The sequence below is a fragment of the Lampris incognitus genome, chromosome 10, assembly GCF_029633865.1.
Source record: "Lampris incognitus isolate fLamInc1 chromosome 10, fLamInc1.hap2, whole genome shotgun sequence".
NCBI lineage: Eukaryota > Metazoa > Chordata > Actinopteri > Lampriformes > Lampridae > Lampris > Lampris incognitus.
In genome coordinates this window covers 33,922,918-33,995,006 of record NC_079220.1, presented here as the reverse complement: position 1 = coordinate 33,995,006, position 72,089 = coordinate 33,922,918, and positions in this window count along the sequence as shown.

Here is a 72,089-nt window from a genome sequence, read left to right as displayed (position 1 = left end):
AAGAAAGCAACGGCAGCAGATAGCGTGCTGCAAGCTGTGTGTGAGAAACACAAGAAAGGCTGGCCCATGAAAAAAAAAAGTTTGGACAGAAAACTACACGCCTACCGGGCAATAAAGGACATTATAAGCATGGAAGATGACATTGTCTTGGTCGGAGTCAAAATCATCATACCCCAGAGCTTCAGGAGCACGATTTTGGAGAAGCTGCATCTTGCACACCAAGGAGTGCAGCGCACAAAAGCCAGAGCAAGAAAGTCTCTCTACTGGCCTGGCATGGCACGAGATATAGAGGCAATGGTGGAAAAGTGCGTGCAATGCCAGCAGCTACAGCCCAAACAGCCGGCTGAGCCACTTATGCCGCATCAGGTCCCAGGACTGCCATGGATGAAAGTCGGAGCTGACATCTTCGAGCTACACGGTCAGTCATACCTGTTGTTAGTTGATTACCTAACCAAATATCCTGAAGTGCTCAACATATCTGACAAAACAGCATACACAGTAATCCAGAAGTCTGTGTTTGCCAGACACGGGATTCCTAGGGAGATAGTGAGTGACCATGTCCCATTTGCCAGCTATGAGATGAAGTCATTTGCAGCTTCATGGGAGTTCAAGCTCACACACTCCAGCCCAGGTTTTCCCTCTTCAAATGGCATGGCTGAGAGAGCGATAAAGACAGTGAAACATGCGCTGAAGAAGGCAATGCAGACCGGCACTGACCCACATCTGGTGCTGCTGTCACTGAGGAACACACCGGTGACAGGACTGGACGTATCACCTGCACAAATGTTGATGGGGAGAGTTCTACGAAGCACACTTCCGTGCTCCAGTGCTGTGCTGACACAATCAGTCCCACAGCACATTCACAGCAAGATCCGGAACCTGCAGTTCCGCCAAAAACAACGTTACGACCAGTGTGCAAAGCCCCTGCCAGTGTTGACCCCAGTAGACACCGTACACATGCAAACACGGCGCGGCTGGGAGCCTGCCGTTGTCATCCGACAGCGAGATGAACCACGGTCCTACACTGTGCAGACACCGACTGAGAGGATGCAAAGAAGGAACAGGCGACATCTGAGGAAGATACATCCGAGCCTATTCAGAGACACGGACAGTGATGAACATTTTGACCCAGAGGTACAACCCTCACCCTCACAAGCGCCTGTGCCAGTCGACTCACCACCACATGACCAGCCACCACACGACCCTCCTCCGGTGACTACAGGCAGTACACCCACATGCTACACAAAGTGCGGCAGAGCAGTTAGGCGCCCTGCCAGATACAATGACTAACCTCAGGGTTCTTTTGTGTGATCATTCAAGTGTTTATTAAGAAAAAAAAGAGAAAAAAGAAGGTGAAAGAAAGAGTACAAGGTGTGTTTAACCTGAAATGTTGCAAGATTGCTGAATGTTCAAAATGTTTACATGCTAACCACCAGAATGTGAAAAGGAAATGGTTTATGTTGTTTAATGAGAGTCATCTGTCATTTAAAAAACATGCTTTATTAATCATTGAAGTATGCAAGTAGAAAAGACTTGTTCAGTGTTGCCATAGCGTTAATGGTTCAGTAAAGGGTCTAGTGTTGAAGTAACTGATGAGTAGGCCACATCTCAGTTGGAAAAGAGGGATGTGGTGTATTGGATCGAGCACTCAGTGCTCGATTGTGTTGGACTGTCACCACTACTGAGTTCTGTAATACACTGGTCTAGCCTGATCAGACTTGTGCCGCATCCTCGTCTCCGTGTACTTATATATAATAGTGATTAAGTTAGTAACCCACGAATAGTAACACTACAATAGTGTACATAAGAGAAGTCACAACACATAGCCTATGTGAATGACTGTGAGCAAGATTTTTTTTAAAATTATTATTATTACACAAGTGAATCAGCTAAAATTAAACCGTCCATATAAAAATCACCTCCAGAGGCAATGTCTCCGCGCATGGATAGCGGCGATTGCGAATGCTGCTTTGTGGTCCATGGTGGAACAGTGTTTGAAGCAAGATCATATTATAGGAAAATAAATTCCCTCCAATAAATATTTTTCAGAGGGAATGCACCTGATTTGTGGCTTCACGCATGTATTAGGTGATATCAGGAATCAGGAACACTTTATTTGAAATCTGAAACATCGTTTCCCCCAGACCACTGTAGTGCAACGCAAAGACAAAAACACATATCCAAAAAGTACAACAACTTCAAGAACACACATACTAACACATCTATCTAAACTAACACATATAGCCAAATTTAAAAAAAAACAAACAAAAAACAAACGTAACGTGCACGGATAAATACACTCGCAAGCCCTCGGCTAACGAGTTGAGCCTTTTAGGCGACTGGTTAACGTTGTCACCTGTGGTGCGGGAGATCCGGGTTCGCGTCCTGGCTGCGGTGGTTCCCGGGCTGCCCCCGAATATGCTACATTGGTGTCAGAAGCCGGATGGTGAGGCCATCGGAAGCGCGTAGGCCGAGAGGCGTGAAGGGAGCTGGTATCCCGAACGGATAAATAGACTCGCGTGCCCTTTGCTAACGGGTGGGACCTTTAGTCGACTGGTTAATGTACTCGCCCGCGGTACAAGAGACCCGGATTTGAGTCCCGGCTGTGGCGGTTCCCGGGCTGCCCCCTGAATTTGCTAAAATATTAATAGGCCTGCCTTTAACAAAATACTACCACCTAACGCGACGACGAATATAGCAGAAACGATGTAAATATAACGTAATATATTGTGGCGTACGTAGAAGCAACGACAAAGGTAACTTTGCAGCCCCTTTATTGAACTCACACAGAAACAAGAACTTACGGAAATGTGACACAATACATGGGGGTCATCTACTCGAACAACAAAGTTGTTCAGGGTTTCAGTTCCAAGGTTACACAACACAACAGAATGACAACTACAATTACACCACAACAAATAGTAATCACATAAACACATAAAACCACATAAAACATTTAATAACAACTGACAATCTGCACGCAGTGCCTGATGGGTAAAACAGGACAAATGGCACAATTCTGACGGGGTAGCAACTTCGCTACATTACCCCCTCCAGCGTGTCGCCTGTCCTCAGCCGACAACAAAGTCCCTATAGCGAAGGGGAAGCCGTCTCCGCCGCCGCGGGGGCACGGGTCCCTGTTCCCCACTGTCTGCCCGGTTGGTAGGGCCTGTGGGTGTAGGAGGGACCATCCCGGGTGGGCTAAACTGATCTACAGGTTCTTCAGCCAAGGGGCGGTAAGGTGTCAAACGGTCCCGGTGCATAACTACCACCCGCCCCCGGACACACAGTTTCACCCGGTACACAACATCCGAAAGCTGCTCCAACACCTCACAGGGCCCCACCCACTGGCTGGCGAGCTTGGGGGAGACTCCTCTCTTTTGGGTTGGGTTGAAGACCCACACCTTTGCTCCTGAGGTGAAGGAGCGGCCCTGACAACGAGTGTCATATGCCCGCTTTTGTTTTGCACCTGCCTGTTCCTGATGCTGCCGAGCAAACTCATGTGCCTCGGCCAGACGTTGTTGGGGGTCCCTCAGGTACTTGAAACAGGGTATCTTGGGAAGGTCAGTACCCGGGGGCGTGCCAAAGGCTAAGTCCACAGGGGTCCGCAGTTCTCTCCCGAACATGAGCGCGGCCGGTGTACACCCAGTACTTTCTTGTACTGCCGACCGGTACGCCCACAGGACCAGGGGTAGATGACAGTCCCAGTCTCGCTGGTGCCGTGAGGTGACAATAGCGAGTTGTGTTGTGAGCGTTCGATTGAACCTCTCCACCAGTCCGTCGCTCTGGGGGTGGAGGGGCGTTGTCCTGGTCTTCTTCACCCCCATGCGTTGACACACCTCAGCGAATACCTGTGCCTCGAAGTTCCGCCCCTGATCGCTGTGTATTTCTTCGGGCGCATCGAACCGACAGAACATCTCACACACCAGCTGCTCGGCTGTAGTGGCAGCGCTCTGGTCTGGGACCGCATACGCCTCAGGCCATTTGGTAAAGTAGTCCATGGCCACAAGGACGTACCGGTTTCCGTTGTCTGTGGTGGGAAATGGGCCAAGAAAGTCCACACCGACCCGTTCCATGGGGGCCCCCACCTGATATTGTTGTAGAGGGGCATGGGAGCGTCTGGTTGGTCCTTTCTTGGCAGTGCAGGCATCACAACAGTGCACAAAAAGTTCAGTGTCATGCCTGCATCCGGCCCAGTAGAACTGGTGGCGCAGTTTGTTCAGCGTCTTTGCCACCCCATAGTGACCTGCCCCCACCGAGCCGTGGGCTGCCCGTAGCACTCGTTGGCGCCAGTCCTTGGGCACCAGTAACTGCCACACACTTCTTCCCCGGCCCGGCGCTTGCCAGACCCGGTACAACAGTCCAACACGCCGGGCCAAGGTGGCCCACTGGGAAAAGTAGGCCTTGGTCCCCACCGACATGGCAGAGACAGCTTGCCAGTGGGGGCGTGCCTTGGCGTCGACCCACTGTCCCACCCTGGCCAGGGTGGGATCACTATCCTGCGCTGTTTGCCACTCCTGCTTGTCCATTGCCATCAGCCACGCCTCCTCTGGCTCAACCTGCCGCGTGGTGGACACTTGGAGGATTGCTCTGTCTCGCTCCTCTTGGCGCTCACAATGTCTACAATCTTTGCAGGGACGACGGGAGAGGATATCTGCATTGCTGTGCAGGCGCCCAGCTCGGTGCTGGGTCTCGAAGTCATAGCTCTGCAGCTCCTCAATCCACCTAGCCACCTGGCCTTCGGGCTCCTTAAAGCTGAGCAGCCAGATCAGGGCCGCATGATCCGTTCGCAGGAGAAAGGTCTGGCCATAGAGATAGGGGCGAAAATGATTGAACGCCGCGACCACCGCCAGGAGCTCGCGTCGTGTAACACAGTAATTGCGTTCAGGGCAGCTCAAGACACGACTGTAGTAAGCCACCACTCTCTCTCCCCCAGCAACTTCCTGAGACAGGACGGCCCCCAGCCCCACATTGCTGGCGTCTGTGTCCACGATGAAGCGGCACTTAGGATCAGGAAGGGCCAGGATGGGTGCAGTGATCAAGGCGGTGCGGAGCCGGGCAAAGGCGGCTGCACAGTTGTCGTCCCAGTGGAACTCCCGTCCCTTCTCGGTGAGACGGTGTAGGGGACTGGCAATGGAGGCAAAGTTGCGGACAAAACGTTGGTAGTAGGAGACGAGCCCCGTGAAGCTGCACACCTCGCTGACGTTTCGCGGAACTGGCCATTTCTCGACCGCCTCCACCTTAGTAGGATCAGGGGCCACGCCCTCTGCCCCCACCACATGGCCCCAAATCTTGGTCTCACGTCGAAGGAGGGTGCATTTCTCGGGGTGCAGGCGCAGGCCCGCCCCCCGAATGGCTTGGAAGACCTGACGGAGGTTCTCTAGGGCCAGCTCGAAGTCAGCAGCATGAACCAGAAGGTCATCAAGGTAAACCACGCACCGGTTGCGGGGAATGTGAGCCAGCACCCTCTCCATTAGTCTCTCGAACGTGGCGGGGGCATTGCAGAGACCAAAGGGCATCACACGAAACTGCCAGAGTCCCTGACCGATGGTGAAGGTCGTCTTGGGTCTGGCTTCTGGTGCCAGCTCCACCTGCCAGTAACCGCTCCGTAGGTCAAGTGAGCTGAACCACTGTGACCCTGCGATGTGGTCCAGAGCGTCGTCAATGCGGGGCAAGGGGTAGGAGTCCTTGCGAGTTGCATAGTTCAGCCGACGAAAGTCCACACAGAACCTCCAGGTGTCATCTTTCTTTTTGACCAGGATGGCAGGGGCGGCCCAAGGGCTATTGGATGGCTCTATCACCCCAGCCGCAGCCATCTCTAGAATCATCCGCTCTGCAGCTTCACGCTTGGCAAGTGCTAACCGGTAGGGTCGCAGTCTTGTTGGTGGGCTGGGCAGTGTCGTCATCCCCTCGGTTGGCAGTGGAGGTGGGGGCGGCGGCGGCGGCATGGTGACAGGTGGAGTTGGCTGGATGTGGATACGTCCCACCTTCCTCTCTGGACGGCGCCGGAGGGCCAGGGTCTCTGTGCCAAGGTGAATGGCATTACTCGACACATCGACCAGAGCCCCCCAGCGAGTCAGCAAATCCAGCCCGATGATGCAAGGGTCTTGTATTTCAGCCAACCAAAACTCGTGGGTGGCTGCAACTTTCCCTGCCCGCACCTGCAGTGCTCTCTTCCCCAGCATGCTGGTAAGTTCCCCAGCCACAGTTCTGATTTTACAGGTGGTGGGCCTCCACTCTGTCTCTGGCAGCACCCCTGGATGCACAATGGAGATGGTGGACCCTGTGTCCACAAGGGCCCAGCAGCGGTGTCCACCAATGGAGCAACAAAGATAGAGACCGTGTGCGTGGCCCACTCTGCCGATCTGGGAAGAGTTCTTAATGGGGGATATAGTCTGTTAGCTGGGTAGCAGTCTCCCCGCGGTGCCACCCCATTCTAGTTTTCCGACTGGGGAGTGCTACGGCGTCGCGGTGCAGGGGCAGGGCAGTCACGGGCCTTGTGCCCCGCTTCTCCACCGCGGTAGCATGGATCACGAGGCGACCAACGTCTGAAGGGTGGTTGGCGTCGGCCTAGTTGCTTTCGGCGTGGTGACGGACAAGCCTGGCAGACGACCCCTCTTTCGACGTCTCCTTCATCTGCGTGGACCTCAGCCTGACGCACTCGGGGTCTTGGTTGGTTGTGTGGGGCCATCACAGCCTCCACCCTCTCTGCCTCTTCCAATGCAGTCTTGAAGGCTGTAGGTGCCGTGATGCGGAGGTGCTCCTTCAACCTCTCTGGGGTGAGCCCCTGGATGAAGGCACTCAGGGCTAACTCGTCACGAGCTGCTGGATCAAAGGTGGGGTAGCCACGATGTGCAAAGAAGTGCACGTCTGCTGCATAGGTTCCCAGGGTCTCGCCCTCTTGGCGGCGCCGGCGGGCCAGTCGGTCTCGCATGCTGTCAGTAGAGACCCGTTGACCAAAGCGTCGGTCTAAAGCAGCGGCCAGTGTCTCGTAATCCTGCTGTTCTGACGGCATAAGGTCTAGCAATACCTGCAGCGCATTCCCTTCGAGCGCCAGGGCAACATGAGCAGCAGTGTCTTGGGTGCTCCACTGGTTGTGACTTGCTACCAGTTTCACTTGAGCTAGGTATGGCTCCAGGGCTGTGATGTCCGCATACCGTGGGAGCTTGAAGATGCTTGGGGATGGCAGCATCACATTAGCAGGGGGTGCTGGGGTTGTAGTGACGTTGGTCAGCGAAGTGTTGACGGTGACCGGTGACGTAATGGCGGCGGCCGGCGGCGACATGGCGGCTGTTGATAGTGGATGGGCGGCGGCCGGCACCGGCGATGAGACGGCGGTGGAGACGGCGGTGGCTGGCGATGACATGGTGGCGGCTGGCGGCGACATGGCGGGTATTGATAGTGGATGGGTGGCGGCCGGCGCCGGCAATGAGACGGCGGTGGAGACAGCGGCGGCCGTCGCTGGCGGCGGAAAGACGGCCGTTGGTAGGGGGTGGGTGGTGGCCGGCGGTGACGTGATCGGTGTTGAAGTCAGAGTAGGCCGCGACTTCTCGGCGGCAGTTGCCGCCTTCGAATTGCTTAACCGGCCGGTCGTGTCGGGTCCTGAAGGACGGGGGGCGCTGGCTCCGTCGGCCCTTCCTCCGCGGGGCAACTTCTTCCGAGCGGCGATGCTCTGTCCCCGGGAAAGCTCTTTTTCCAGACACTCGATGAAGTCTTCAATTTGCCGGAGCTTAAAATCGAAGCTTCTTCTTGATGACAACGGTAACTTTGCAGCCCCTTTATTGAACTCACACAGAAACAAGAACTTACGAAAATGTGACACAATACACGGGGGTCATCTACTCGAACAACAAAGTTGTTCAGGGTTTCAGTTCCAAGGTTACACAACACAACACAACAGAATGACAACTACAATTACACCACAACAAATAGTAATCACATAAACACATAAAACCACATAAAACACTTACAAAACATTTAATAACAACTGACAATCTGCACGCAGTGTCTGATGGGTAAAACAGGACAATTGGCACAATTCTGACGGGGTAGCAACTTCGCTACAATATATTTATGTAGAGCAGTGTTTCTCAACCGGGGGTCCGCGGACCCCTAGTGGTCCGTGGTGTAATTGCAAGGGGTCCGTGAAAATAAAATATCTTTAAAAAAAAGATCCTATGACATTTATATAAATAGGATTATTTTACTCAAATGTGACTGAGACCTTTATCTACCTAAACTATAAAGGGTAACAGGACTTTTTTCTCTAATTACATCTGTTTCACAAGTGTAATTTATTGTATTTTAATAAGAGATCTCGCTCCCGTTTGCATTGTTAAAATTACTGCATAAAAATTCTGTTGTTACATATATCTGAAAGTTACCGAATACATATTCTGTTTTGTTACATATATCTGAAAGTTACTGCATAAGAATTCTGTTTTGTTAACTATATCTAAGTTACAACTGAAAGCTCTTATTTTTGCCCCAAAGAGTGAATAAATGCTATAATGCAATTTAAAATGCAGTTTCTACTGTTTCTATCAAATTGCAACCCCCCTCCCCCAAGATCAGGTGGAGGGGTCCTCAGGGTAGATCAAAAATACGCAGGGGGTCCAGGACCCCAAAAAGGTTGAGAACCACTGATGTAGAGTATGCAACTAGTCTGAGTATAGTCGTATATGATAAGGTTAGTATCAGGCAAGCCCCCTCCATTGTAGCCAATCAGAGTGAGGCTCTCTAACACACCAGGGTAGGGAAGAAAAGGAAAAAGAACAAATAGGCGGTGTGCGAGAGCTTTGCGGCTGTGTGTGGGTCGCTGAACAAATAGAAAAAAAAAGAATACGAAATCTAGAGAGAGAGAGAGAGACGTACTGTACGTGGAGTGAATGTGTCACCGTCTGCAAGAATCCTTTGGTGCGTCACAGAAGGTATCCTGGTGGAGGCGGCGAGTGACCACCAGCTAGCATGAATTCCCCCGACTAGCAGTGGAGTGTTTGAAATGGGCATGGACTGAGGACGTGGAAGTCAGTGCTTCGTCCGTGCCGTGAGTTTCAGAGGAACATTTGCCATTGTGGTAGTGTGCATGAGGCACGAAGAGGATTCTAGACGGACGTTAGTAGACATTAGTGTTTAGTGAAGCACTAGCTTAGTACCGCACTGGATTAGCCTATAGTGCTAACGTTAGTGTATTTGTCAGTGAAGCTAGCTACTGGTTTTCGTGGCTCGTTCTGGGACTGCGCGCGTTCGGATGAACTGTTGGATGCTGAGAAGAGGACTCGGAGGACAGTCGTGTTTTTTTTATTTTGTGACGGAAGATTGCTTGCCTGAGTGAAAGCTATTTCAAGAGTAGTGTTGAACATTGAACGCATTGCATTGCTGTTGGCGCCATTTAACTTCTACAGTGAGTCACGTAGACTACACGCACGTCACGTGGTTTGTCCTGCCATACAGTCGTCTCCAACGGCTCAACTCTTGTGTCCAGGATCCATCAGACTGGTATTTGTGACACTTTCGTTAATACTCATTACTAGACTGTGTTAAAAAACGAACTGAACTTTTTATGTTTGAACATCATTGGTTTTGATACTCAACATTTAGAGTGAGTTTCTCATTTGAGGTTGTGTTGATATTGTGTATACCAAGAGATACTGTGTATACAAAGAAAGTCAAACTGTTTTTTTGCTTCTTTTTGTTTGCTATTGTCATCCTATAGTATTACATTCAATCAATACTAAACTGTTGTTGCCTATTGATTCATCTTTACTGTGTTTGGAGTTGAGGGCTCATTACAATACTTACCTGAGGGTTTAAGTATTTTGGATTTGTGTACTTACCTTGGAGCAGGGGCGTCTCAACTGTCCTGCTGGTTCTGGGGAGGGAGGGTTATGCTGAGTTGGACCCATAGCACAGCATACACTCTATACGTCAGGAGCCGCCGTGTCAAATACCTTAGCGTGACGCCCACCTCATGATATCTCATAGGGTGTAACGTACTAACCACTCTGTTCAGCAGGATAGGCATCCACATACTTACCCACGTGGGTACTGAGACTAATTGCATTGGGAATGGGGACCCAGATCCCTTCATTACCCTAATCTTTCAAGGTAAATAAGTACCATTACTACCCATACAAGGCGTGGCTTATTATACGCGCTACATTTATAATATTTATTAGTATATAAATGTTTTTAGAAAATTGTTGCATCTCATATCAATAATTTGTAGCCCACTTCCTCAAAACTTCGCTAGCAATGCCCACAAGCTGGCTGCAGCCAGCGACAGTGGCTTGGCGACATCCATCCATCCATTATTTTGACCGCTTAACCTGCTCTCAGGGTCGCGGGGATGCTGGAGCCTATTCCAGCAGTCATTGGGCAGCAGGGGACATACAGTGATAAAATCGCTGCCGGTGTGAGCGCAGGGTAACGGGAACCTTCATAGAAATGTAGTGAAGTCAAAAGTACAATAAATACGACTTCATTTAGCAGTATTTAGCAATATTTGTCTTTCAAATGTAGTGGAGTAAAAGTCATAAGTTTCCAAAAAAAAAATACTCAACTAAAGTACAGATACTTGAAAAATGTACTTTCGTACAGTACTCAAGTAAATGTACTTTGTTATTGTCCAGCCCTGTTCAAAACAGATAATTGAGCCTGAATTGATTTCTTTATTATTTGAGTTTCAGGCCTACATAACATGCAATTTTGTTTTTGTTTTTTTCATTTGAACGGCTAAGAACTTCATCTTAGTTTTCAATAAATGAAGCTCGCAGAGCTAGTGGTTCAAGGAGTCGTCATGTAAACCTCCATTATCTCCCAGTAGTGACCGTTGGTGATTGCAGATAAGAGCTCTCCAGCTTGAGCGGTCGAAACCGTTTGTCTCTCTGCTTAGCAGGAACTACACAGCTCGTGCCTTACTGAGAATCTGTTCAGCGAGTCGCTCCAGTCAGAGCCTCTCGTGTTCAGCCTCGACTTACTCACATTCATCAGTGTCGAGCAGGCAGACTGACTGAAAACCTCAGAGAGTAACATTAACACCCCCCCCCCACACACCATCATCAGCTGGGCTTCATCCCTTTACTCCTCAGAAACAGGACATTTTAGGGAGCGAGTCTGCTACAAAGCACAGACAAGAAAGGTTTGGTTTTTTTTTTAGATCAAGCTGTCTGATCAACGGAGATTGTCAGAATCATTTCTTTGTTTTCTTTTTTCTTTTTCTTTTCTTTTTTTTGCATGTGTGACAAATCTGTTGACAAAACTATTGCGGCAGTGAAGCCTTTTGGAACTCCACACCTAAGACAGAGTGCAACAAGAGGGGCACAAAGTTGGCAGGTTTATTACAGGAAATGCAGATATCATATTTACACAGAAATGTCCAGCTTACATCCAGGACGGATATGTTTTATTGAAAGAAGCCATGTATTTCAGTTCTTGACACAAAACGTATTTAAGTACAAAGTAAGAGCCTTTTTTTTAATTTTTTTATTTTTCACATCAGTATACGTATATTACAAAATGAATATCAAAACAACAACAGTTTCAATTTCGTCTGCCGTTCAGGGTCTTTTTTTGTTCGTTTTTTTTTAAACCTACAAGAGAAAGTAAAAAAATTTTATAAAAAAGCAAACTTTAAGAACTTTATACAATTTGGGAGAGGTAACGTGTGTACATAAGACTCTATACGGGAGAGAGGTGACATTATGATTCCCAGTTTGTGGTAGAGAGAGTGTGAAGGTTCCCAATGCGTGGTAGGGAAAAGGAGTGTGAGCGTAGCGAGAGAGGGTGTATTAAAATGTAATTAATTCAATAACTCCACAAAATCTGCCCTTAAGGGTCTTACATATTTGACCCACTTGGTCCAGAATTTAACAAACTTATTTTTCTGAAGATGGAGGGGAAAAGTAACCTTTTCCATAACATGAATGCCATTTCCTATATCTCTCCACTCCTGTATTGTGGGGTTCAGGAAGTAACCAACGCCTTGTTAGTGCTTTTTACCAGCAGATGTCAAAATACCAAATAAATATTCATTCGGCCATCCTGCCTGAAAATCAGCATTTCTTAAGAATATTATGGAAAATTGCAAGGGCAGATCATTGTTAAGTATGCTTTTCAATGCTTTGTGAAGCTCTGCCCAGAAAGGTCTTATCACTGGGCACTCCCAGAATATGTGCCAGTGGTTGGCTTCCTGAGGTCCACACTGTCTCCAATATTTAGCCCCCCGTCAATATGTGCTTTCTGTTTTGGTGTAATAAAAAAATAAAATAAAACACTTCCACCCGAACTCCTGCCGTATGTGGGAGTTGGCGCATTTCCACTGGAATGTATATACATCAAGCCAATCCTCATTTGATGTTGTAACGTTACCTTGTTTTTCCCATTTTTCTTTCTGTAGGGTAGGATTTTTTTTTGTGTGGCAGGGTTGGGGTCAATGCCTGTCGTGTTCAGCCTTGACTTACTCACATTTTTCAGAGTGTCGAGCAGGCAGTCTGACTGAAAACAATTGTTTTCCCTTGAAATGTTGACTCCTTAGAGAGTAACATTACACCCCCCCCCCCAGTATCAGCTGGGCTTCATCCCTGTGCTGCTCAGAAATGGGACATTTTAGCGAGCGAGTCTGTGCTACAAAGCAGAACCAAGGGAGGGTTTTTTTGGTTGAGATCAAGCTGTCTGATTAATGAGGATTGTCAGAATCTTTTTTTTCTTTCTTTTTGCATGTATGACAAATCTGTTGACAAAAGTGTTGCGACAGTTGAGCATTTTGGAACCTAAGACAGAGTACAACAAGAGAGGCACAAAGTTGGCAGGTTTATTACAGGAAACGCAGATATCATGTTTGCACAGAAATGTGGAGCTTACATCCAGGACGGATGCATTTCCTTGAAAGAAGCCATGTATTTCAGTTCTCGACATAAAAATTTATTTAAGTACAAAGTAAGATGCATGATGAAGTAATGGGTTTGTGCACAGTTCCTCATCACCCATAAATCAATCCAAATATAGCAATACATTTTTTGGAATAAACAAATAATTACCCACATATGCTATATTAAGTATATGTGCGCATACACTGAGTTTAAATCATAGATTGGAAAAATACGTATTTAACCATTTTAATGAGAGCAGCAATTTCAGTTTTTATCTGTCATGTGGCACTCACTAAAGTGGACTCTCCAAAGTAAAATATCTGTCTTTGCAATGTCCTTTGTGACAAATCACACAGGACACCGAAGCAAGCTTAAACAAGCCATATTCCTGTGCACCATCACAGTTAGTTTCTAGGCTTGTGTCCAGGGGTGGAACTAATGTGAATCAAGTGGCATAACAAGAATTAGACAGGGTTATACCAGACAGTCCCTGAATTTGAATTCCTTTATTCATAACCGAATCTCAACCGGCTTAATTATTCAGTCATTTTCTCGCCAGTGAGGTTTAAGCATCTTCAGTTATTTTCAGAGCTGAGTTTACTCATCTCAAGGTAGGACCCCATCCTGCAATGCAGCATCCCTTGTGCTGGCCCCCTCTCATTCTTTATTCTGCATATTCCCCAACAAGCCACAACTCAGCAGCCTCGTCCTGCACTGTGGACGCGCAGGCAAAACGCAGATCACTATTTGGCAGGATAATAAGGTAGCTTGAAGATTGACTGGACCATGCTGTTTGATAGCAGACTCAATATCTTGCAAGTTCCTCTTAAACATTTTCAATAACAGTATTTTGCTGTGCCATATGCACTAAAACCTGCCAATGTCAATATTAAAGTAAATATTGAATAACCGATTAGACAGTCATCAGCTCATCAGAAACAGCATCGCTTAACCTCAAGGGCCAAGTCTGAGCCATAATTAGCAAGACTGCCCAGCTAACATTAAATGGCCAGTGGTTAATAGTAAGCTTTTCATAAGGGCTTTTCACATTGACTCAAATCCAAAATTCAAAGGTGCACACAACTGGAACAAATGCCAAACACAAACGTGACAAGCATGGTCTGCGTTGGTTTCTCATGCGCCAAACTTACCTTAATTTAGTGGTAGGATCCAAGGACTTTGATAGACTGTTTTTTGGTTTGTTTTTGTTTTGTTTTTTTGGGGGGGGCTTTTTTCCCCCTCTTTTTCTCCCCAGTTGTATCCATCCACTGTTCCGAGTCGTCCCTATCGCTGCTCCACCCCCTCTGCCGATCCGGGGAGGGCTGCAGACTACCACATGCCTCCTCCGATACATGTGGAGTCACCAGCCGCTTCTTTTCACCTGACAGTGAGGAGTTTCACCAGGGGGATGTAGTGTGTGGAAGGATCACGCTATTCCCCCCAGTTCCCCCTCCCCCCTGAACAGGCGCCCCGACCGACCAGAGGAGGCGCTAGTGCAGCGACTAGTACACATACCCACATCTGGCTTCCCACCCGCAGACAGCCAATTGTGTCGGTAGGGACGCCCGACCAAGCCGGAGGTCACACGGGGATTCGAAACAGCGAGCCCCGTGTTGGTAAACTTTGACAGGCTGTCACAACATCCGGGTTACCGCGATGACGAAAGGAGACACGCCCAATGAAAACACTGCCATGATGAGATGTTTGGTTGGGATCGTTGCGTCCAAACCAGCTCATGTTACCTAAACAATTAGTCTGCTGATTTGAGGCAAATCCCCGTTTCTTGTCTTAAACGAGCTCAGGATGATTTCAATCTTGTTGTTGATATCAGCTGTGATTTTGATATTGATGTTGGTTTATCACACTGGCCTGCTTGCTTGACAGGGTGGCCAGTGCTTTTCCTAGCATTATGGTAGCTATCCATCTACGATATCTTGGTAGTCTCATGATGTTTTGAGAATATTGAAACGTGGTGATTAATTTCTCTTTTGAAGTTGAAGTCATGTTCATCCAACTTCAAAACAAGCTCCTGGAATACCCTGTGCGTTTACTGTGATGTTCTCCCAGCGAGTCATCTGAAGAGATATTAACTTCAAGACAAAATGAATTAGCATTAAGAAAGGGAAAGGGGAGCTGGCAAATGAAAAAAGAAAACGTTATGTTGTTATGACAACTGGATTGTTTTCTCTTGAGGACGCACAGCACAGCGGGTACTATATTTCATACAGGTGGAGCTTGCTTGGTTTTTGTTTTGTTTTTGTGAGGCAGCCCATGTTTCCACAGTGTTATGAAAATAATTGTGCTGGTAATGATAACTATGTTGATATAGGAGGTACTGATGTGAATCCAAACATTTTCTGCTTCTTTCACCTTAATGTGCATCCCCCCATGATGCACACAATGTTTTTTTGTTTTTGTTTTTGCAGCCTCTGGACTGTTTTAGTAAATGAAATTGTGTTTCTGTATTACAATCACCGCATACTCCGCAGGTCTGGCACCGTGTTCAGCGGTGGCTGAGATCTGGAGTTTAATGCAATTATAGATAAATAAGCATGTGGTTGGGAAGAAGACAGGCCCCTTTGGGAACAAGCTGAGAAAAAAAGCAGTAAGTTTAATTAAAGCTGCCGTCCCACACACGGAGACACACTGTAATATAACCACAACATTAAATATTGTGTGTGTGTGTGTGTGTGTGTGTGTGTGTGTGTGTGTGTGTGTGTGTGTGTGTGTGTGTGTGTGTGTGTTGATAGCTTTTCAAATAATATGTGTTCCTTTATATAATATTCTTCATATATCATCATCACAAAATTTGAACAGCGTTTTTCGCTACCTGGCAGTACGACTGAATGCAATGGGAGTGTTCTGTCCCCCGGAAGAACTCCACCACTAACCTCACCCTCACGCGCTAAATACTCTATCTAATGAGTTCACAAAGAATGGACTGCGGCCGCTGGTAGTACCGAGAACTGCATCACTTGCAATCACTAACTGGCCCGTATCAAGGTCCGATAACAAAAGATATCAGCTAATGACATTACAGCACAAACACGCCCATAAAGTGTTGCAGCCGAGTGCAGTTTTCCCTTGTTTTGCGTCTGATTGCAGTTATCCATGTAGCAAAGTATAAATGGTGGCTTCGCCCTGAGAACACAGCAGGCAGGTCCAATGTCATCCTTGACATCATCAAGTAAGAATTGTTTGACCTGGCAACCTTCGCCTTGGTGGTAAGCGATGCCTTCGCCTGGCTACAATCACTGCTGCCATGATCACCCGGAAGTCTGGGCATCACTTACCACCAACTCTCTGGAGGCGCTAATGATGTTCACTCTAACTGCGCGTGGCTATTAGGGCTGGTGTTTGTGAATTGGACTGTTTTTCTTTCTTTTTTTCTTTCTTTTTTTTTTGCGATGCGGCTCATTTGCATGAAAAGAGGCCAATTTTGCATCAAATGTATGCATATTACCTCATTTAGATAAGTGCAAATAGCACCGGAGCACCGAGACGCGATCTGCTTGGCAGCGCAGTTAGGGGTGCGTATCACCCTTTGTGGGTGCTTTGTGAATTACACGGTTTCTTTTTGTCTTATTTATGCGGGTTTAGCGACCACAAAAAGCTGCGCAGTCTTTTTGTGAATTCACTAGTGAGTGCTGTACACATTGGTTACCCTCACAGGTTATAAGCATGTTGCTTTGTTTTTGCAAGTTTTATTTTTGTTGTTTTTTTTTTAATGACTGAACTGCCAGTCTCCCTGTAGGCAAATGCACTACCAGTAAAAAGGCTGATCAGGGAGTATTGAATTTGCACTTCAATTAGAGTGCTTATTAAGTGTGGATTACACTCGGGCCTCCGGGGCCCAAACTCTCACTCAATTACCACAGAGCTCCACGGGAGGAGGGAGAGCAGGGATGATGGCCGGACAGACAGTATGATGGAGAAAAATAAATGTATATTGGACATGAATAGAGGGTAAAAATTAGGCAGATATACACTACCGTTCAAAAGTTTGGGATCACCCAAACAATTTTGTGTTTTCCATGAAAAGTCACATTTATTCACCACCATATGTTGTGAAATGAATAGAAAATAGAGTCAAGACATTGACAAGGTTAGAAATAATGATTTGTATTTGAAATAAGATTTTTTTTACATCAAACTTTGCTTTCGTCAAAGAATCCTCCATTTGCAGCAATTACAGCATTGCAGACCTTTGGCATTCTAGCTGTTAATTTGTTGAGGCAATCTGGAGAAATTGCACCCCACGCTTCCAGAAGCAGCTCCCACAAGTTGGATTGGTTGGATGGGCACTTCTTTGAGCAGATTGAGTTTCTGGAGCATCACATTTGTGGGGTCAATTAAACGCTCAAAATGGCCAGAAAAAGAGAACTTTCATCTGAAACTCGACAGTCTATTCTTGTTCTTAGAAATGAAGGCTATTCCATGCGAGAAATTGCTAAGAAATTGAAGATTTCCTACACAGGTGTGTACTACTCCCTTCAGAGGACAGCACAAACAGGCTCTAACCAGAGTAGAAAAAGAAGTGGGAGGCCGCGTTGCACAACTGAGCAAGAAGATAAGTACATTAGAGTCTCTAGTTTGAGAAACAGACGCCTCACAGGTCCCCAACTGGCATCTTCATTAAATAGTACCTGTTAGAGCCTGTTTGTGCTGTCCTCTGAAGGGAGTAGTACACACCGGTGTAGGAAATCTTCAATTTCTTAGCAATTTCTCGCATGGAATAGCCTTCATTTCTAAGAACAAGAATAGACTGTCGAGTTTCAGATGAAAGTTCTCTTTTTCTGGCCATTTTGAGCGTTTAATTGACCCCACAAATGTGATGCTCCAGAAACTCAATCTGCTCAAAGAAGTGCCCATCCAACCAATCCAACTTGTGGGAGCTGCTTCTGGAAGCGTGGGGTGCAATTTCTCCAGATTACCTCAACAAATTAACAGCTAGAATGCCAAAGGTCTGCAATGCTGTAATTGCTGCAAATGGAGGATTCTTTGACGAAAGCAAAGTTTGATGTAAAAAAAATCTTATTTCAAATACAAATCATTATTTCTAACCTTGTCAATGTCTTGACTCTATTTTCTATTCATTTCACAACATATGGTGGTGAATAAGTGTGACTTTTCATGGAAAACACGAAATTGTTTGGGTGATCCCAAACTTTTGAACGGTAGTGTAAATATTAATAGGGTATGTGCTATACTGTGATATTGCAGTTTCCTAAGAACTAGTGAAGGCCTTATCTGGCTCTTCAGTCAGAAAAGGTCTATGCAGGAGTGTACTGGGAAAGAAATTCGAAATTGACCCCTGGACTTATCTGCTGGGACCGACCCGGGAAGGGGGGGGGTTTACATATGTACAGTATATACAACAGTCAGGTACAGTTGGGGTTGGGGGTTAAATACAGGGCATCGCCCACTAGATTTAACAGCCTAGTCCTTAATGGTAATGATATAGTCTGTTATTGTTGACAGGTGATACTGAACGTATTCAAAGGCCCTTGCAATAAAAGTAGCACATGCTGCGGCGTCAGCGTAGAGTGGCGGTCTCGTTGTTCTTATCTAGTGTAAAGCTTCCTTGGGTTCCTTGAAAGGCGCTAGCATAGCAGTCTATTCCGTTGCCTACCAACACGGGAATCCCGGTCTGAATTCCCGTGTTACCTCCGGCTTGGTCGGATGTCCTTACAGACATTGGCCATGTCTGCGGGTGAGAAGCTGGTGGGTATGTGTCCTGGTCGTTGCACTAGCGCCACCTCTGGTCGGTCGGGGCGCCTGTTGGGGGGTGGGCTAGAGGGAACTGGGGGGGGGGGGGATAGTGTGATCCTCCCACGTGCTACGTCCCCCTGGCGAAACTCCTCACTGTCAGGTGAAAAGAAGCAGCTGGTGACTCCACATGTATCGGAGGAGGCATGTGGTAGTCTGCAACCCTTCCCGGATCGACAGAGGGGGTGAGGCAACGGCTCAGAAGAGTGTGGTAATTAGCCAGATACAATTGGGGAGAAAATAAAAAAAATAAAAATAAAAACGAGAAAGTAACATATGTCTATTCCAGGATATATTTCAATAGGCACAGAGTTATATTGTAACACGCCATCAGCGTGGTTTCAATAGTAACCAGTAGCCTATCATTGGGGTCATTTTGTAGCTACAAATTACAACAGTTTTAACTGAACATGTAGCCCAACCTATCATTTAAATCTATTTTACCGCTTCAGTCTGCTGCTCTTCAGATGTGTCGCTGCCCACTTGAGGATGCTGATGTCCAAACTGTATGTCGACTTTTTTTTCCCCCACAGCATCTGCACAACTGGGCTGTGCGTCACAAAGACCTGAGAGGGACGTTTAGTTGGGACTCGCTCGCAACTGATGTATGGACACACGGAGGACAACAAATAACGTTACAGAGGTGACGACATGCCATAGCTACCTAGCTATATACTTAGCCTAGTTTTACTCATGACGCTTTTCGGATGTGACTAATCCCTGGAATATAATCACTATTTACTGGTCCCCGGCCTTTCTCATTGAACACTGCCTTGCTCCACACGCGCAGCACAGTTGTGCCATGGGTCTGGACGGTTTGGTGCTTGTTTACATTTGGAAGCCTGTGCCTCTAATGCCTGCTTCTTTTTTCTCAAAACTTTTTGGCCCCTCCTCTACTTATTGACATTTTCTTGTCCATGGCTTTCTTTGGCCATCTCACTGGTGTGCGCTACTTTTTCTCTAGTCTAGAATGTTAACACGCATTAACTAGCCTAGTCCCAGAACCTGCGCGTAGTACGCTCTTATGCCCACCCCGAATGACAGGCACACAGGGCCTGTGTGGATTTTTTGGCGGCCCACCGGGATTTGTCCCTGTATGCCCGATGGCCAGTACACCACTGGGTCTATGCAAGGGCAGGGATATGCTTCTTTGTACAATTAGGACAAGACTTCACTGAGGAGCAACACGACACAGCCTGTTGCCTCATCTATGTGTGCTCTCTCAAATTTGAAGTCTTAAACTTGGAAAGGAAACGTCAACACAGGGAAAAGTGTTGTCGCCCAAGTCTGTCACCCAACTGCCGAGAGCCTCTCATAGCCCATCAATGTTCCACTTAAAGCATTTGTATGTATATGTACTCATCTCCATTTTTTGTGTCGATTCTATAAGTCTCCTTCATACTGAAGAGGGTATACACAGAGGAACTGGATGAAAATAAGAACCGCCAGAAGAAACAATGTCTTGAGTCCCTGAGCCAATGAGTGGAAATCACCGGCCATTTAGAGTGGATTTGTCTGTGAGGCAGCGATAAACGACCGCTTGCCTTTCTACGGCTTAGCTCCTCGATTCTGAAAAGGAGATGCTTGAAGGACATGCTTTTCAAATAAACAGGGCAATGACTACAAAGCAAAGGAAAATAATTCGACTGCTTGGCTATACTTAAAAGGACAATGCGAGATAATGTGAGTATGAATAATTAATTGTTGCAGGTCCTTCAGATAACTGCTCGGTGCTTAATTACTGATTGTGATGTTTGCACAAGGCACACTGAGATTAAAAGATTTCAAAGGGAAAATGCGGTGAGTTGAAAAAATGTGGGAAAGATGTGAAAGTTTCATTATCTTTAGTTAAACTTTCATGACACAGTGCTATAGGATTTGAATGGAGGTTATGTAAATATAGTGTGACGACATAAGATACACCTAGAAGTTGCATCAATGCAAATCTCATGTTAATTGGATATGCTGATGAGCAAATAAAAGAAGACCTAATGGCCGACTGGAAATTAGATTATTTACATATACATTTAATCTTTCAGGTTCTACCAATTTCTCTGTGAAGATCATCTCTATCCATTTACCTCTTCTCCCCCCTTTTCTCTTCATCTTTGCTCCTCTGTCACCCTTTCTTTATTTTCCATATTGCCTCATCTCTCGCTCGCTCTCTTTCTCTCTCTCTCTCTTTCTCTCTGTAGCATATGGAGTTGAACATATACACGGAGTAATACGGCGGTGAGCCTATATTATAGGTAATACGACGAGAGGCCAGTAGGTGTGTGTGTGTGTGTGTGTGTGTGTGTGTGTGTGTGTGTGTGTGTGTGTGTGTGTGTGTGTGTGTGTGAGTAGAACTGAATTCCGTGCGGGCACGCATGCGTGAGTGGTGTTGTTTGTTCCTGAATAAAGTTAATAAAAAAGGGACTACCAGACAGTCTCATCAGTATAAACCACAATGTTGTGTCAAAAGTGGCAGCGCTAAAGTCAATAATAGTGTTTGAGGTCGCGCTAACGCAGAAGAGAAAACAAAACGGAACAATTTAAATCACCTTCTCCATTAGTATTAATAACCAACATATGTGAAAACTGGCGCAGATGGGAGCAAAGATATAGGTTGTACATGACGGTACCTGAAATGTCGAAAAAGGAAAATGAGGTGCAAGTGGCAATATTACTGCACAAGCTAGACGAAGAAGCACTCGATGTGTACAATACACTTGATATAGCCAGAGCCGAGCCTGAAGATGTGCAGGTGGACCACATATTGCAGGCTTTCAGAGAGTACTATACGCCAATGAAAAACGTGGTATTTGAGAGGCACTAGTTTTGTACGTATGGAAGGCACATTGACAAATGTGTCACAGAGCTAAAACACAGGAGCAAAGACTGTGTATCGTTTTCAGTGTTACAGACAATCAGCTGAAAGAGAAACTACTGAGAGACCCTAACCTGACTTTAACTAAAGCCATTGATATTTGCAGGGGATCAGAGATAGCCAAGGAGAAAATCAGCATAATGGTGTGCGCAGAGAAGGAAATGTGGTGTATGCAATAACGGAGGCAAGAAGACCAATAAGGCAAAATAAAGCTAAGTCCAACAAAATGGCGTTCAGTGCTAATAATAAAAAGGAGAAATTTGACAACCAAACAAAAGTATGCAACAGATGTGGAAAGACACATGGCACAAAAGCATGTCCAGTGTATGGAATGAAGTGCAGAGCTTGTGGGAAGGGCAATCATTTTGCTAAGATGTGCAGAATGAAAGGAGTGCAAGCGGTGGAGACAGTGGATTCACTATTTGTGGGCAGTTTGGCGTGCACCCAGGTAAATATACTTAGTAAAGCTAGTGATATGTCGTGGCAAGCTACTTTGTCAATTAGAGGAGTGCCCATCGTCTTTAAACTAGACATGGGTGCTGACGCTAGTGTTCTCCCTCTAGAACAGGTCAGAAAACCCCTAGGCAAAGTACACCTGAATCCCACAAACACAGTATTAAGAGCCTATGGAGGTAACCAGAGCCAGCTGGTAGCACCTACCTGAAATGTAGTATTCAACTAGCAGAGTCCAAGCTCCGGCTCCATGTCATTAAGCAGTCAGAATCTCCAGTTCTTAAAAGAGCAGCATGTTTAACTTGGTCAGACGTGTTGATGAAATCAAGGAGAGCTCATCTGCAACCAAAGAAGAGCTGGTGAGGCAGTATCCAGAGGTATTCCAGGGGCTTGGGGAGTTCCCTGTTGAGCATCCTATTCACAGTGACCCAGAAGTGACCCCTGTGATCCATGGCTGCAGAAAAATCTAATTTACCATCATGGAAAAACTGAAAAAGACACTGAGTCAGCTGGAAAAAGCTGATGTCATCACTCCAGTAACAGAACCGACACAGTGGGTGAGCAGCTTGGTAATAACTGAACCGAAAAACGGCTCACTCGGACTTTGCCTTGATCCTCGAGAGCTGAACAAAGCCATCAGAGGACAGCACTACTCCTTACCGACACCCACAGATTACATTACATTACAGTCATTTAGCTGACACTTTATCCAAAGCGACTTACAGTATGTGCATTTAACATAGGAAATCAGGGGAACTACTAGTCATCAGAGGTCATAAGTGTATCTCTCTCTAAACAAGCATCCAAGAGCAAAACCAGTGCCAAAGTAAAAGCGCTAGAAAGAGTTTTTTTTTTAATGAGTGAATACAATAAGTCCTAAGAGCAAGTAACAGGGTGGTAGTTCTTGGAAGATGCGAGTTTTCAACCTGCGCCGAAAGATGGGCAGCGACTGTGCTGTCCTGACATCAGTGGGGAGTTCCTTCCGCCACTGTGGGGCCAGGACAGAAAAGAGCCGTGACCGGGTCGATCGGCAGCAGGAGCCTCTGAGCGACGGGGCAACCAGGCGTCCCAAAGCAGCAGAGCGAATTGGTCGGGCAGGAGTGTCGGGCTTGACCATGGCCTAGAGATAGGAAGGAGTTCCTTTCACTGCCCTGTAAGCTACCATCAGAGTTTTAAACTGGATGCAAGCAGCTACTGGGGGCCAGTGTAGGGACATGAGAAGGGGAGTTGAACACCAGACGAGCTGCAGCTTTCTGAACAAGCTCCAGAGGTCTGATGGCTGACGCCGGGGCGCCAGCAAGGAGGGAGTTGCCGTAGTCCACCCGGGAGATGACCAGAGCCTGGATGAGCACCTATGCCATCTCGTCGGTGAGGAATGGGCAAATCCTCCTGATGTTATAGAGGAGAAATCTACAGGCGCAACCAACCGATGCAACGTTTGCAGCAAACGACAGTTGGTCATCCAGGATCACACTCAGATCCCTCACAGTCCGAGTTGGCGTCACCACGGTGTTATCAATAGTGATGGCCAGGTCTCAGTGCGGGCAACCTTTCCCCGGGAGGAATATTAGCTCTGTCTTGCCCAGATTGAGCTTCAGGTGGTATGTTGCCATCCACTCCAAGATGTCAGTCAAGCACGCAGCAATGTGTGTCTCTACTTGTGTGTCAGAGGGAGGAAAGGACAAGATCAGCTGGGTGTCATTGACATAACAATGGTAACAGAAGTCATGCGAGGGAATAACAGAACCCATGGATGTCATGTACAGGGAGAAAAGGAGAGGACCCAGAACCGAACCTTGTGGAACGCCTGTAGTCAGTCTGCAAGGCTCTGACACAGATCCCCTCTATGTCACCTGGTAGGAGCGACCCATCAGGTAGGATGCAAACATTGAGAGTTGAGAGCCTGTGACACCCAGCCCCTCGAGGGTAGAGAGGAGGATCAGGTGGTTCACTGTGCCGAACGCAGCTGGCAGGTCCAGGAGTATCAGGACAGAGGAGAGAGAGTTTGCTCTCGCAGCGTGCAACAATTCTGTCACTGCAAGGAGGGCTGTCTCTGCCGAGTGACCCACCTTGAACCCAGACTGGTTGGGGTCCAGGAGGCTGTTCTGGTGGAGGTACAAATAAAGTTGGTTAAAGACAGCATGTTCGAGAGTTCTGGATAGAGAAGGTAGAAGGGAAACCGGTCTGTAGTTTTTGATGTCAGAAGGGTTAAGTGATGGTTTCTTGATAAGGGGGGTGACTCTAGCAGTCTTGAAGGCAGATAGAATGCATCCTACCTGGAGGGGGGTGTTGATGAGGTGGGTTAGAAAGGGAAGGAGTTCAGGTGCTATAGACTGAAGAAGAGAGGAGGGGATCAGGTCAAGAGAGCATGTGGTGGGGCGACTGGATGTGATGAGGTTGAGGATCTCGTCAGGGGAGAGGGGAGCGAAGTGGGATAGGGTGGGACGTGGAGAGTTGGGGGAGGGTGCAACCAAGGCAGATGTCCAAAGCCGACTATCTGGCACGAGAATATTTACAATACTCGATGAAAAAGAGGGATACTTGGAAATTAAGCTCGACAGAGCATCGTCACTGCTATGCACCTTCAACACGCCATGGGGGTGTTACAGGTTCAAGTGCTTCCCATTCGGTATAAAATCAGCCAGTGAAGTCTTCCAACAGAAGAACAGTGAAACGTTTGGTGACATTGACAGTGTACAGGTGGTAGCTGACGATATGATCATCTCCGCAGCTGATGAAAAGGAACATGCCGAGGGACTACACAACTTAATATAGAGAGCCAAAGAGATGAATGTAAAGTTCAATGCAGACAAAGTGCAGTGCAAAATGACAGAGGTGAAGTACATGGTACACACGATAAACCCTGAGGGAGTATAGCCAGACAGTGACAAGGTGAATGCTACTGTATACATGCCAGCACCAAAAGATAGAAAGGGTCTAAAAAGGCTACTAGGTATGACTTAAGTGCCTGTCCCAATACATACCTAATGAAGCAGCAGCGGCAGCACCTTTGAGGCAGCTACTGAAGAAAGATATGCAGTGGCTGTGGTCACATGAACACGATACTGCTCTGAACAAACTCAAGACAGCACTAACTGAGGCTCCAGTGCTGAAATTATTCGACCCAAATCAGCAGATAGTCCTCCAAGCTGATGCATTGAAAGATGGGCTGGGTGCGTGCCTGGTGCAGCAAGGACAGCCAGTGGCATATGCATTCAGAGCCCGAACACAGGCTGAGCACAACTATGAAAGATTGACAAGCAACTGCTTGCACTCGTGTTTGCAACATGAAAATTCCACCAGTATGTGTTTGGTGCACATGTGGTGGTGCAGTCAGACCACAACCCTCTGGAGGCTATATTCACAAAGCCATTAGGACAGGTACCTGCCAGATTACAACGAATGCTGCTACAGTTTCAGCATTATGATCTCCACATCAAGTACACGCCTGGAAAGGAAATGAGCATGTGTTGCTGTGGAAACACAAGAGGAGTCCATGACTACAGATGAAAAGGTAGTCTGTGCCATGGAAGCAACTGAGGCTCTGGGGAGAGAGCTGCACGAGAGGCTTAAGATGGCAACTGAGGAGGACTGGACCTCGCAAAAGCTACTAGACATTCACCAGAGAGGATGGCCGAATCACAAGAAGCAGATAGATGCTGAGTAGAAAGTCTATTGGCCAATCAGAGATAAAATCACAGTAAATGGGGGAGTCCTGATGACAGGAGACAGATTCATCATCCCTAAAAAGCTGAGGCCAGACATGCTACAGAGACTGCACATAGCCCACCAAGGAGTACAACAGACCAAAGAACAGGCACGCAAGTATCTATATTGGCCAGGCATATTGGCTGATATAGAGCAAATGGTTGGGAGTTGCCCCACCTGTCAACAACACCTACCATAGAATCGGAAGGAGCCACTAAAATCCCATGAGCTGCCAGAGCAACCATGGTACAAAGTGGGTGTGGACATTTTTGAGCTACAAGGCAAATCTTTCCTCCTCACAGTAGATTATTTCTCAAAATATCCTGAGGTCCAACAAATGCATGACAAAACAACAAGCACAAACTGTGTTTTCCAGACAGGGTGTTCCAAAGGAAGTGGTGAGTGACCATGTGCCATTTGCTAGTGCTGAGATGAGTCAATTTGCAAGTGACTGGGGCATAACATGGACATTCTCAAGCCCAGGCTAACCAAAGTCTAACGGGATGGCAGAATGCACAACGAAGACCATTAAACTCATGCTGAAGAAGGTGGAGCAGACTAAAACAGACCTCCCAACCTGGCTCTGTTGATTTTAAAGAACACTCCTCTGACTGGACTTGGGCTCTCTCCTGCAGAAACGCTGATGGGTCGGGTCCTAAGAAGCACATTGCCAGTAGCCAGTGCTGTGCTCAAACCAAGGCATCCAACAAGAGTAAAGCAGAGGCTACTTAAACTGCAACAAAGACAAAGAGAGTACTACAACCAACATGAAAGACCTCTCTCTGTGCTCGAACCAGGAATGGCTGTCAGTGTAGAGACTCCACAAGGCTGGAAACCTGCCCTGGTAGAACAGAAGAGACCGGTCATATAATGTTGTGATGGCTGCAGGACAGAGGTACAGGAGGAATAGGAGGCACTTGAGAACAATTCGGAATGACACACATACTGAAATAGAGGACGGTAATGTCAGTGTCACTGAGCAGCCACCTCCAAGCGAGCCTGCAGAACCATATGTACATGACACGACAAGAAATGTGGAACAACCAGTCAATTGTTCAGACGCACAGGTCCAACACACCAAAAGTGGCAGACTGGTAAAGCAGCCTACCAAAGTCAATGATTTTCAAATGGGCTAACAGTAAAAGTTATGCTCCTACAGAGAGTTATGTGCTAGAAACCTCTGACCCTAGTGACAGTGTACAAAGACTCAGTGCAAAGAGTGTACAGAGTTCTTAAAAAATGTAATAAATGTATAATATGATGAATGAATGTATGAAGAATGTAACACTGTATTGATGTTCAAGAATAGATATGGTAAACATTTAAAGCCAGACCTTTAAACAGTTCATAGTGGTCTTGTGGACAGTGTTCTATATCCACTTTAAGTTTAAGAGAAAGACAAAGAAAGACATTTATGTTTCTTAATGCAGTAAGTTCAAACTGATAGATAGTGAAACAAACAATTCTATAATGTGGTTGTTTTTTTGTTGTTGTTTTGTTTTCTGGAAAAAGGGGGATGTAGTATATGGGTTTGAACACATACACAGAGTAATACGGCGGTGAGCCTATACTATAGGTAATATGACGAGAGGCCAATAGGCATTCTCTCAAGGGGATGTGTGTGTATAGAGCTGAAGTTGGTTAGTGCAGTGTTTCCCAGTCCTCAAGGAACCCCTGTCCTGTAGATTTTCGTTGCAACTCTGAATAGGTACCTGTTTGTAGTTATTTAACCAATCAGCAATGAATTATGTCAGATGTTGCATACCTTGCATAATTAAGTGCTGTGAAATGATTGGTTGAGTAAGTACAAGCAGGGATATCTATGCAGGGTTACAATAAAAATCTGCAGGATAGGGGTTCCTCGAGGACTGGGTTGGGAAACATTGGGTTAGGGCACGCATGCATGAGTGGTGTTCTTTGTTCCTGAATAAAGCTAATAAAAAAGGACTACCAGCCAGACTCCTCATCAGTATAAACCACAATACTCTCTCTCTCTCTCTCTCTCTCTCTCTCTAGTGCATGCTGGGAGTTTGGTGGTGGAGAGCGTGGTGAGTTTGGCTGAGAGTCTGACGTTTTCTCGATGTTTCTTCTTTTTTTCCTACTGTGTTTATTGTATGATTGTTTTGTAGTTGTGGTTGTTCTTATTGTAGTTTGTTTTGTGTTCTGTGGTTGTTTTTGACAGATGGTGAACCGTGCTTCTTGCTGGGCATGGCATCCTTTGAGACACCATTCCTGTCTTTGAGGCACAGAGTAAGGGTCACTGCCTAAAACCCAGTACCACTGCGGAGCAGGAACTGTTGGTGGTAGGAGAGCAGGTGGGGCATGGGAACATCTCATGTGCCTCACGAATGAATAAAGTGGTGGTTGTATTTACGAACGAACGGGTTTGTCAACCAGCTGATAGAAAATGGCTTGCTTGTAAACGATGAGTTTACACTACTTTCCCTTCTGGTTAGTGCCTTCCACACAGATCACCAAGTCTGGAGTCTCTCCTTTTATTTCCAATGAAGCGCTGGCACAAGAACCGAAGAGCTTTGGAAGGTTTGTGAGTGGATTCTGGACGGTGAGTCTGAGCTGTAACGACAATGGCGGGCAACAGGCCGATGTGGCTGACAGTGGCGAGGGGAGCAGCAGGCAGCAGACACTGCTCGAGGCTGTTTCCCCTGTACAGAGTGAGGCTGGTGGCTCCATCGTTGGAACCGCTGGTGCATGCGGCTCTCTGTCTAAGGATAATTTAGCAGGGGAGGTGGAGGCTGAACCTATGGTCAGGACAGTGCAGAGGGAGGACGACATGGGGAGGCTGGAGCTTTTTTTTGCAGTACAGGAGCCTGAGATGCTGCAGGTCAGACTGGACAGTGAAGCAGAAGAGTAGGTGATGAAGCCTACTGGTTGCCATGGTAATGTGACAGACATGGAGTGCGAATCTGAATCTGATAGTGTTTCTCTAGTGAACAGTGTTTCTCAGAATGTGAACTTGTATTCATTAGAGGAGATTAAAAGTTTTCTGGATGACACATTTGGTGTCATCCTTTCCTGATGTTGAGAATTTTATTCGGTCAGTTGCTACACTTCAAAAAGTCGTTGGTTAGATTTACTGGATAGCAAAAAATGCTGTTTTCTCAAGAAGCATGTCACTGATCTAAGGAGAGATTTCAAAGTGCCTAAGGCTAAAATGGTAAATAAAAGGAAACTGTCATTTTAAAAGTACCATTATTATACACTGGGTGTTTCATCTCTGCTGTCTTTTTCTGTCTGGCTTCTTACTGGTCTGTCTCTCGTCTCATATGCAGGGTTTAAGGGTGGCTTCATTAAATATGAATGGGGGTAGAGATGCACAGAAAAGAGCCTTAATAACAGAAGTAATCAAGCAGAAAAGACTGGATGTAGTTTTTCTACAAGAAACACGGTGACAGTGAAAATGAAATAGACTGGAGCTTATGAAGGGCAGGGCAGCATGTCCTTAGCCATGGGACCAATTGTAGTGCAGGACTTTCTATTTTCTTTTCTTCTACTTTATATGTAACATTTTATCCAGCGCAGATTGTGAAGGGCAGAGTCCTTCTGGTGAAAGCTGAAATAGAGGAGTTTAGTTTTAGTTTTACTAACGTTTATGCACCAAAAAAAGGCCCTGGCTTTTTTTTTTTTAAATACTAAAAGAAAGTGGCATGAATCCAGGAGAGTGTATTGTATTGGGTGGCGACTGGAATCGTTGCACTTATTTTGCTCTAGATAGGACTGGAGCGGAGACATACCTTTAGTCATCCTCTCTTCTTTCCCATGTCTTAAAGAAATCTGATTGGTTGATGTGTGGAGGATGAAACACCCTTCAGTTAGACTGTACACTTGGGTCCAAATATAAGATGGCAGAGATAGTGCAACTAAATTAGTCAGGTTTTACATATCTAGTTATTTTACTGTTTGAGTTGCTAATTGTCAGTTCTACGCTGTCGCTTTTATATCATTTAGTTTTAATGGAAATTATTTTATCTTTCAATAGAAAACCAATTTTTTGGCATTTTAACATTAAATTATTACATGATCTTATGTTTTTTCTTAATTTTAAATTCATTCATTCATCCATCCATCCATTATCTGAACCGCTTATCCTGCTCTCAGGGTCGCAGGGGATGCTGGAGCCTATCCCAGCAGTCACTGGGCGGCAGGTGGGGAGACACCCTGGACATGCCGCCAGAGCATCATAGGACACACACACACACACACACACACACACACACACACACACACACACACACACACACACACACACACACACACACACATACCTAGGGACAATTTAGTATGGCCAGTTCACCTGACCTACATGTCTTTGGACTGTGAGAGGAAACCGGAGCACCTGTTGATTTTAAATTGCTTTGGGATTATTGGAGAGACGATTTTCTTTCTCTTACTCAGTCGTGGGAGGAGGGAAAGACCCAAATTAGGGTGTTTTGTCAGCAATACACGTATAATCCCACAGCTAACTTTGAGACAGATGTACAGGAGTTAGAAGAAGAGATAAGAGAGCTTGAAGATGTCTGTCTCACAAGCTGATCAGCAGAATAATGATCTGTTACACTGTAAATAACAGCAGCTGAAATCCTTCCTGCAAGAGAGAGCTAAAGGAGCTTTAGTCCAAGCACGCTTCACCAGACTCCAGGACATGGATGATCTTTAATTTAGAGAAGTTGAGCTTTGAAAATAACAAATGGGGTGTCTTCATCTCCCTGATGGAAAGGTGACCACAGACTCATCTGAGATGTGGAAAGATGCAGTAGACTTCTACACAGACTTGTTCAGGGCAGACAGCTATGACGTGGACTCTGCTTCAGAGCTTCTAAGGGCCTACCTCAGCTGAGTCCAGAAGAACAGGATACTTTGAGCTTGGATATAACTCAGGATGAACTGACTGCTGCTGTGTCTCAGATGGTGTCAGGCAAGGCTCTAAGAATAGACAGCTTACCATCCGACTTTTTTATTGCTTCTGGAGTGTTTGAGGACAGGATCTTCGGCCATTTTTAAAGAGTGTTTCAAAAAAGGGACACTTCCAGCTTTCTGTAGGCATGCAGTTTTCTCTCTGCTACCTAAGAAAGGAGATTTAGCCCTTTTAAAAAACTGGTGACCAGTAGCTCTTTAATGTATAGACTATAAAATTGTCTCCAAAGTTTTATCTAACAGACTGAAATTGTTTATTGAACTGTTGATTGGTGCAGATCAATCCTGTTGTGTTCCAAACAGGTCTATGATAGATAATTTATTTTTTAATGAGAGATGTGTTTGATATCTGTGAATTATGTTATGTAAATGCTGGTATTATATCTAATGACCAAGCAAAGGCTTTTTACCATGTAGATCATGATTTTATTTTCTCTACCTTCCAGGCTTTTGGTGTTGGGGATGTGTTCATGCCCTGGGCAAAGCTGTTGTATAGTGGTGCTTGTTGTGTAGTGAAGGTGGGGGGGGGGGGGAGTTAAGCTATCTTGTGTCAGTTAGGAAAGGGATCAGGCAGGGCTGCTCCATCTCAGGCCAGCTTTACAGCATTGCCATTGAGCAGGTTGAGGAGTAGGCTGAGGGGGCTTTCTCTTTCAAAGCCAGCTCAAAACCCTCTTGTTGTATCAGCATACGCTGATGATGTTAGTGTGTTTGTCCAGGAGGAGGGAGATGTTCAGGATTTAAAATAAAGTCTGGTCTTATATGAAAAGGCTTCATCAGCCAAGGTTAACTGGGGATAAGGTGAGGCTTGTTTGTTGGGTCAGTGGAGTTTACGGAGCACTTCTGGTCTTCCTGGAAACCTTAGGTGGGGAGAAAGAGGTATTAAAGTGCTATGAGTATACTTGGGAAGTGAGGACTTTCAGAGGCAGAACTGGGAGGGAATACTGGAGAAGGTGGAAGCCAAGTTGTCTAGATGAAAATGGTTGCTACCCCAGCTGTCCTACAGGGGAAGAGCTCTGATAGTTAATAACCTGGTCGCCTCATTTCTATGGCAGAGACTCAATTTTTTAGTGCTACCACCAAGCCTTGTGGAAGAGATGCAGAGGTTCTTGGTAAAAAAAAAAAAAAAATTCGGTCTGGTCAGCACTGGCTGAGGGTATTGGCCATTAATCTTCCTGTGGCAGGTTGGGTCCTGTTCAGCTGCTTCTTCAGAAAGCTGGTCGGCTTGGGTTGGATAAACAGCTTTTTTGCTGAGATCATCTGAAGCTGACCTAAGTGGACACACACTTTTTTACAACTCGGTGGATGAAGCCTGGCAGATGCTGAAGGTCACACAAACTCCTGACCCTAGACCAGGAATGTGGCTTTTTGAGGGGCCACCTTGTGAATACCACCTTCTCCTCTGCTACGGTACGGACTGAGTTTGTTGAGGCTGGCATTACCAAACTGGGCCATCTTACAAAAACATCCTTGGAAGCAATTGGTGGTGTCATCAACATCAGGTCCTCCAGAGTGCTTAAGAGGGTTGTGTAGGAAGTCTGGGAGTCCCTGTCTGGGCCGCTGAGGGTGTTTATTGAAAATCGTGGTCTAGCTGACCAATGGGATGATGACAATGAGTACGTTTTTCCCTCCCTGATCGTCAGTTCTGCATTTGGGGTATGGCGAGGGGGGAACGGACTGCTTCTTTCCCTGAGTACACTAGTGCTGGGCAGTTTCAGCTCTTGTGGGAAGAAGCAGCTTTACTACAGCTGTGTGAAGGTACTCAACCTTCGCTCTCTGGCTGAAGTCAGGGCATCGAGGTGGACTGAGGTTTTTGCTTCAGACTGTACCCCTAAAGGCAGGTGGAAGGTCCTATATAAGCCTCCTGTTGAGAAACGGATGGCTGACCTCCAGTGGAGGATTAGACATGGAGCAATAGCTACGAACAGACACAGAGCTCACCTGGATCTAAGCACTGGGGAGGACTGTCCTTTCTGCACACAGAGGGAAATGTTAGAGCATTTAGTGTTCTCTTGTCCTCGATTAGTGGGCTTATGTAGGGTACTCCAGGGATGGGTGGAAGATTTGGGTGAGGATTTATCTGTCCCCATGTTTGTTTTTGGGCCCAAATACACAGCAAGCAAAAGGCTGCTTCTGGTTCTAGCAAATGTTTTGTTTGGAACTGCTACGCTAGCGATCTGGAAGACCAGGAAGAATCAGATGCTAGGTCGGGGTTGGACTGATGTGGTGCAGAGTATGAAGGGTTTGGTGGTGGTTTGTCTGAGGATAGAGCACGCTTTCTACACCCTGACCAGTAATCTGCAGTCTTTCAGGTCTCTGTGGGGGTTAAGACAAGTTTTGTGTTCACTAAGTGAAGATGGGTCACTTGTTCCCAATTTTTAATGTATTATGGTGTGTGTGTGTGTGTGTGTGTGTGTGTGTGTGTGTGTGTGTGTGTGTGTGTGTGTGTGTGTGTGTGTGTTTGTATTTTGATTGAGCCATGGTGATAACGCATGAGAGTTTGTTTTTTTAGCTTACCAGTTTAATGTTGACATAATGGGAATGGAGGAATTTTATACTGTGATGTAAATAAAAGTTATTTTAGAAGCCAAAGTCTCTCTCTCTCTCTCTCTCTCTCTCTCTCTCTCTCTCTCTCTCTCTCTCTCTCTCTGAGTTGATGTGTGGATCGGTTCTATGGTGGAAAATTAAGTGTTTATCAGGTGGGTTAATATGAAATATGAAGTAGCGATTTTGTTCATGTTCATATTTTTAAAAAGATTAAATTCTATTTTTGTTAAAGCACTTTTTTAAAGGTGTTTTTTTAAAAGTCAGAAGTTCTCTCTCTCTCTCTCTCTCTCTGTCTTTCTCGCTCTGTGTGTGTGTGTGTCTCTCTCTCTTCCATTGCTACTGTCAACATAGAATGTGTAGGCTTCCCACAGGCCCTAAAGGAATCTCTCATACCACACTCGCATAATCACTTCAGACCCGGCTGTTTAGGCCGACATGTCCACTGGGATTTACCAGCTGCTCACTGCAAGCCAAATCAGACCGCTTAGTGGGGGGGGGGGGGAAATCAACTGCAACAGTGAAACAAAGCACAAATCAGACACAGGTTTATGGTCTGAGTAGGAACATCAAGGACTTGTCTTTGAGACACAATGTCCTCCTCTCCTTCTCAGTAACGGGGTGATTTGATTTGGTGCCCTCCTGTATGAAAATGATAGACTTTACTCAGAGTACCTTGAATGAGGCTTGCAATCATCACTGTGTGTGTGTGTGTGCATGTGTGTGTGTGCGCATGTGAGTGTGTGTGTACGCGCACGCACAGGGTGATGTGATGTGTCTAGTGCAGTAGTTAGAAGGAAGATACATGCTTGCTTACCGCCTGCTTTCCTAACCTCTTGCTTACTGCTTGCTGCCACTAACTAGCCCCTGTGATGAACAAGGAAGCAGCCCAATGCAGAAGCCTTCCCCCACCAGTACATAGCCTCTCCTTCGCCAAGACATCTGCCAGGCCTCGTCATGGCCACACACGGTAACTGGGTGTCTCACGGCCTCAGGCAAACTTGGAGCTGCAGTGGTCCCCAGAGGTTGTTCATGGCCAACCACTGCCCCGCTGCCTTGTGGGAAGTCTATGAGACAAAGGCTAGGCGAGCACACCCTGAGAGAAAAGCAATGTGTTTGGCGGCGCACATTAGGCAGTTCTTCGATAGTCTGGAGCTTCCAACAGCCTCCTGTAGTCATGATGGGTGACTGGTCATCCTGGGTATAAGCCCTTGCCACCAGGACCAACCTGTCACGGAAATGACAGTGCTACTGAGGATGGTGCACCCCCTGTGGCACTATAAAAATCTCCTTGCGTAGGTTTCCACCTCTGACCATGGTGTATAATATCTGGCCTTATATCTGGCTGAAGTCTGGTGGTGTTGGGGTGTCTGGTGAAGGGAGCAGTGTAGAATTGGCCTGAGAGCTCCTAGTCAGAGCCGTGCACATCAGCAGCACAGGGTATATGTTCGCTAGCAGCTGGGATTGAGTGGCAACCAGTGATTAAAGTGGGCCAGAGCTACCCGGATCCCGACACCGGCACTTCCCCTCCTCCCCCAAGTCAACCGGAGCTGAGATCCGGCACTCTGTAGACGGGAGTAATTTCAAACTTTTTGTCACAGTAAAATTTAAAACAAAAAACATGATGCAGCCAATTCACAAGCATTACAAAATAAATCGCAAATAAAGTCGTTCTTCTATTTTTATACTACTTTACTTTTTCTAAAAGTTTGAACGATATCGCGTCCTCACGTGACCCGCACCTGCCTGCTGTCTGGCTTCACCAGACTTGACATCAAAAGAGACTGGCTTCACACTCACGGGTCAGGGTCAGTTCACCGCACCAGGCAGACAAGACTCGAGAGAGCGTCAACCTGCTACCTGCACTATTATCTTGGATTGGGGGGCATAAAGAGTGAGTATCTTCAGTGTATTTCCAATAGTATTTCCAATAGTTTTGTCTAGCTCTGCTGTGGTTTTCATTCAAGCAACTAACGTTAGCAAACGTAACGTTAGCTATCTAGCTAACTAGCTATCTTCCACCCGGTAACGCTGCTATCCTGATTTGAGACGCAGTATTGAGACCGACTATCACTCCCGCACTTTTGCCCACCTCTCTAATACAGAGATCCCCCACTTACCAAATCCCACTTTAACCCCTGGTGGCAGCTGCTTTTGGCAGACCCCCCGTGTGACTGAGCAGCCCTATTTCATCTTCCTACACCGGAAACCACACCACTTCCGGTGTGGGAAGATGGCGGCGTGGACTTGTGTTTGCCGTCCAATACCAATTATGCACTTTCTTTGTCCACGTCTCTGTCTGCGTCTAAGTTTGTGTCACCGTGTGAAGTTTTTATTTTGATCGTCGATTTCGCTTGGCTCGGAGAGCTGGCACTGGATTTGCTGAGACAGTTTGGTCGGCTGTGTTCTGTGGTCCTGAAGAGGAAACATCGAGGGCGGTCTGACAGGACACGGAAGTGGGGCAGGCAAAGCTAACTGCTAGCCCACGGCCCTGCCCGAGGGGAAACACTGAGGCGGTCTGGCAGCATGTGGAATGCGGAGGAGGTGTGTCTGGCTGGAGAGCTGGTGTTGGATCGGCTGAGGGAGCTTGGTCTGCTGCGTCCGATGGACCCAAGGACCATGGCCCTGCCTGGAGCTGTGCCTGAAGAGGAAACACTGAGGGCAGTCTGACAGGATGCGGAAGCAGGGCAGGCTTAGCTAACTGCTGGCCCATGCAGAACAGCAGTTCCGATAGTTATCCTGACTGGCGTTCATTCTCTGGACGGTGGTGTTTTTGGACTATGTTGTTGGCTGTTTTTGTTTTGTTTTGTTTTTTTGCATTGTTCTCTCTGTTTTGTACGTTTTTGGTGGTCTTGTTTTTAGAGGTTTTTGGATATGTGTTTTTTTGTCTTTTGTGTTGCACTGCTGTGGGCTGGGGAAACAGAATTTTGTTTCTTTTGTGTACATAGTACATAAGATGAAATGACAAATAAATTGTTCCTGATTCCTATTTAGGGACCATGCTGCTTACCCCAACAGGGGAGGGGCCTAGAAAAGGTGGCCTAAAAAATGTCCAATCAGCCAACCTCCTGGGTAGGTTACCATGCCTACTGGGAAGTCCATTGTGTGGTAAATACCAGAAAATAATCCCATTCAAATTGGCAACGTGGAATGTTAGGGCTCTCCTTGATGAGGACCAGACCAGACCACATCAAAGGATCACGCTGATTGCTGAGGAACTGAGACGCTACAACATGGACATCGCTTCTCTCAGCGAAACCAGGCTCCTGGTTGAAGGCTCCCTGGTAGAGGAAGGAGGAGTGTACAGCTTTTTCAGGAGAGGCTATCCCCCTGGCGGAAAACATCAGTGTGGTGTTGGACTGGCAATCAAGAAGAGCCTCATTGAAACAACTACCGGACTAAGTGAGAGGCTAATGACCCTCCGTATCCCCCTCGCAAAGCCATGCTATGCCACTCTGTTAAATGCATATGTGGTAACACTACCATCTGACAATGGTGTGAAGGACAGCTTCTACCAGCAACTAGATGAGACCCTTCATCGTATCACAAAAAAAGGACAAGCTCCTTCTTCTGGGAGACTTTTTAATGCTAGGGTAGAAAGAACAATGGTATATGGAGTGGAGTGCTGGGTAGGTATGGGGTTGGTCACGTTAATGTAAATGGTCTGAGGCTGCTAACACACTTTGCAGGGCATGACCTCAACATTACGAACAAGCTGTTTCAGCAGAAGACCAAATACAAAACATCCTGGGTGCACTCACGATCTGAACACTGGCACCTGATTGATTATATCCTAACAAGACTAGTGATGTCTTGCTGACCCAGGCCATGAGGGGTGCCGAATATTGGATGGCTCACTGCCTGATCATGACCAAACTCCACATCAAAATACCCCCCCACACACACAGCATCTCAAGAAGCCCATAAAAAAAACAAAAAACAATTGAACTGTGCTAAATTGAAGTCAGCCCCAGTATGGAATGAGTTCTGTCGCTCTGTAGGCACAATGGCACTGGAGTTTTAGGCCAGGGTTTGGCAACCTTTACCATGTAAAGAGCCATTTTTTGACTGGGGGGGGGGGGGTTGTGTCCGGAGCCGCAAAAAAATATTTGAGTCCCACAGCACCAGCAGTAGGCTACTAATGTTTAGATGAGCATTAGGTTAATACTGTAGCCTACCACAAGGTGGCTGTTTATTAGGCCTATTATTTGGTTATTTTAAGTTTAACCTAACATTGTTATTAATTCAATTTTTTGTGCATTAATTAAATTATAAACCCTGCTACATACCTACAACTATTGTAATAAAGAAACAGTTGACACTTTTATTTTTGTGAGGAATGTCATGAAAACAATCCACTTGCATATGTAGGCTTACTAGATATCTGTGAAAGACCAAATGAGATGAAAGCCCAAATGTAATTAAATCTAGGGTATAAACAAAACATAGTTAGCTTTAAATCGTAAAAGTAGAAAAAAAATAAACCAGTTTCAAACAATGAGCTGCATTTCGAACAAAGATATGCTATAATTCAGTGTAAGGCTATCCATTGTGGAGTTGTTTTATCCATGGCCACGTACAGCAATCGATCCAGGACCTGATGAGCAACACAACTGTGTCACATATAATTCAGGGAGAAAACTTGCTAAAAGAGATGGTACCACTGAAGCATATCGTTCTCACCAGTTAATGGGACTTCTGTTTCTGGATATCACTGCAGATCTTCTCGATACCAGGGCTGTAAGACGGAACTTTCTTCTTCACGCAACACTGCAGGCTCTCGTCTGTAAGTCGGGAGCGATGTTTGGACTTTATGTGCTTCAAGCTTGAGAAAATTTGCTCACACAAATATGTTGATCCGAAGATGGACAGGACTCCAAACGCATACTTCTTCATGTTGGCATAATTGTCAGGAATTGCATTCCATGTTTCAAACACAAGTTTGTCGGGTCTGGGGAGTTTCTCGATTTCACTCCAGTTGTGGATTAGAGCGAGCGCAGCTTTCAGGCTTTTGAACTTAGATACCCATATATCTTTGTCGGCTATGGCGGCCAGTTCAATTTCAAGATCAGATGGGCTTACTCCTGAGAAAGCGGACGTGTTTAACAGAGACGGATCAATGTAGAGGGGTGTGGAAGGGAAGTGTGTTGTTGTTGTTGTTTTTTTCTTTTTTTCTTCTTCTTTTTCCATTTCGGAACTCTCCGAATCGTTCCCCAAATGCTGATTGCATTCCTGCGATCGCACGTTGTAAATAATCACCGCTGATCATATGATTATGTTCTCTGAACTCTTTCCATGAAGGGAAGTGGCACAGCGTGCCTGTCTGTATATCTTACACAAACACTGTCAACTTGCGCTCAAACGCTCAAATCTCCTCTAGCAGTTTCTGTGCCATGCTCCCTTTTCCCTGAAGACTTTTGTTCAGATTGTTCAGGTCATGTCATGTCCACCATGAAGTGTAACTTCCCCAGCTAATCTGGATCTTCCAGTTGCGATAGACCTGGCCTTTGCTTTGCAGGAAGGTTTTCACGTGCTCTACACAAGCGGCAAACCGTTTCAGGACCTCCCCTCTGCACAACCACCGGACTTTGTTGTGGAGCAGAATATCCGAATATGCGCTGTCAACCTCATCAAGCATAGCACGAAATTGACGGTGGTTTAAGCCTTTTGCAATAATTTTGTTCATGATCTGGACGACTAGGTTAATCACTTCTATACACTCGGGGGCGGGGGGGGTGTTTGAGCCCACAGAGCTTCTTGGTGTAAGATGCAGTAATACGCTAGAAGCTTTCGATCTAACGTCTTTTGTAGTAAAGTCACAAACCCCTTCTGCTCCCCTCTCATACTAGGTGCCCCATCTGTAGCCACTAACACCATGTGACGTGTTTATTTTTTTATCTTTTAAACAGTTCAAGACAGCCTCACAAATGTCTTCCCCCCGTGTTTGGCCTTTCATTGGTATCAGATCAACGATTTCTTCCTGGGGTCCATCAGAGTTCACATACCTACATAGCAACGCAGTCTGCTCAGTGTCATTCACGTCGCATGTCTCATCGCAGGCAAGAGAATAAGCAGGAGCTGAGTTAATGTCATTCCTTTGCTGACAGGTGATGTCTGCTGCCATTCTTATGACTGTCTTTGACTGTCTTAGCAGAGAGGGGCATATCTCTAATTTTGTGAACGATCTCTGATTTGTTTTTGAAGTCTGAAAAGAGCTGCTCTTAATAAAGGATGTTTTCATGTATTCACTGTCTGTGAACGGCTTTCCATGTTTTACGGTCTCCTGAGCTGCGACGCAACTAGCAGCAGCAGTGGACTTTGGAGATGTTATCCATTTCTTGAAAATACCTTTGCTTTGCTCTGCTTTCCGCAGCAGTTCCGAAACCGCTTTCTTTCCCTGTTCCCCAGCCGGATATTTTTCAGCAAATGCAGTGTGCTTCTGGAAATGTCTTTCAACATTACATGTTTTGTTGTTCGCTAACTTTTCGCCATAGATCAAGCATTCCGGCAAACCAGCAGTAGATGCGGTGAAGGCAAACTTATCTGTCCACGCACTATTAAATCCTCGGTTTTCCTCCGATATCTTTCTTTTTTTGGCGTTTGAATCCATAGCTAGGTGAATACATAGGCTACTCAAGCCACCTCTCTTCACTTCAGGTAAGAGGCGCCAGGATGTAGATGTAACAACTAGCCCATTTAAATATTTTCTTGATTCGAACTGCGTATTTTTTTTTTACTACTGGCTAGTGTTAGGATAACTTTAATTACCTTAAGGTCAGCAACATTGATAGAAAGAAACAAAAAAAGGCCTATATTTTTTGACAACATTAGGGTGCCGCAAAGGAGGCGTGTAAGAGCCACGTGCGGCTCACGAGCCGCAGGTTGCCAACCCCGTTTTAGATCATTCTGAGTTCTGACAATCCCATGGATCAGAAATTGACGTTCCTAACCTCATTGCCACATCAAGCTGCAGTTGACTCTATAGGCTACAGAGCCAGAAAACATCAGGACTGGTTCGACAAGAACTCTCACACCATTACATCCCTGCTGGAAACCATACATAGGGCACACAGGGCTACTCTCAACTGCCCAGCATCCACCAGCTTTCGGCAGCAGTGGCCAACAGCACAGCATGTAAGGAGGTACAAACACACTTGTAAAATACATGGTGGATGAGCAAGGCTCATGAGATTCAATCATGTGCTGACAGAAATGATATGCACAACTATGACAACTCTTGCCTGCTATGTCCTGTCCTGTTTTTTGTTTTGTTTTTTGGCCATCAGTGATGTGTTAATTCTGCCTCAACACTTTGCGAATCAAAAAACAGGCATACCATACTGTGTGAGCCAAACATCGTGCTCTCAACAGTCTTCAATGGTCAAGCTCACAAATAAAATAATCTTTTTGATAGCACCCTGATGCTGGTATCTACAAAAGTTTCACCTGTCTTGCAAAATACATTCAGTATCGGTCTGCAAATGTTCTGCTTACTGGAAACCAACAGGAGAAGAGGGCTTACCTGTTTTCCAGACACCATCAGGACATGATGACCTCACGGTCACAACAGTTTTCTCTTCTCCTCTCTCAAACAGGGCTGCCTGAGGTCATTAGTGAGCCAGTGTTTAAAAAAAAAGCCACCACTGTGGCTATAAATGATGCCATTAACTTTTTAATTAGGTGTTATGAGGCGCCAATCAGTGACGGTGGGTAAATCAAGAGACATAAAGCCAATCCTATCCCTATCCTAATTCTGTTTTCCTAGAAGCTTTAGCAGATCTATTCTCATTTTATGGTATTAGAAAAGGTCTGAAACTGCAAAACTCAACATCACAGCAGTCCAGTCCCTAATTCCTCATCATGTGCTGTAATCCAATTCCACCATTTTGTAAAGTATTTAATCTTCCCCCTCAGCTATCAGGTGTTGCACAACACAGAATAGGTGGTAAATTATATGCTTGTCAGAAAATGAATGTGTGTGTGTGTGTGTGTGCGTGCGTGTGTGTGTGTGTGTGTGTGTAAAGGGAGAGCAAAAGAAGAAGACGTCAGATTGCATGACCTGGATTGACGATGTTCAGGCACGGACTCCCCTACCACAAATGGACTTTGAATGTTTTGATTACATCTGTAAGGGATTTGACCAGAGGGCTGGTGATATTGGAAAACCTTTATACACCTAATGCATGAGGCAGGTCGCAACGTCCTCTAATCTCTACATATACAGACATAAACAGTGTTGGGACCAGTGGTGCACAACAGGGCTGCATGACTCACAGCTGGTTAGCATGGTTAGCTGGTTAGCATGGGGAAACTCAGCCCAGGTTCATCACCACTCATGTGTTGTCTTTGTCCAAACCCTCTCCACTACTAACATGCTCTGGCTCCAGTTTTCACATCTGTTTGACCTCGCTACTGTAGAAGTTGGCTGTATGCTATAGAAGTTGAAAAATTGACACCACAGAATAAAACAACCATTTGTATCTTAACTGAGAAAAAAAAAGATTATGGTCATTTCTCAAATGGTAGTTTATCACTTGATCATTTTTGGGGTACATTTTTTGTACCCAAAATTTAATTGGGTTTCAACACAGTACAATGAGACATATGGTAAAGCTGTCAAAATCACGACATAACTGTTCAAAAAATTGGAGCTCATGTCATTCATCTCTATTCATTTTATGAATATTGAGAACATAGTTTAATAGGAGCAATATCCAATCTGATTTGGAACAACTTTGCAGCTAACACAGTTCATACCAGCCATCTGTGAATTGCCACACTTGTTAGAGTAGGTGGTCTTGTCAAATGCAAATTAAATGTCTTCATTAAGCCGTTTCTATTTGCCATATTGCCAAATATCCCCCAGGTAATTTGATTAAGAATTTTTACACTGGGAGGCTGCCACTGTTGACTTGCAATGTAATTTAGCCAATTTTTAAATGGCTGTGTTCAAAAATCCAAACCACATATAATCAATTTCATTCAGTTCATAGACTAACTAGTAAGGAGTCTTATGAGTGTGACTTTAAACACAGGGTGGAGACAGATATAGTGCAATGGATATGTTTGTATTATCTGTGTGTGTGTGTGTGTGTGTGTGTGTGTGTGTGTGTGTGTGTGTGTGTGTGTGTGTGTATGTATGTGTGCGTGTGTGTGTGTATGTGGTTGTGTGTGTTCAGGTTCACGTTCAAGTACTTTATTTGTCACATGCACAGAAATGCAAAGTAAAACATGCAGTGAAATGAAGAGGGCTACTCCATCTGTCATTATGTGAAAAAAGACAGGGGCCTAGATAAAAGACAAAAGATCAGTGCATTTTTCCCTTTTTTTAAGTCAAAATAAACAATAAATAAAAGCAATAAATAATAATAATAATAAACCTAGCTGTCTCAGGTATGTGAAAGGTCTTATATGTTGAGTTCTTATGGCCTGTGGATTGAAGCTTCTCTTTAGTCTCTCTGTTTTGGCCCTAAGACTACAGAGGCGTCTACCAGACCCCAGTAGCCTGGACAGTCCATTGTTAGGGTGAGAAGTGTCGCTCATGATCTTCTTGGCTCTCATCCTCACCCTTCTGGTGTAAGTGTCCTGCAGGATGGGGAGGGATGTTCTGGTGGTGCGTTCGGCTGAACCTACCACTCCCTGCAGGTCAACTCAGTCACGGGCAGAACAGTTTCCATACCAGGTGGTGATGCAACCTGTTAGTATGCTCTCCACAGCCGAGGAATAGAATGTCTTCAGGATGGAGGGTGAGACCTTGAAGTTCCTCAGCCTTCAGAGGAAGTACAGCCTCTGTCTGGACTTCTTTAGAGTGTGCTGAGTGTGAAGAGTCCAGGTGAGGTCCTCAGCGATGTGTACGCCGAGGTATTTAAAACCGGAGACCCTCTCCACAGGTTCCTTGTTGATCTTTAGTGGGTTGTATCCTTTCCCCTGCTGTCTCCTGAAGTCCACCACCATTTCTTTGGAAGACAGCAGGGGAAAGGATACAACCCACTAAAGATCAACGGAAAACCTGTGGAGAGGGTCTCCAGCTTTAAATACCTTGACGTACGCATCGCAGAGGACATCACCTGGACTCTTCACACTCAGTACTCAGTGTGTGTGTGTGTGTGTTATCCATGAAGATATGGGAAAGCTGTTATAGCTGCAAAGGGGGGACCAACTCCATATTAATGCCTATGGATTTAGAACGAGATGTCATAACAACTCCTGTAGGTGTAATGGCCAGGTGTCCCAATACTTTTGTATATATTGGGCAGCAGGCGGGTAGACACCGTGGACAGGCCGCCAGTCCATCACAGGGCGGGCACGCACACTCACACACACACACACACACACACACACACACACACACACACACACACACACACACACACACACACTGCTTTAGGTTGTCCGTCGTGTCCGATGATGACAATCCTGCCTCTGTCACTTGTGAGTCTTCTTATGGCTGTAAAGCCATATCCGCGATCCACAATGTCTGCCGCAGACAGAACAGGTGAAATCACTGACTGGGGGTGTAGGTGTGGTACTGGCTTCATGTCTCTTCAGACGTCTTCTGGTCCGTCGATCACCGCGGTCCTTCTCGAGGTTTTGCACCCCTTGTTGACAGAGCTGCCGCCAGATGGAGCGTTGGGCGGCAGTGTCTTCCAGCTGGCTCGGGTTCAGGCCGCACTTCTTTATGATGGTCTTCAGCTGGTCTTTGTACCGTTTTTTCTGGCCCCCTGCCAAGCGGCGGCCAAGATGTAGCTGGCCATACAGCACTTTATGCGGTAAGCGCTCCTTTGGCATCCTGATGACGTGACCGAGCCATCGAAGTTGGTGCTGGGTGACGGTAGCCTCCATGCTGATGCAGTTGGTCTTGTGGAGTATTTCAGTATGGGGCACTCAGTCACGCCAGGTTATCCTCAGGATGCATTGTAGGCATCTGATGTGGAAGGCCTCAAGCATCCTGAGGTGGTGGCTGTACAGGGTCCACGCCTCACAGCTGTAGAGGAGAGTCGTGATGACAACTGCCAAGTAGCCAGATATTTTGGTGTGGAGGTTGAGGTCTTTGTTTTGAAAGACCCTTCTCCTAAGTCTGCCAAAAGAGGATGACGCTTGTTTAATCCGGTTTTGCATCTCCCTGTCGATGCTGCAGTCGTCAGAGAGGAAGCTGCCCAGGTATTTGAAGGATTCCACTGTTGCAAGTGGTTTGTTGGAGAAGGTTGATGAATGAGATGGAGGAGTAGATGCCCACTGGCATACTACTTCAGTCTTTGCCACATTTATAGAGAACCCCAGCCTACCATACGCCCTTGCAGCAGCTGCAAGGGTAGCTTGTAGTGCCTCGGGTGTGTGGGCCACAACTGCACAATCATCTGCGTACTGTAACTCAATGATGTGCTCCGATGTCATTTTTGTGCCCGCTTGGAGCCTACGGATGTTAAATAGTTTTCCATCTAGTCTGAAGTCCACAGTAACCCCACTGTCCTTCCTGATTTCCTTGTGGAGCAGCAATGTCACACACAGGAGGAACATGTTGAAGAGAACTGGAGCAAGGATGCACCCCTGACGTACCCCGGTGCACACCCTGAAGGGCTCGGATTCCTAGCCTCCAATGGTCACATGTGCCATCATCCCCATGTGAAATCTTTGAAGGATGTTGACAAACTTTCGTGGACAGCCAAACTTCAGGAGGATGTTCCATGACCTGTCAAAGGCTTTCGACACAGTCAACAGGGACATCCTATGGAACATCCTCCACACACACACACACACACACACACACACACACACACACACACACACACACACACACACACACACACACACACACACACACACCTAGGGACAATGTACTAAGGCCGATTCACCTGATCTACATGTCTTTGGACTGGGGGAGGAAACCGGAGCACCCGGAGGAAACCCATGCAGACACGGGGAGAACATGCAAACTCCACACAGAGGATGACTCCCAAGGTTTGGACTACCTCGGGACTAGAACCCAGGGCCTTCTTGCTGTGAGGCGACCGCGCTAACCAAAGCGCCACCGTGCCGCTGACATATATGTATGTATGTATGTATGTATGTATGTATGTATGTATGTATGTATGTATGTATACATACCTGCCTGCCTGAACTCCAAACAATAGCAACAGTCTTCCTCAACAGAAAGACTGTTGTGTAGGGTTCTGGCAGGAGTTAAGACAGGCACTGGGTGGTAGTGAAGAGTTGCAGGATGGCTGGGCAACCACTGCAGAAATAGTGAGGGAGACAGCTAGGAAGGTACTTGGTGTCATCAGGACAGAGGAAGGAAGACAAGGAGACTTGGTGGTGGAATGAGGAAGTAAAACAAATTATACAGAGGAAAAGGTTGGCAAAGAAGAAGTGGGATAGTTAGAGAGATGAAGAAAGTAGACAGGAGTACAAGGAGATGCAGCGTAAAGCAAAGAGAGGGGTGGAAAAGGCAAAGGAAAAGGCGCATGGTGAGTTGTATGACAGGTTAGACACCAAGGAAGGAGAAAAGGACTTGTACTGATTGGCTACACAGAGGGACCGAGCTGGGAAGGATGTGCAGCAGGTAAGGGTGATCAAGGATAGAGATGGAAATGTGCTGACAAGTCAGGAGAGTGTGCTGATAAGGTGGAAGGAGTGCTTTGAGGGGCTGATGAATGAAGAAAATGAGAGAGAGAGAGAGAGAGAGAGAGAGAGAGAGAGAGAGAGAGAGAGAGAGAGAGAGAGAGAGAGAGAGAGAGAGAGAGAGAGAGAGAGAAGGTTGGATGATGTAGGGATAGTGAATCAGGAAGTGCAGCGCATTAGCAAGGAGGAAGTGAGGGCAGCTATGAAGAGGATGAAGAGTGGAAAGGCAGTTGGTCCTGATGACATACCTGTGGAGGCATGGAGATGTTTAGGAGAGATGGCAGTGGAGTTTTTAACTAGATTGTTTAACGCAATCTTGGAAAGTGATAGGATGCCTGAGGAGTGGGGAAGAAGCATACTGGTACTGATTTTCAAGAACAAGGGGCAATGTGCAGAACTGTAACAACTACAGAGGTATAAAGTTGATCAGCCACAACATGAAGATATGGGAAAGAGTAATAGAAACTAGGTGAAGAGGAGAGGTGATGATTACTGAGCAGCAGTATGGTTTCATGCCACGAAAGAGCACCACAGATGCCATGTTTGCTTTGAGTATGGAGAAGTATAGAGAAGGCCAGAAGGAGTTACATTGTGTCTTTGTAGATTTAGAGAAAGCATACGACAGGGTGCCGAGAGAGGAGGTGTGGTATTGTATGTGGAAGTCAGGAGTTGCAGAGAAGTATGTAGGAGTGGTTCAGGATATTTATGAGGGACGTGTAACAATGGTGAGGTGTGCGGTTGGAATGACCGATGGATTCAAGGTGGAGGGGGGATTACATCAAGGATCGGCTCTGAGCCCTTTCTTGTGTGCAATGGTGATGGACAGGTTGACAGACAAGATCAGGCAGGAGTCTTCATGGACGATGATGTTTGTGTATAGCGTTGTGATCTGTAGTGAGAGTAGGGTGCAGGTTGAGGAGAGCCTGGAGAGGTGGAGGTATGCACTGGAGAGAAGAGGAATGAACGTCAGTAGGAACAAGACGGAATACATATGGGTGAATGAGAGGGAGGACAGTGGAATGGTCAGGATGCAAGGAGTGGAGCTGATGAAGGCATGTGAGTTTAATTACTCTGGGTCAATTGTCCAAAGTAACGGGGAGTGCAGGAGAGAGTGCAGGCAGGGTGGAGTGGGTGGAGAAGAGTGTCAGGAGTGATTTGCGACAGAAGGGTACCAGTAAGAGTTAAAGGGAAGGTTTACAAGATGGTTGTGAGACCAGCTATGTTATATGGTTTGGAGACAGTGGCACTGACGAAAAGACAGGAGGTGGAGCTGGAGGTGGCAGAGTTGAAGATGCTAAGATTTTCACTGGGAGTGACGAAGAAGGACAGGATTAGGAACGATTATATTAGAGGGACCACTCAGGTTGGACGGTTTGGAGACAAAGCAAGAGAGGCAAGACTGAGATGGTTTGGACATGTGTGGAGGAGAGATGCTGGGTATATTGAGAGAAGGATGCTGAATATGGAGCTGCCAGGGAAGAGGAAAAGAGGAAGACCAAATAGGAGGTTTATGGATGTGGTAACGGAAGACATGCAGGTGGCTGGTGTGACAGAGGAAGACGCAGAAGACAGGAAGAAATGGAAACGGATGAGCCGCTGTGGCGACCCCTAGCGAGAGCAGCCGAAAATAGTAGTAGTAGTAGATGTATACGTCATTTGTGGTTGCATTTAGAGTAGACACTTAGCAGAAAATGTGTTGCCTCTTGTATATAATTTTGGACTGAAGGAGTTAATACCTGTGAAGTAAGTTAAAATGTTGTCTCATGCTTTAGTATATTTTGAAGAATAGAGAGGAACGTCATTTCGACTTGAAAGCATTGTTCTGCTCCAATAATCAAAGACCTTGAGTCGAGTCCAAGACATTATCTTCAACCAATTACGTGAAGGCAGCAGAGAGAAGGTAATGAGGTTAGCCACTTAAATCAGTGCACAAGAAACTCTATTATTGGTAAAGTAATGGAGACCGACGTTGTTTGTAAGCTTCAGCTGTTTGCTTAATTGCAGATCTATGAACAACACTGGCTCTCATTTGCATATGTAAATTATATGCAGACCAACAGAGCTGTTCTTGGCAATGGTTCCATTTGCCTACAGGAAAAAGGGGGGTCTATGTATACAGAGAGTGAGTGAGATAAACGAACAGATGAAAACTAAAATAGAAAGTAGAGACAGATAGGATTGTTGATGATATGGTGAGCAGCCGTCAAAACAAGGTTCAGGTTCACCTGACTATGTCAGTATACCACACCTCTAAAAACAGTCATTCAAGGTGAGTGATCTCACCTGAGCACACAGTAACTCTCTCTGCCCTACAGCTGACAGCATGGCCTCGCAGTGGAAGGGACCTGTTAACTCTTGCCGCTTCGATGTGTAGCCTTGCTCTGTAAGTTATACCAAAGAGTGTCTCTACATGTGTCTGACAGTTGTAAGCGTCCTTGCGGCAGCTCCCTCACTAAGTTCAAGGGCTCTCAGATTCATGCTGATGTGCTCAGATGTACACAGATGTTGCTGTGCAAGAGTGTAATCTGGTAGCATCAGTAGCACTGTGTATTACTAATTCATATAGACAGCAAGGAACAGTAGGAGCAGGTCCCTGGTTGCCATTCCTGTTTCCAGACAGTAGGCCACCTGCAAATTAGTGTGTGCGTGTGTGTGCGCACACGTGTGGGTGGGGGTGGGGGTGGGTGGGGGGGGGGCAGAGCCAGACAGTGCTGTAAAAAAACAACTAGGAATATAAAGGACTTGTTCAAACCTCCATTAAATCACAGAGCAAAGGAATCCAGTTCGACACATCTGCGTCTGCATTGGTGTAGGAGACAGCAGTAAACATTAAAGAGCAGGAGGTCTTTAGTGAAAAACATTACCCTCTCTCTCTCTTTCTCTCTCTCTCTCTGTCTCGCTCTCTCTCGCTCTCTGTCTAGTTGTGTCTCAGATGATTTTTTGTTTTCAGGAGGTGATTTTAATTGTTTTCAAAATGATTATTTAGACAGGGATCATGCTGAACCTCATGCTGCCTCTCAAAGAGCAATTAACAATGTCATAAAAACACATGACTCAGTGGATGTCTGGAGAAGACTGCACATTGAAGACAGACCATAAACTTGGGCTCATACAAGAGAAAATGTTATTTCCCTGGCTAGACTAGATATGTTTTATTGTTTCAAACATAACTTAAATAATTTTAAGATGTGTAGCATTTTACCTGTACATTTTAGCGATTACTCTTTAGTCGTATGCAGTGTTTTTATTGCAAAAGTTAAAAAAACGGAGTGCATACTGGCATTTCAACACCAATCTGTCGGGGCTACCAGGTGTAGGACCCAAAAGCATAACGTGAGACAGAATGGGGGGAAAAGCCGAAGGGGCACGTTTAATGTCTTGCAGCGTTAGGAATGCAGGGACAGGGCTCTCAGACAGGCGGTGGGCTTAGCGAGGGTGTGGTTCTCGTACAGGCGGTGGGCTTAGCAGGGTCGTGGTTCTCGTACAGGCCGTGGTCTTGGCAGGGTCGTGGTACTCGTACCGGCGTGGTCCATGTAATGGCAGGGAGGTCAAACTAGAGGCAGAGGGAACGGGGGTTAGGGCTCTCGGACAGGGCAGGGACAGGGCTCTCAACAGATGGTGGGCTTAACAGGGTCGTGGTTCTCGTACAGGCGGTGGTCTTGGCAGGGTCGTGGTACTCGTACAGGCGTGGTCCAGGCAAAGGCAGGGGGGTCAAACTAGAGGCAGAGGGAACAGAGGTTAGACTTGGTCACAAAGGGTTAAAGCTTGAGCTAGAGTCGTCTTACACACTTGTAGTGGTTCAGCGATCTGGCATCGTCTGAAGAGCAGACTGGCTTCTTATCCTGGTCGAGATGGGTTGATTGGCCTGATTGGAGATGTCGGTCAGGTGTGAGCTCCGGAGAGCTCCAGGTGAGATCGATGAACCAGATGAGCTAGGTGAGGCAGTGGGACCCCACCCCCCTCTACAGGCACCTCCTGGCGGCCGACCAGGCTGGCCAGGATGGGCATGATGGAAGTCCAGGATGAGGGACGGGTCAAGGATGAGGCTCCGAGATACCCAGCTCCGTTCCTCAGGACCATACCCCTCCCATTCCACAAGGTACTGGAGGCCTTGACTCCCCTGACAGACCGCCAACAGCCGCTGGACCGTCCATGCGGGATGGTCATCGTTGATCCGCACAGGGGGCGAGGCGTCGCCTGGGGGACACAGCGGACTGATAGAGACAGGCTTGACCCTAGAGACATGGAACGCGGGGTGAATCCTCAGAGCAGGAGGCAACTTGAGCTTAACAGCCGAGGGGTTTGATGACACGGTCTATGACATAGGGCCCGAGGTAGCGGGGAGCCAGTTTACGAGAGGTGGACTGCAGTGGAATGTCCTTAGAGGAAAACCAAACTCTCTGATCTGGTCTGAAGATGAGAGCTGGAGCCCTGCGACGGTCTGCGTTGCGCTGGCTGCGGCGGGTGGAGCTGAGCAGAGCAGAGCAGGTGGTCTTCAACACCCTGCGGCAGCAACTGATGTGGGCCTGGACCGAGGGGACGGCCAGTTCCTCCTCCTGCTCAGGGAGCTGGGGCGGCTGATAGCAGAGAGAACATTCAAAAGGGTACAAGCCTGAAGAGGCGTTAGGCAGGGAATTGTGAGCATACTCTACCCGGGGGATATGGGTGCTCCAGGAGGCGGGGTTCCAACTGGTAACGCAGCGCAGTGAAGTGCCCAGGAACTGGTTAGCACGTTCTGCCTGCCTGTTAGTCTGGGGATGGTAACCAAAAGACAGACTAACCGTAGCCCCCATTGCCCGACAGAATTCCTTCCATACCTGGGACATGAACTGTGGTCCTCTGTCTAACACGACATCCACAGGAATGCCATGGAGATGGATCACATGGGTGACCAGGAGGTCCGCAGTCTCAGATGCTGAGGGGAGTTTAGGCAGTGGCACAAAATGGGCTGACTTCGAGACCCGGTCAATGTTGGTAAATATGGCCATGTTACCTTGAGATGGAGGGAGTTCGGTTACGAAGTCTAGACCAAAGTGGCTCCAAGGTCGGCTAGGAACAGGCAGGGGGTGTAGGAGACCAGAGGCGGGTAGGTCAGAAGATTTGCTTTGAGTGCACACCATGCAGGCCCGGACGTAGTCGTGGGTGTCTGTGGACATGGTGGGCCACCAGAACCGGTGCTTAAGCAGGGTCAGGGTACAGTTGGTTCCAGGGTGACAGGCGAACTGGGAGGTGTGAGCCCACTGGAGTGCCTGGGTACTGACCTGGTCAGGCACAAAAGATGATTAGAAGGGTCATTACCTGGGTCGGGTTGAGTCCTCTGGGCGTCCCTCACCAGTCCTTCAACCTCCCAGGGGAGCACGCCCACCACACATGCAGGAGGGAGTATGGGCGCCGATTCGACTGTGTCCTGCTCCGGCGGGGCGAAATGGCGTGAGAGCACATCCTGCTTCACATTGCGAGACCCAGGCCTGTAGGAGATAGTGAAGTCAAAGCGCCCGAAGAACAAAGACCATTTGGCTTGTCTAGAGTTGAGCCTCTTGGCTGATGTGAGGCAGGTTCTGTGAAAGTTAGGGCTCCAGGCTGAGATGGTATTAGTCGACCAGTCTATGTGGGGGTTGTGAAGTCTCAACCAGGTCTTCCCTATCACCAGGAGGCTCTGGGGAGAGGATATTACTAGAAAGGACATGGTTTCTCTGTGGTTACCAGACAGGATAACACAAAGGGGTTCAGTGTCATGAGTGACGTTAGCAAATAAACCACCACTAAGACTATGGACAGCTATGAGTATGTCTCAGGGTAGAGTGGATATGCCTACTTGACTAACTATACTGGCATCAATAAAACAGTCATCAGCTCCAGAGTCCACCAGGGCTCGTACAGGGAGAGATAGTTGGTTATGGATGAGAACTGCTTCTAAATGTATATGCCCTTGGGAGCTGTGGGAAAGGGGAGATGCTCCACTGACCAATGATCCCACATCCATGGTGGAGCTTGTTCCTTTTGGGCAAATGGGATATGCAATGTGGGTATGACCTTGCTGGTAACACAAATGTTCATTAATATGGAGGATGCATTCATCGAGGCGGGGCTGACGAGGCAGGGACGTGACACAATCTACTGTGTGATGCTAATTTAAAGATGTTTTTAGCTTTTTCTGGAGGGTTCATAGCTCGGAAAAGAACAGTTTTGCTTCTTTGAGACAGTGGTGGGCCTGTGGGAAGGTTAAAATCAAGCAGCTCTGTCAGCAATACATTATGAATGTCGCGCGAAACATTACTAGATCATTGAGAGCGCTAGAGACTGAGATAGTGGAACTCCAAAATTCAGTTGAGTCCACAGGAAATCGGGGGCATTTCAAAGCTCTCAAACCCTAAAAAGCTTTGTTAGTTGACCTACAAGTAACTAATGCTTAGGAAGCAATGGTTCGCTCACGTTTCCAGAGCATCAACCAGATAGACGCTCCATCCAAGTTTTTCTTTGGATTGCAGAAGGAGAATGGGCAGAGCAGGTACATCCACACCTTAAGGTCAGCTGATGGAGAATGGGCAGAGCAGGTACATCCATACCTTAAGGTCAGCTGATGGAAAAGAGCTCACAGAATCTCACGATATCCAAAGACGAGCAGTACAGTTCTACTCTGAGCTGTATAAAACAGAGTATGTGGATAGTGGACGGCTGTATGAGAGTTTTTGAGAGGGTTTGCCCACAGTGTCCAGAGATGACCATCCCGAGCTGGAGGACCCACTGATTTTGGAGGAGCTGTATGCAGCCCTGCAGGGGATGGACAGAGGAAAAGCCCTGGGCATGACGGTCTTCCTATGGAGTTTTGTATAACCTTCTGGAATTAACTTGGTTGAGACCTTATAGAGGTTTTCAATGAGAGCTTTGAAAATCTGACGTTGCCTCTGATCTGCAGGAGAGCAGTCATGACGCTGCTGCTGAAGAGCAGAGACCTTCAGAAAATTAAAAACTGGTAGGCAGTCTCCCTCCTCTGCTCAGATTATAAAATGTTGTCCAAGGTTCTTTCTAACCTGTGGAAACAAGTGACGGATGACTTAATTCACCTGGACCAGACTTACTGTGTGCCTGGTAGGTCCATCGTAGACAATACATCTTTAATCAGGGATGTTTTGGATGTATCTAGTTCTTTGGGTCTTTGGGTTCTTTTGGTCTCATCTCATTAGATCAAGAAAAAGCATTTGATAGGGTTGAGCACCCTTATGTCTGGAAAGTTTTGGAGCGGTTTGGACTCGGCCCGGATCTCATTGCTATGATCGAAATTTTGTACCAAGACATTCAGAGTGTATTGAAGATAAATGGGGGGCTGGGTGTTCCCTTCACAGTACACAGAGGTGTAAGACAGGGGTGGTCCCTAGCTTGAATGCACTATGCATTATCTATTGAACCCTTGTTACACAAAATGAGGTCCTGTATTGATGGTTTGGTTTTACCAGGTTTTAATACTGCTCATGTTTTATCAGCTTATGCTGATGATGTCATGGTCCTGATTAGTAACCAATCTGACATTAATATTGTTGATAAAATTGTGTTTGAATTTGGTCGTATTTCTGCTGCAAAGGTGAACTGGAGAAAAAGTGACGCGCTGGTAATTGGAAACTAGTTTGTTGGTTTCCGTTTTTACCAGGGGATTGCGGTGGGGGAAAAAAATAAAAAAAGATGGTATCAGATATTTGCGTGTTTATCTTGGTAATGAAGAGATGGTTAAGAGAAACCAGGAGGGCATGTTAGAGAAGGTTAAACAAGTGGAAATGGCTGCTCCCTCCGATTTCTTTTAGAGGTCTTGTCGAGCTCTAAACGAGAGCTCTAAACAAGAGCTCTAAACAAGCGCTCTTGAAGAGCTCTTGTCATCAATAATATTGTACCATCAGTACTATGGCATCATTTAGCTTGTATGAAGCCATCTACTGGTTTACTCCCAAAATTACAAGCAGGTTTAGTAGATTTTTTTTGGGGGGGGGATAAGATACATTGGGTACCTCAAAGTGTGCTTTACTTACGAAAGGAAAAGGGGGGGCAAGATTGGGGGGGGGCTGGTAAACCTAGCAAGTAGAGTGGCAACTTTTCATTTTCAATTTGCACAAAACTATCTGACTGGGTTTAATTATCCAGTGTGGAAGGAGTTTGCAAGTAGCATTTTGAGAAGAATAGATAAGTTAGGACTCAACACTGCATTGTTTTTAATGAATTCGCTTTTTTTTATTTGTTCTCTTTGCCTGGTTTTTATAAGGGAGTTTTTTTTAAGGCTTGGGACTTTTTTTTTAAAGAGACGTTTGAAGCCACCAGTCTCCCTGTACTGGTTACTGGAGGAACCTCTGATTGGTTGGAACCAGAATAGACATACAGGACAGTGGAACACCAGGCTTCCAACACACACTCTTCTCTGCTGGTGCTACAACTCTCAGACGGACAGTGGATGTAGCTGGACCTGTGTTTACCTGTTCACCATGTGAGAACCATTTTAAATGGCTGGACTGCAAAACTAACAGAAGCAGATAATGAACTGCTAAAAATGCTTTGGGAAGAAGAGGGTTTTCCAGATGAAGAGGACCCGTTTCCTGATTTTGTTACCAAATTTAGAATGTTGTTCTGGTTTACTGTTGGATGTCAAACAGAGAAAAGACTTAGATCTGCATACTGTGAAGGAAACATAATCTACAGATGTTGCGTAAAAGTTTTGAATAAAAGTAAGTTGAATGGTAAAATAGATACAGTTTGGAGGGGGAAACGGCATCGGCAACACTGTGAAGCCAGTTTGGAGAGTCCTCTATAACCTGCCTTTAAACAAGCCATCAGATGAGTTACAGTGGAGAATATTACACAGAGTTGTTGCAGTGAATTCTTTTATCTCTGTAATTAATCACACTATTTCTAGTGAATGTCCTTTCTGTGGGTTGGTAGAAACTGTTTTTCATTGGGGTATTTTAGACTGCAGAATACTGAGGGAACTCTTTGGTGTTTTAGATTGTTTTGTTTACTTCCTTTAATGAAGCGTGGTCTAAATTTGCTTTTATTTTCGGGGCAGGATACAAATTTTTTTTAATAATAATGCAACAAAGTGGTAACTTTTAAACTTCCTTGCTGGCGAAGCTAAACTGTCAACATATATCACCAGAAAGAAGAAGGAAAACTGTGTGACGAAATAGTCCCTGTGTTCACCTCTCTAGTAAAGGCCAGAGGTTTAATTGATTTTAAATTTCACAAATTAATGAATAGCATGGTTGTGTTTATAAATCAGTGGTGTTATAATGATGTCATTTGAACAGTGATGATTGATGAATTAACTTTTAGTAATGTTTTCAGATAATGTTATTTCTGTCTGTTTCTATGTGTCTTTGTTTCAAAGCTGCTGTAAATGTGTGACATTGTATTAATGTTATTTTTAAAAAACTCTCTCTCTCTTTATCTCTCTCTCTCTCTCTCTCTCTCTCTCTCTCTCTCTCTCTCTCACTCTCTCTCTCTCTCAATTCAATGATGCTTTCTTGGCATGACTGCATTAATTGCAATGTTGCCAAAACAGATGAAAGCAAAACAGGTCAACAGAGTACAAAAAAAAAAGAGAGAGAGAATAGATAGAACTGGCAGATACATAGAACAGCAATTGAAAAGCAACTGACAGTAATTGAGAGTGTTTTGGTTACTCACTGACCCTGAAGCTATGGCATTCTGACACATATTGTGCCGCAAGGTTTGACTTTTGGCCCTCTCCTAAAATAAATGGCCATTGTTCTTTCTCATCCAGGAGTAGAAAAGTTGGAATCTGGTTTTCATATTTCTCCTGGTATTTTTTTTCTCTTATTTTCTGGAATTTCTCACAGTTTAGGAGGAAGTGCATCTCGTGTCTCGACCTCACCTGCCGTACAGTGACCACATATTATTTGCTCTTTTGGTGGCCAAGATTTGTTTGTGTCTGCCCTTTTCAGTGGCTAGACTGTGTTCACTGAGCCTGTACTCAGTAAGGATGTGTCTCTGCTTACTATCTCTGATAGTGGAGAGATAGTCAGCCAATTTGTAATCTCTTGTTAGGGCCCGATAACATTTTAATTTGTGTTTTAATTTGGTTTCTATGTCCCAATGTTCCAAATGTGAGTTTTTGCATTATTTGATGATTTGGTTTACTCCAATCTGTGGTTGGTTAGCAGTGCTAGTCTGAAACTCATCTATGTTAGTGGTTACAGGGTTAGTAGTTTCAGAACCAGCTGACTGAGGGGACTCTTCTTAGCTCTTGGATTTGAAATGCTTTGAATTGCAATGTGTCATGGGGACTTGATTTAAGGTGCATCCAGAATTTAAGTGCTTTTTTGGATATTTATAATTAAGGGGAAACGGCCTAATTCTGCCCTGCATGCATTTGTTGGTGTTTTTCTTTTTACATTTAGCAATTTTCGGCAGAATTCTGCATGCAGGGCTTCTATTGGATGTTTGTCCCATCTATTGTAGTCTTGCTGACTGAGTGGACCCCATACTTCACTTCCATATACTGCAATGGTCAGGATATCACTGTCAAAGATTTTGAACCAGATTTCTCTCTCTCTCTCTCTCCCCCCCACACATGCTAGGAGGTTGGGTGTGTCAGCATGAGGGTGTTGAATGAGCTTGAGTGCTTTGGGGTTGTTTTTGTGTGGCTTAATTCACTCTTTTTCTACTGCTTTCACTTTTCTTTCTACATGGTAAGGTAAGAGGAATTTACGTTTACTTCGTTGCTGGTTGTTCAGAAGTGACTGGATTAGCTAGTCGGAGTTTGGTGCTGTGCAGTATGGCGTCCCTCCCTGGTGAGGGTTCGCCTCCCCTGTCTATTAGACACGGGGTTAGAGTCATTGTTGACTTGCGGTACACTATCGAACAGGTTCTCCTGGCTGCAGGCTCAGGGTCCTGGACAAGAGAATGCGCGCGAGGGCCGAAAGCCCAAGCTGCGTCTAACGTCAATTTACTGTTTCCTGCTGTTCCTAAACTGAATTAGCCCCTACCCAAGCCCCTACACAATCATAAGATTGGTCGATTCCGCTGTGAACATTTACGACGTGCAGCGGCGTTCCCTCCGGACGATGCATTTTAGCACCCACCTCCTCCTCCTCCTGCTCCTTCTTCTTCTTCTTCTTCTTCTTCTTCTTCTGGCTTTTTGGATGGCGGGCTGAGCAGCGAAACTTTCTCTGCTTCCTTATAGCCCAACGTTATAAAATTAGACGATTGTATCGACATCAAACGGCTGGATTTCAAGCTGTTGAAATGCCAAATTCAAAGAAACTTGTAGAGGGTCGCTCCTCGAGCTCTTCAGCTCCCCCAATCGACTTCAAAACACAGCACACGACTACTTCATGGAGGTAGATCCGAACGCTAACAACAGCAGGAGGGAACGGGAACAAGACACTCCACCAAATACTCAGTCAAAAGAACGCGGAGAAAAGAAAAAGAAGTCAGAGGAAGAGGGAAGTGACGTCTCCAATAAAGCCATGTTGGAAACCATAAAATCCTTAGGTACGAGAGTGAATGCCCAGTTGGTGGAGATCAATGACCAGCTGAAACGGAACAGCACCGTGATAGCAAGCCTGGAGAAGATCACGCAAGTCAACTCGGAAGACCTCGCCGAATGTAAGAAAAAAATCAAGTTGATGGAAAATGACATCGACCAGCTTCGGAAAGAGAATGCTGAGATAAAAATGAAGGCGAGGGAGCAAGAAAGATACAGGAGAAGGTGGCGTCTGAGGATTAAAGATGGAAGGAGAAAACGCTGGAAAACATCAGAGCAGAGACAATCCAGCTCCTGAAAAGCATTGCTCCTGACTTGGATTCGAAGTTGGAGGTTGTAATTGATATGGTGCATCGTGTCGGAAGGAAAGGAGATGGCAAACATCGCCAAGTTATTATTTTGTTCGCCATGCGCAATGTGAGGGACGAGATTAGAAACGCACTAAAGGCTCTCCCGTGTGTAAGGAGGTCGAAGTGCGTTTTGCAGAGGATCTGACCCGCGTGGACTTGATGGAGAGACAACTTCTCTGGCCCCAGATCGAGAAGGCAAGACAGGCCAATAAGGTTGCATACTTCAGAGGCCCCTTTGCCTGCATTGAAGGTCGCAGAATCGGTAGCAGGATCACAGCTTAGAGAAGAGTAAGAAGGATACTTCATGATAGTCATCGCCAAGGCGCCATTTCGTCATTCTGCTCAAAAGAGTTCTGGAGACACACCTGAAGCCCCTTCGCCTTTATGGAAGGACGAGGGTTTACAGTATGAAATACACCCACTGTACGTTATTAAATAGTCAGAATTACATTAGATGTCACTGACTAGTTGTTTTGGGCGTTTCATTCGCTCTTTCTGCTCCCCCCCCCCACACACACACACACAATACTCTACAATCCATCTGTTGTGATATCTACTTTCGTTCAGTGGAGTTGTTAAATGTTGTTTGAATACTCATATTTATTTCTGTGCCTTAAATACCCGGGGTTTAAAAGACAATGTTACAAGTAAAGCCTTATTTCTTTTCTGTAAAGGGCAAATGTTTAACTGTTTCTTTCTTCAAGAGACTCGCTCATGCGTCACTGACGTTACTTTCTGGTCTAATCAGTGGGGTGACTCTATGTTATTCAGCCATGGTTCCAACCGTTCTGGAGGAGTTGCAATCTGTTTTAATAATTTTCCAGGTAAAGTTGTCACACTTATGGCTGATACTAATGGACACTGGTTAGCGGTAGTGGTGGATATAGACAATGTATTTTTCATTTTAGTAAATATATATGGGTATAATAATTATAAAGAAAACAGTAAGCTCCTTTCGAAAATCACAGAGGTTATAGTTGAATTCAGGGGCGGAGCGTGGGTCTCAGCACAAAGGGGGCGGAGCTTCTCGATGAGCCCTTGTGATAGTCATTTTAAAATTCAAAAACTCCGACGCATTCATGAATAGTCGTAAAAAAGGCTATAGCCTTGATGGGGGCCGTTAATATCTGTGTATAGGGGCCCCGTACTAAACTGTATTTTTTTTATCATTAGCCGACTTTACGAGTGTTTCAATGAATGCGTCGGAGTCCCGAGACCCGGTGCGTTCACGGACGCTCGTAAACTCGGCAACAGAGCTCCAAACGGGGCCCCCCGACCTTGTGGGCCCTGGGGCGACCGCCCCCATGCCCCCGCTCTGGCTCCGCCACAAGTTGAATTGAAATCGTCCTTCCCTACAGACTATGTGTTAGTAGGTGGCGAATTTAATTTAACGCCTGATGAGTGGCATGATAGGTGGCCATCCAATTATGCTAATTTTCATTACAACCCAGCTATTTTACAATTTAACACTGACAACCGTTTGCTTGATATTTGGAGAAATTTAAATCCGAACGTAAAACAGTTTTCTTGGATTAAACCTGATGCAAGCAGCAAGTCAAGAATTGATTTTTGGCTTGGTACAGAGGCAGTGACAAGAGCTACATTTAATTCTTCCATCGCACAGGCCCCCTTTAGTGGAGCGGATAAAAGCAAAATCTGAGTGGAATTGTGCAAATTGTGATACAAGCATGAAATTTTGTGTATTTTTTTCTCCAGAGGCTTCTGATCAAATCTGTCCAATTGGCCACTTGAAAATCCAGAATGGCGGCCATTTTTCAAGATGGCCGTCAAATTAGCCTCCAAAATTGCTTTTTTATATTAATGTGTGTAGTTTTTCGGTTTGATTGATCTTGGTGTCGATTGCTATGTTTTCAAACCTGTTGGGTTGGATTTTGTGATTAGCAACACATTTTATATAACAAATTAATCAGTCACATCGGTATCTGGGTATAAGATTTACACCGATATGAAAACTTTTCATTACAGAAAATAATCCAGAAAAAAATGCTTAAAATAATTTAGAAATGGTGTTATCACATAGTTTGCCCAGCAGAGGGCACTCTGCAGCACATTTGGCTGAGTAGGCTACGCATCATAGCTGAGCAGACAGTGGTGTGGAGTCAAGCTGTGTTCATGGTAAGTAACTAACTAATAGTAATACATTTCTGAAATTGATAAACAATGACCCTATAATTTCCCTTAACTCTAATATACCCCTGTCCCTGACAAACATCATGTCACTCATGATTATCCCATCTGTTTGCTATATTAGCTACGTTAGCAAGGTAGCTGTCTGCAGCATAAGTGACTGAGTAGACTACGCATCACAGCTGAGTAGACAGTGCTGTGGAGTCAAGCTGTATCTTCATGGGTACTACTAGTACCTAACTAGTAGTAATGCATAGCTGGTAAGTTAATAAACAATGACCCCGTACTTTTCCCTTAACTCATTTTATAATATATAACGTTGTCCCTGATAATCTTCATGTCATTCAAGCTTACCCCATCTGTTTGCCATGTAAGCAAGGTAGCTAGTAGTAGCTTATATAAAGAATATTGGCAGATATATTGGTGTAAAAAACAATGATTTTTTTTAACATTCGTATCCTCATCGGCCGCAAAAATTGAACAGATTCTATTTTTATAGACTATTTTTTCTCAGTTGCAGGGTGGTAAAAGGATCAACCTTTGAAATTAAATGTTAGACCAGCCATGGATGTGAGCTCTACTAGTAAATCAGGGACCACTGACTGGACCAAGTGTTGCATATGTCAACTAGATAAGAAGGAAGATCTAAAGTCTCCCCAGACCAATCCTGTCAAAAAAGGAGATGATGGGTATGTGACCTTGGCAAGGAATATTCCTCGGTTTCAATCACTTCATCAACTACCAATCAGTATAGACCCTGCAAGACTTGACGAAGGTGGAGGGATAGAGGAAGCCCAGTACGTGGAAGATGAAGTCGTCTGTCCACCAGTCTCGAGAAAGCAGTTGTTCACTATTGCAGCTGTGGACAACATCGACCATAATCCGTCCGCGACCACAGCTCAAACATCCTTCCATGGTACAAGTGTGTCCATTTTTCAACATCCAAGCCCTGAATATGTTGGTGAAGAACGTGAAGTACTCAAACTGAATTCAGACGTGAAGATGAAGACAGTTCCAGAGCTTCCAGAAGTATACACCAATGTCCGCCCAGCTTACATTACAAAGAATCCCAACCCTCCTTCAGTAGTATGCCATTCTTCCCAGCACCTCAGTCAATTCAGTTACACTTGAAGGAAGAATAATCCTGGTTGGAAGAGGTGTTCCTCACTGAGGATGTGGCACATGCAGTCTGCATCACATGGTCAGCCCACCATGCAACACAGAAGAGAAGCAAGCCATTTGAAGTGAGCATTTCAGAACGAATGCCACTCATGCGAGACCAGGCTCAGTCTGTTGCAACCATCAAGCATGTCCTGGAGAAGATTTGTGATACAGTGGCTTTCGAACCCAGGGCAGACCCCTGTTGTTGCTGCTGACCAACCTTTATATGCTCTAGCGAAGCAAATCCGGTGGACGTGGCCTGAATTTGGAGAGGACAAGTGTTTGATTTGGTGGACTACATATAGAAATGGCTGCACTCAGATCACTAGGAACACTACTGCAGGATAGAGGTTTGACCAGTTCCATTGTGGAGGCAGGAGTGGCCTCATCGCAAACAGCAGAGTCTTTCCTGTCTGCCTCAAGTGTCATCAGGACAAGACAAGCCCATCAGATCACAGCATGCAGCCTGTACAAACTAATGAAGGAATCATACCATGACTACTGCCCTGCTGAGTCTGGCCGATCAGATCTTACCTTCTTTTTTTAAAAATGTATTTCTAGTTTTTCCCCTTATCCCACCCGATTAACCCAATGGCATATGGCCGGAACTCTTGTCGAATAACTCCCCTGGCTCACGTTTCAACAGGAAGGAGATAGTCGTAACACTACAAACTCGTGTCGGCTGCTTTCGCTATTTTACACACTGAAGCCTCGCATGGATTGCATCACCTTCAGGCCGCGAAGGACGTGTAGGGAGAATGCTTTCAGTTGCTTGGCTGCAGGCGCCCGGGTGGGCCAGAGGGGTCGCTGGAAAACGACGAGTCTCCGAACACTACACCGATCTACACCCACTATCCCTCGGGTAAGGGTGGCCTAATGAATGCCTTACCCCATGGACGCTCTGGCCGTGACCGGTTACGGCGAGTCTGGGATACGAACCTCCCAGCCACATGACGAGCGGACTGCAAGAACGGCGGTTTATTCCGCTCGGCCACCAGAGCGGCAGATCTTACCTTTGAAGACTGGTGTTAACAACGGAAGCTAGAGAGTCCACAGTTCCAGTTCTGGAGTCTGGTGCTGGACATGGAGCTCACAATTTTCACCCTGATCCGCTCATTCAGAGAAGGAGACTTCAACTTGTATCGTGAAGCACTCTCAGAACTGGCCCCTTACTTCTTTGCGAACAACAATGTCAATTATGCACGATGGATCCCAGTTCACTTCCGAGACATGATGTCCCTTGAGCAACAACATCCAGAATTGGCCAGGGAGTTTCACAAGGGCAACTTTGTAGTTCGCAAGTCGAGAAGAGAATTCTCAGGCCTGGCAATTGACCAAGCCCATGAGCAAAATAATTCAGTCATCAAAGGGGATGGAGGAGCCATTGGATTGACAGAAGACCTGGTAGCACTTCATAGGTGGATGGTAGCTGGACCTGAAGTGAGTCGTCTAGTAGCTGGATACGAGGCTGTGTCAGGTGTGAAAGATGCAAACAATGACAGCAGACATCATGAGCAGACACTGGGTGCCCAGAGATCTTTATTTGAGAAGGTGAAAGCACTCTCTGAAGTGTTGCAGGAGATAGGCAACCCATTCCAAGAAGAGTCAGCTGACCTACTAGTGCTAGACACAAAGAATGTTGCAGACCCAGCTCTTGCCGAAATGGTTGGTACACATCACCAGCGGGACAAAGATCAGTTCCAGTCATTCATGAAGGGGCTAGACTAGAGAATAAAGATGAATGTTCATTCTATCATCCAATCAAGAAGAATACAGTTTCCTTCTTTAAACAAGTCTTAAAGCAACCTGGGGGCAGTTCTAAGGAGAAGATGCTGAAAGATGACTGTCAGTTGTTCTCACGACTCTTCATCTCATGCCAGAACAGGCAGTGTGACTTGCAGGAATACTTCAAGCATGAGAACCAGTCATCTCCTGCATCTCTCAGTGACAGTGGCAAGCTTCATACATGTCAGAAGTCACAGCTTGCTGAAAATTTTCAAGCACAAGTGAACATCCCAGAAAGTGAACCAAGGGGAGACACAGTCATCATGGATGGCTCAGCACTAATCAATGCCCTACCTCCACGCACCTCAAAGACATTTGATGACTACGCTAAAGAAGACATCATCCAGAAAGTGAAATCCTATGGTGCCAAGTACAAAAGGGTGGACATAGTGTTTGATGTGTACAAGACATCAAGTCTGAAATCGGAAATCAGGTCAAAAAGGGGGCAAGGAATGAGAAGAAGAGTGACAGGAACAGGTAAGACCCCAAATAACTGGAAAAGCTTTCTTCGAGATGACAGCAACAAGACTGAGCTGTTTCACTTCCTTGCAGACAAGATCCGTGAAGCACAGACAACAAGCACACTCATTGTAACAAAAGGAGAAGATGCCATTAGCAACACAAGGAAGCCCCTCGATGCTCTGTCTCCATGCTGTCATGAAGAAGCTGACACGCGAATATTTGTACATGGCAGGGATGCAACAACAGATGGTAGCAAGTCCCTCATCATCAAGGCTAATGACACAGACATCCTCATCATTGTAGTATCTGTACTGCCATCCTTACAGGAACTTGGTCTTGAGAACATGTGGATTGCCTTTGGCCAAGGAGCCAATGTTTGATGGATTCCAGTTCATGAGGTAGTTTCTGCAATAGGGCCTGAAAAAGCTAGTGGAATACCATACATTCATGCATTCACTGGATGTGATGTTGTGTCTGCTTTCCACAGTAAAGGGAAGAAGACTGCATGGCAGACTTGGAACATCTGTGATGAGGTTAATGAAACCTTCACCAATCTCAGCCAGCATCCAACATCAGTTAGTGATCTTGATCTGCAACATCTGGAGGGATTTGTTGTCCTGATGTATGATAGATCAAGTGAAGCCACTGGTGTGGATGAAGCAAGACTGGATCTCTTTGCCTGCAAGCAGAGGCCGTACAACTCAATTCCACCGACACAGGCAGCACTCAGAGAGCATGCCAAGCGTGCTGCTTATCAGGCTGGGATCATCTGGGGCCAGGCTACCATCTCCAGGCCAGACACCAGCAGTCCTGCTGACTGGGGGTGGACACAGAAAGGAGAGACATGGCAGATATGTTGGTCAACATTACCCCCAATTGCAGCCAGCTGTCAGGAACTGACAAAATGTTCCTGTAAGAAAGGTTGCAACCGGAGATGCAAGTGCTTCAACTCTGGGCTCCCGTGCACAGCACTCTGCAGCTGCATATGTGACCAGTAGCAGCTAGAGGAACTTTCACATATGCACAGCTTTGAACACTCAGCAGTTTAAACTCACTGATAGTAGTTTTGTGTGAAGTTACAACTGAAAAACAGACAATCAGATCAGATCAATGCAGTTATATTGGTGTTCTTTTTCGTTACTTTTCCAATAAAGTTATATATTAACAATATTTTCCCCTTTTCCATTAATAATGTCATCTGTGTATCTATATACAAATACAATACAATGCATCTTTTAAAAAATTGACACTAATGTCATTCAAATTAGTCAACTACACACATTTCGGCTTAAAGATGGTAGCCATCTTGAAAATTGCTGCCATCTTGGATTTTCAAATGGCCAATCGGACAGATTTGATCAATAGGCCCTAGAGAACAACCAAGCCAAATTTCATGCTTGTATCATAATTTGCACGATTTTTCTGTTATCTGCTCCACTATAATTGGCCATTGTTTAGTCTCGTTAGTTTTGAATCCAGTCATGAAGCCTCTAAACTCCAAAGGCTATTGGAAGTGTGGTGTTCCCAACACAGAATATTAACCAGTGTGGTTTTATTAGTTTTGAATATACACAGATCAATGTGATTGGTACTGAATAAGGTGGAGGTCATCTATTGGTTGTTCCTGAATAGTATATAAGGCAGAATCGCCACCAGGGCGTTCTCTTGGTACTCCGCTCTACTCTGGATAGCTAGGTTGTTACAGTGTAATAATAAATATACTACATTACTGTCATATGTCTGCCGTATGCACTTTCCAGTTATCTGCTTAAACAGCTTAGAACATTATTAGTGTTTCATACACGACAGTTTGGCGACGAGGATGGAATGTTTAAGTTGGAAGTCACAGAGTTAACATGTCAAGCAGCTCCAGCGAGGCAGAAGTCAACGACGAACAACCAGAGAGACGTTCGGTGAGTGAAAGGACCGTCGAACAGAAGATGGCATTCGGTAAGCCAGAAGATTTCCACTTCGAGGAAAGTGAGGAAATTTTTGATAGTTATCGCCAGCGGTTAGAGCAGTACTTCGCAGCAAATGGATTGGGCACGCGAGATGAGAAAACCAAAGCGGTATTTCTTATGGTGGTAGGAAAAAGGGCGCATAGCTTGCTGATGGATTTGTGCGCGCCAGATAAGCCATCGGGTAAACCATATGAAGTACTGGTGGGAATGCTAGAAAAGCACTACATCCCGAAAACCAACTTTATTGCCGAGAGATGCAAGTTTCACGGAAGAAACCAAAAGGAAAACGAAACAATAAGTGAGTACATTGCAAGTTTGAGAAAGTTAGCAGCCACATGCAAATTTGGAACATTTTTAGATGAAGCACTACGTGATAGGTTTGCCTGTGGAGTTAAGAGCAGTGAGCTAAGAGATCGGTTACTCAATGCTGCTCACACAAAAGACTTAACGTTACAGCTCGCAGTTGAAATGGCGCTTTCTTTTGAGGTAACAAAAGGCAACAGTGCGCAACAGTTTGCACGGAAAGGCTATAAAGCGAATGTGGTAGAAAAGAAGGCTAACATAAAGCATAGAGAGGCTACGGTAAAGTCTACAGCTAACGGAAAGCCCTGCTATCGCTGCAATGGAAAAGGCCACAGACCGGATGAATGCAGGTTCAAGGACGCAGAGTGTCACCAGTGCAAGAAAAAGGGACACATCGCAAAAGCATGCCGTTCACCTAAAGAAGGAAGCTATGGCAAGGCATCGAAAGGGACCATGCATTTGGAATGTTGCCACGCTCTCCATCACGAGACATGTACAAATTCCAGCGCTATCAAGCAGCAGGGAAGACTTGTTTGCAACGCTCCCCAGCACGTGGACCAGAGCAACGCTCACAGTCTTCGGGCAGATGGAGATCCTATCCAGCTTCAGCTCTGCAGTGCCAAAGACGACTGCTGTGTGCCGACAAGGTGTATGGTGGATGCTGTACAGAACATTGACACTGGTCAGACATTGGACAGTAGAGGGACCGAACTTTTTGCAATGGACACGGGTAAAGGTGACATTGTGAAACCCTACTATGTGTATGTCACTGTAAATGGTACAAGGGTGAAAATGGAGGTAGACACTGGCGCAGCCGTGTCAGTGATATCTGAAACTCTACTTAAACGCAGGTTTGAAGATGTGAAACTTAGTCCTGCAAATTGTGTGCTGAAAACCTACAGTGAGGAATCATTGCCATTGATAGGAAAATTCACAGCAAAGGTGAAATGCAAGGAACGCTCAGAAAAGCTAGAACTACTAGTCGTGAAAGGAAGAGGTCCTGCATTAATGGGCAGAGACTGGATAAGTCAATTAAAGCTAGACTGGTCAAGAGTCAACAGAGTGGCTCTTGATACAGTGGATGATGTGTGTGCCAGACATGCATCAGTGTTCAAACCTGAGCTAGGCAAGTTAAAAGGTATTGAAGCCAGACTACCTGTAGTTCCAGATGCTGTGTCCAAGTTCTGTAAGCCTAGAAACGTGCCTTATGCATTAAGAGAAGCCGTAGAGAGAGAACTGGCAAAATTGGAAGCTGAAGGTGTCATCTCACCCATTAATTACAGTGAGTGGGCAGCTCCAATAGTTTGTGTGCCTAAAAAGGATGATAGTGTGAGAATATGTGGAGACTACAAGGTCACCATCAATCCATGGTTGAATGTGGAACAGTATCCACTACCCAAAACCCAAGATTTATTTGCTAAACTAGCAGGAGGTCAGCAGTTTACCAAATTAGACTTGTCGCAGGCTTATCAGCAAGTTCTGTTAGAGGACAATTCAAGACATTACCTAACTATCAACACACACAGAGGGTTGTATCACTACAATAGGTTACCCTACGGTGTTGCCAGCGCCCCTGCTATTTTTCAAAAGATTATGGATCAGGTTCTTCAGGGCATGGAAGGGGTCATCTGTTATTTAGATGACATCTTAATTACTGGAAAAGATACAGAAAGGCACCTGACTAACTTGGAAGAGGTGCTTAGCAGACTTGAAATTTACAATCTCAGGGTTAAAAGGGAGAAGTGTGCATTCATGCAGAACAGCGTTTCATACTTAGGGCATGTCATTGATGCCATGGGCATACATCCAATGAAGGAAAAGACAGATGCTATTCAGAGGGCTCCAGTTCCGAAAAATGTAACCGAACTCAGGTCATTCTTAGCTCTGTTAAACTACTATGGGAAGTTTATCCCTAATCTATCTACTCTGATTCAGCCAATGACAGCATTGCTGCATAAAGATGCAACCTGGGGATGGTCAGAGAAATGTCAAAGTGCATTTGATAGTGCAAAGAAGTATCTTCAGTCAGATAAATTGTTAGTACATTTTGATACAGAGTTACATATCATACTAGCATGGGATGCTTCTCCTTATGGCATGGGTCTCAAACTCGCGGCTCGCGGGACGTTATTTTGTGGCCCCCTACTTGACATCAAAGTTTAGTGTTAGTGCGGCCCGCGCATGCCCTGGGCTTTTATTTTTCACTTATGAGCTACCATACCGCAGGCTCATGAGAGCTTCCGGCGTCGCGTTTGTTGTCAAGTCATGGTGCGTTCCCGTTACGTTGGAAGTTGTAAATTGGAACGACTCGGATTTCAGACTTCCAGTTGAAATGTCCAACTCGGAGCTCAGAAAGTCCGACTTCCGAGCCCAACTTGAACGCACCATAATGGGCAGCGCGAATTAGCAACGGTTGAAACTTGGTTGAAACTTGATTCCGGAGCGACACCAAGTGGAAGGAAAATATATCCTATCAGCAAGCCCCAGTTATGTCTTTCTCAAAACCTGCCGTGAAGAGAAAAGTTGGTGACGAGCACAGACAATTTCAGGAAAAGTGAGAGACTGTGGTGGACTCGTATTGGGGATAGAATTCACCCCAGGAACTAAGGGTTAAGTCAGGGTTGCCCTGGCAGGTTAACGCAGGATTAAGTTATGGTTGTTCAGCCACTTTTCTGGTTATTCTTGCCGCCTCCGCTCAATCGAGCTGTGGTTTTGTTGTCTCTCTGATTTACCGTTGATTAAAGACAGTTGCCTACACGGCTAAAGTGTGAACCTACGGTCTTTTCCGTTCCTTCGGCTCTACACTGGTGACCCCGACGTCGGTTTTCGGATAAGTTTTCTGAAACCACACACATTATGGCTACGAACGCCGTTGCAATTAAACTGCCGGAGTTTTGGGAGTCTTCCGCGGCTACATGGTTCGCGCAGGCTGAGGCACAGTTCGCGCTCAGGACATAACAGCAGACGAGACCAGGTACTACTACGTAGTGGCAGCGCTGGGGTGCGCTACGGCTTCCAGGATAAGCGGTTTCATAACCAACCCACCGGCCGATGGTAAATACGCCGCACTTAAAATTCTCCTCCTTGAAACTTTTGAACTGTTAACAACGGAGAGAGCACGTCGCCTCTTCGCAATTCAGGGCTTGGGAGATGGCAAACCATCGGAGCTAATGAGCAGGATGTTAAATCTACTGGGTCAAGAAAAGCCATGTTTCCTGTTTATGGAGCTGTTTCTGCGCAACATGCCGCCCCACGTCCAGACTGCGCTCGTTAACTCCACCATCACTGATCCCCGTGAGCTGACAAAGGAGGCTGACCGATTCTTCGTCGCTACACAACGTTCCTCCCATGCCGGGGTGCTGGCTCCTACCTTCACTGGCCCCCCGCCGACATCGCGGGCGTGGCCCGACGGTGGCGCCACAGCGTCAGACCGCTACAAGCCCTCTGGACTCTGTATGTACCACGCTCGATTTGGTGCGAAAGCTAAACGGTGCCGTCCCCCCTGCAACTACATGCCGACGGGAAACGAGAGGCCCAACACTCAGTAGTGGCCGTGAGTGTTGGCGATACGAGCAGGCTACTCTTCATCCTCGGCACCATCTCCGATCGGCGATTTCTCTGTGACACGGGCGCACAGAGAAGCGTGCTCCCTGCTACTGACGTCGACATCATGGGCGGGGAGCGGGGCCCCCAGTTGGCGACGGCTGACGGCAGCCCTATCCACACCTACGGCGCGCGGTCTGTAGAACTGTGTTTTGGTGGACAACGTTCCACGTGGGAGTTCGTCATGGCCAATGTAACGCTTCCCCTCCTCGGAGCTGATTTTTTGTGTGCTTACGGTTTGCTAGTGGACATTCAGAACAGCCGTCTGGTCGACGCCTTAACCTTCTCCTCCTTCGCATGTACGCGGGGGGAAGCGGCCTATGCAGGTCTAGCCAACTCTCTCTCAGAGGCAGACAAGTTCAACCGCCTCCACGCTGAGTTCCCTGACCTCACCCAGCCTACCTTCTCTGCACCCACCGCTAAGCATGGGGTGGAGCATCACATTGCTACGAAGGGGCCCCCGGTCTACGCCAGAGCCAGGCGTCTCGACCCCGCCAAACGTGCCATTGCCAAGTCTGAGTTCGAGCACCTGGAACGCATGGGGATCATCCGCCGCTCTGACAACCCGTGGGCGTCCCCACTCCACATCGTCGCTAAGCCTGATGGAGGTTGGCGCCCATGCGGGGACTACCGCCGACTAAATTACGCCACCACGCCCGACCACTATCCTGTCCCGCATATCCAGGACTTTTCTGCAAACCTATCTGGCAAACGCGTCTTCTCAAAAGTCGACCTGGTCCGTAGTTATCATCAAGTTCCCGTGCACCCCTCGGACATCCCCAAGACAGCGGTAACTACCCCATTCGGCCTATTTGAATTCCTACGAATGCCATTTGGACTCAAAAACGCGGCCCAGTCCTTTCAGCGGCTGATGGATTCAGCGCTCCGTGGCCTTCCTTTCATCTTCGTCTATTTGGACGACATACTCATCGCCAGCGCCTCCGAGGAAGAACACCTGTCCCATCCTCACGCCCTCTTCACACGCCTCAGCCAGCATGGGCTGATCGTCAACCCGGCGAAGTGCCGGTTCGGGCTGACGGCCATTGATTTCCTCGGGCACCGCATCACTGGGGACGGGGTGGTCCCCCTGCCCTCAAAGCTGGAAGCGGTAGCGGCCTTTCCGCGCCCCAAAACAGCTCGTGCGCTCAGGGAGTTCATCGGGATGGTGACATTCTACCACCGCTTCATTCCCTGAGCCGCCTTTATCATCCGGCCACTGTACGAGGCGCTGAAAGACAAGTCCCCCAACCAGGCGGTCGACTGGACAGCAGAGCGGGACCGTGCGTTCACCGAGACTAAAGCTGCGCTCTCCCAGGCTACCCTGCTAGCGCATCCTTCACCTACAGCGCCTATTTCCATAACCACGGATGCATCGGACTATGCTGTTGGTGCGGTTCACGAGCAGTGGGTGGGGGGGGGCTTGGCAGCCTTTGGCCTTTTTCAGTCGCCAGCTTACACCCCGAGAGCGCAAGTATAGTACTTTTGACAGGGAACTCCTCGGTCTCTGGCTCGCCGTCCGGCATTTCCGGTTCCTGCTAGAGGGCCGCGAGTTTACTGCGTACGTGAACCACAAGCCCCTCACGTTTGCCATGTCCAAGACGGCCGAGCCATGGTCCGCTCGCCAGCAGCGACAACTCTCCTACATTTCGGAATTCACTACCGACATCCAGCACGTCGCTGGTAAGTCTAACCAGGTAGCTGTCTGCCTCTCTAGGGCAGTGATTGGAGCGGTCCACCTAGGCCTGGACTATGCACAGATGGCCGCTGACCAGGCCACGGACCCGAGCATCCTCCGTCTCCGGACCTCCGACACGGGGCTCCGCCTGCAGGACGTTCCTTTCAGCGACACCGGTTTTACCCTCCTGTGTGACGTCTCCACAGGGCAGCCCAGGCCCATCGTCCCGGACAGCTGGAGATGCCCCGTGTTTGAAGCTGTGCACGGCCTCTCTCATCCAGGCGGTAAGCCATCCGTGCGCCTGACCTCTGCTAAGTTTGTGTGGGAGGGACTTAAGAGAGATGTGAAAGCGTGGGCCGACCCGTATGTTGCCTGTCAGCGGGCTAAGATACACCGCCACATTAAGGCGCCCCTGGAACGCTTCGCAGTGCCGGAGAGACGATTTGACCATGTCCACGTCGACCTGGTTGGTCCCCTACCCCCCTCCCATGGGTTCACCTACCTCTTCACTGTGGTGGACAGGACTACGCGCTGGCCTGAAGCTGTTCCCCTGGCATCCACGAAGTCTGCTGATGTGGCCCGGGCTTTTATTGGGTCGTGGGTCTCACGTTTCGGTACGCCTTCCGACCTTTCATCTGACCGCGGGCCACAGTTTACCTCAGAGCTATAGAATGCTGTGGGTGAGGCTCTGGGCGTCAAGCTTCACCGCGCTACCGCCTACCACCCTCAGGCGAACGGCCTATGTGAGCGCTTCCACCGGTCCATGAAGGCTGCGCTTCGGGCTACTCTCAAGGACTACAACTGGGTCGACAAGCTCCCATGGGTCATGCTGGGCCTGTGGACCGCCCCGAAGGAAGACCTACAAGCCTCCTCTGCGGAGCTGGTGTACGGCACGCCGCTGCGAGTCCCAGGTGATTTCATGCCGAACGCAACGCGTCACTGGTCAGCTGTGGACCAACGAGCCTCCTTGCTGGACGGTGTCAGAGCTTTCACACCCGTCCCTACCGCCCAGCACGGCGCTCCGGTGTCCCAGGCGCCCCCAGGTCTGCAGTCAGCGGACTACGTGTTCATCCGTCACGACGCACACCGCCCGCCTCTGCAACCCCCTTATGACGGCTCCTTCCGCGTCCTGGAATGGGGAACTAAGCACCTGGTGGTGGATTTTGGGGGCACGGCCGAGCATGTTTCAGTGGACCGAGTTAAACCCGCACACCTGGACTTGACGCAGCCGTTGGAGTTAGCCCAACCTCCTCGTCGCGGTCGTCCCCCGGCTCCGCCTCCTCCCCCCATGGAGGCCCGCGCTGCCTCTTCTGCTCCTCAGGCCGACCTCCACAGGCCCGCGTCAATGCCTTCCAGAGACACTCCGGCCCCTGTCACCCGGAGCCGCCGCGGACGGC